Below are 70,976 nucleotides of genomic sequence, written 5' to 3'. Positions count from 1 at the left end.
GAAAGCACCAGAGAATAAAAGGCGGAGCGGGAGAGAAGGAGAAAGCACCAGAGAATAAAGGTGGAGCGGGAGAGAAGGAGAAAGCGCCAGAGAATAAAGGCGGAGAGGGAGGGAGGGAGAAAAAAGGTGGAGAGGGAGAGGAGAAAGCACCAGAGAATAAAAGGCGGAGAGGGAGCGAAGGAGAAAGCGCCAGAGAATAAAGACGGAGAGGGAAAAAGCGCCAGAGAATAAAGGCGGAGAGGGAGAAAGCGCCAGAGAATAAAGGCGGAGAGGGAGGGAGGAAGAATAAAGGTGGAGAGGGAGAATAAAGGTGGAGAGGGAGAGAAGGAGAAAGCGCCAGAGAATAAAGGCGGAGAGGGAGAGAAGGAGAAAGCACCAGAGAAAGAAAGGCGGAGAGGGAGAGAAGGAGAAAGCGCCAGAGCATAAAAGGCGGAGAGGGAGAGAAGAAGAAAGCACCAGAGAATAAAAGGCGGAGCGGGAGAGAAGGAGAAAGCGCCAGAGAATAAAAGGCGGAGAAGGAGAGAAGGAGAAAGCACCAGAGAATAAAAGGCGGAGAGGGAGAAAGCGCCAGAGAATAAAGGCGGAGAGGGAGAAAGCACCAGAGAATAAAGGCGGAGCGGGAGAGAAGGCGAAAGCACAAGACAATGAAAGGCGGAGAGGGAGAGAAGGAGAAAGCGCCAGAGAATAAAGGCGGAGAGGGAGAAAGCACCAGAGAATAAAGGCGGAGAGGGAGAATAAAGGCGAAGAGGGAGAATAAAGGTGAAGAGGGAGAATAAAGGTGAAGAGGGAGAATAAAGGTGGAGAGGGAGAATAAAGGTGGAGAGGGAGAATAAAGGAGGAGAGGGAGAGAAGGAGAAAGCGCCAGAGAATAAGGCGGAGAGGGAGAGAAGGAGAAAGCACCAGAGAATGAAAGGCGGAGAGGGAGAGAAGGAGAAAGCACCAGAGAATAAGGCGGAGAGGGAGAAAGCGCCAGAGAGGGAGAAAGCGCCAGAGAATAAAAGGCGGAGAGGGAGAAAGCGCCAGAGAATAAAAGGCAGAGAGGGAGAAAGCGCCAGAGAATAAAGGAGGAGAGGGAGAATAAAGGCGGAGAGGGAGAATAAAGGCGGAGAGGGAGAATAAAGGCGGAGAGGGAGAGAAGGAGAAAGCGCCAGAGAATAAAGGCGGAGAGCGAGAGAAGGAGAAAGCACCAGAGAATGAAAGGCGGAGCGGGAGAAAGCGCCAGAGAATAAAGGCGGAGAGGGAGAGAGGGAGAATAAAGGTGGAGAGGGAGAATAAAGGTGGAAGGAGAATAAAGGCGGAGAGGGAGAGAAGGAGAAATCACCAGAGAATAAAAGGCGGAGAGGGAGAGGAAAAAGCGGCAGAGAATAAAGGCGGAGAGGGAGAGAAGGTGAAAGCGCCAGAGAAAAAAGGCGGAGAGGGAGAGAAGGAGAAAGCACCAGAGAATAAAGGCGGAGAGGGAGAGAAGGAGAAAGCGCCAGAGAATAAAGGCGGAGAGGGAGAGAAGGAGAAAGCGCCAGAGAATAAAAGGCGGAGAGGGAGAAAGCGCCAGAGAATAAAGGCGGAGAGGGAGAAAGCGCCAGAGAATAAAGGCGGAGAGGGAGAAAGCGCCAGAGAATAAAAGGCGGAGAGGGAGAGAAGGAGAAAGCACCAGAGAATAAAAGGCGGAAAGGGAGAAAGCACCAGAGAATAAAGGCGGAGCGGGAGAGAAGGCGAAAGCACAAGACAATGAAAGGCGGAGAGGGAGAGAAGGAGAAAGCGCCAGAGAATAAAAGGCGGAGAGGGAGAATAAAGGTGAAGAGGGAGAATAAAGGTGGAGAGGGAGAATAAAGGTGGAGAGGGAGAATAAAGGTGGAGAGGGAGAATAAAGGTGGAGAGGGAGAATAAAGGTGGAGAGGGAGAATAAAGGTGGAGAGGGAGAATAAAGGAGGAGAGGGAGAGAAGGAGAAAGCGCCAGAGAATAAGGCGGAGAGGGAGAGAAGGAGAAAGCACCAGAGAATGAAAGGCGGAGAGGGAGAGAAGGAGAAAGCACCAGAGAATAAGGCGGAGAGGGAGAAAGCGCCAGAAAATAAAGGCGGAGAGGGAGAAAGCGCCAGAGAGGGAGAAAGTGCCAGAGAATAAAAGGCGGAGAGGGAGAAAGCGCCAGAGAATAAAAGGCAGAGAGGGAGAAAGCGCCAGAGAATAAAGGAGGAGAGGGAGAGAAGGAGAAAGCACCAGAGAATGAAAGGCGGAGAGGGAGAAAGCGCCAGAGAATAAAGGCGGAAAAGGAGAGAGGGAGAATAAAGGTGGAGAGGGAGAATAAAGGTGGAGAGGGAGAATAAAGGCGGAGAGGGAGAGAAGGAGAAATCACCAGAGAATAAAAGGCGGAGAGGGAGAGGAAAAAGCGGCAGAGAATAAAGGCGGAGAGGGAGAGAAGGAGAAAGCACCAGAGAATAAAGGCGGAGAGGGAGAAAGCGCCAGAGAATAAAGGCGGAGAGGGAGAGAAGGAGAAAGCACCAGAGAATAAGGGCGGAGAGGGAGGGAGGGAGAATAAAGGTGGAGAGGGAGAATAAAGGCGGAGAGGGAGAGAAGGAGAAAGCGCCAGAGAATAAAGGCGGAGAGGGAGAGAAGGAGAAAGCACCAGAGAATAAAGGCGGAGAGGGAGAAAGCGCCAGAGAATAAAGGCGGAGAGGGAGAGAAGGAGAAAGCACCAGAGAATAAGGGCGGAGAGGGAGGGAGGGAGAATAAAGGTGGAGAGGGAGAATAAAGGCGGAGAGGGAGAGAAGGAGAAAGCGCCAGAGAATAAAGGCGGAGAGGGAGAGAAGGAGAAAGCACCAGAGAATGAAAGGCGGAGAGGGAGAAAGCGCCAGAGAATAAAGGCGGAGAAGGAGAGAGGGAGAATAAAGGTGGAGAGGGAGAATAAAGGTGGAGAGGGAGAATAAAGGCGGAGAGGGAGAGAAGGAGAAATCACCAGAGAATAAAAGGCGGAGAGGGAGAGGAAAAAGCGGCAGAGAATAAAGGCGGAGAGGGAGAGAAGGTGAAAGCGCCAGAGAAAAAAGGCGGAGAGGGAGAGAAGGAGAAAGCACCAGAGAATAAAGGCGGAGAGGGAGAGAAGGAGAAAGCACCAGAGAATAAAGGCGGAGAGGGAGAGAAGGAGAAAGCGCCAGAGAATAAAGGCGGAGAGGGAGAGAAGGAGAAAGCGCCAGAGAATAAAAGGCGGAGAGGGAGAAAGCGCCAGAGAATAAAGGCGGAGAGGGAGAAAGCGCCAGAGAATAAAGGCGGAGAGGGAGAAAGCGCCAGAGAATAAAGGCGGAGAGGGAGAAAGCGCCAGAGAATAAAGGCGGAGAGGGAGAGAAGGAGAAAGCACCAGAGAATAAGAGGCGGAGAGGGAGAGAAGGAGAAAGCACCAGAGAATAAAAGGCGGAAAGGGAGAGAAGGAGAAAGCACCAGAGAATAAAGGCGGAGCGGGAGAGAAGGAGAAAGCACCATAGAATAAAGGCGGAGAGGGAGAGAAGGAGAAAGCACCAGAGAATAAAGGCGGAGAGGGAGAGAGGGAGAATAAAGGTGGAGAGGGAGAAAAGGAGAAGGCGCCAGAGAATAAAAGGTGGAGAGGGAGAGAAGGAGAAAGCGCCAGAGAATAAAGGCGGAGAGGGAGAGAAGGAAAAAGCACCAGAGAATAAAGGCGGAGAGGGAGAAAACGCCAGAGAATAAAGGCGGAGAGGGAGAGAAGGAGAAAGCACCAGAGAATAAGGGCGGAGAGGGAGGGAGGGAGAATAAAGGTGGAGAGGGAGAATAAAGGTGGAGAGGGAGAGAAGGAGAAAGCGCCAGAGAATAAGGCGGAGAGGGAGAGAAGGAGAAAGCACCAGAGAAGAAAGGCTGAGAGGGAGAGAAGGAGAAAGCACCAGAGAATAAAAGGCGGAGCGGGAGAGAAGGAGAAAGCACCAGAGAATAAAGGTGGAGCGGGAGAGAAGGAGAAAGCGTCAGAGAATAAAGGCGGAGAGGGAGGGAGGGAGAAAAAAGGTGGAGAGGGAGAGGAGAAAGCACCAGAGAATAAAAGGCGGAGAGGGAGCGAAGGAGAAAGCGCCAGAGAATAAAGACGGAGAGGGAAAAAGCGCCAGAGAATAAAGGCGGAGAGGGAGAAAGCGCCAGAGAATAAAGGCGGAGAGGGAGAAAGCACCAGAGAATAAAAGCGGAGAGGGAGGGAGGAAGAATAAAGGTGGAGAGGGAGAATAAAGGTGGAGAGGGAGAGAAGGAGAAAGCGCCAGAGAATAATGGCGGAGAGGGAGAGAAGGAGAAAGCACCATAGAAAGAAAGGCGGAGAGGGAGAGAAGGAGAAAGCACCAGAGAAAGAAAGGCGGAGAGGGAGAGAAGGAGAAAGGACCAGAGCATAAAAGGCGGAGAGGGAGAGAAGAAGAAAGCACCAGAGAATAAAAGGCGGAGCGGGAGAGAAGGAGAAAGCGCCAGAGAATAAAAGGAGGAGAGGGAGAGAAGGAGAAAGCACCAGAGAATAAAGGCGGAGAGGGAGAGAAGGAGAAAGCACCAGAGAATAAAGGCGGAGAGGGAGAGAAGGAGAAAGCACCAGAGCATAAAAGGCGGAGAGGGAGAGAAGAAGAAAGCACCAGAGAATAAAAGGCGGAGCGGGAGAGAAGGAGAAAGCGCCAGAGAATAAAAGGCGGAGAGGGAGAGAAGGAGAAAGCACCAGAGAATAAAGGCGGAGAGGGAGAGAAGGAGAAAGCGCCAGAGAATAAAGGCTGAGAGGGAGAAAGCGCCAGAGAATAAAGGCGGAGAGGGAGAAAGCACCAGAGAATAAAGGCGGAGCGGGAGAGAAGGCGAAAGCACAAGACAATGAAAGGCGGAGAGGGAGAGAAGGAGAAAGCGCCAGAGAATAAAGGCGGAGAGGGAGAGAGGGAGAAAGCACCAGAGAATAAAGGCGGAGAGGGAGAATAAAGGTGAAGAGGGAGAATAAAGGTGAAGAGGGAGAATAAAGGTGAAGAGGGAGAATAAAGGTGGAGAGGGAGAATAAAAGGTGGAGGGGGAGAATAAAGGTGGAGAGGGAGAATAAAGGTGGAGAGGGAGAAAAGGAGAAAGCGCCAGAGAATAAAAGGTGGAGAGGGAGAGAAGGAGAAAGCGCCAGAGAATAAAGGCGGAGAGGGAGAGAAGGAGAAAGCACCAGAGAATAAAGGCGGAGAGGGAGAGAAGGAGAAAGCACCAGAGAATAAAGGCGGAGAGGGAGAAAGCGCCAGAGAATAAAGGCGGAGAGGGAGAGAAGGAGAAAGCACCAGAGAATAAGGGCGGAGAGGGAGGGAGGGAGAATAAAGGTGGAGAGGGAGAATAAAGGTGGAGAGGGAGAGAAGGAGAAAGCGCCAGAGAATAAGGCGGAGAGGGAGAGAAGGAGAAAGCACCAGAGAAGAAAGGCTGAGAGGGAGAGAAGGAGAAAGCACCAGAGAATAAAAGGCGGAGCGGGAGAGAAGGAGAAAGCACCAGAGAATAAAGGTGGAGCGGGAGAGAAGGAGAAAGCGCCAGAGAATAAAGGCGGAGAGGGAGGGAGGGAGAAAAAAGGTGGAGAGGGAGAGGAGAAAGCACCAGAGAATAAAAGGCGGAGAGGGAGCGAAGGAGAAAGTGCCAGAGAATAAAGACGGAGAGGGAAAAAGCGCCAGAGAATAAAGGCGGAGAGGGAGAAAGCGCCAGAGAATAAAGGCGGAGAGGGAGAAAGCGCCAGAGAATAAAGGCGGAGAGGGAGAAAGCACCAGAGAATAAAGGCGGAGAGGGAGGGAGGAAGAATAAAGGTGGAGAGGGAGAATAAAGGCGGAGAGGGAGAGAAGGAGAAAGCACCAGAGAAAGAAAGGCGGAGAGGGAGAGAAGGAGAAAGCACCAGAGCATAAAAGGCGGAGAGGGAGAGAAGAAGAAAGCACCAGAGAATAAAAGGCGGAGCGGGAGAGAAGGAGAAAGCGCCAGAGAATAAAAGGCGGAGAGGGAGAGAAGGAGAAAGCACCAGAGAATAAAGGCGGAGAGGGAGAGAAGGAGAAAGCGCCAGAGAATAAAGGCGGAGAGGGAGAGAAGGAGAATAAAGGTGAAGAGGGAGAATAAAGGAGGAGAGGGAGAGAAGGAGAAAGCGCCAGAGAATAAAGGCTGAGAGGGAGAAAGCGCCAGAGAATAAAGGCGGAGAGGGAGAAAGCACCAGAGAATAAAGGCGGAGAGGAAGAGAAGGAGAAAGCACCAAAAAATAAAGGCGGAGAGGGAGAGAAGGAGAATAAAGGTGAAGAGGGAGAATAAAGGAGGAGAGGGAGAGAAGGAGAAAGCGCCAGAGAATAAGGCGGAGAGGGAGAGAAGGAGAAAGCACCAGAGAATGAAAGGCGGAGAGGGAGAGAAGGAGAAAGCACCAGAGAATAAGGCGGAGAGGGAGAGAAGGAGAAAGCACCAGAGAATAAGGCGGAGAGGGAGAAAGCGCCAGAAAATAAAGGCGGAGAGGGAGAAAGCGCCAGAGAGGGAGAAAGCGCCAGAGAATAAAAGGCGGAGAGGGAGAAAGCGCCAGAGAATAAAAGGCAGAGAGGGAGAAAGCGCCAGAGAATAAAGGAGGAGAGGGAGAATAAAGGCGGAGAGGGAGAATAAAGGCGGAGAGGGAGAGAAGGAGAAAGCGCCAGAGAATAAAGGCGGAGAGGGAGAGAAGGAGAAAGCACCAGAGAATGAAAGGCGGAGAGGGAGAGGAAAAAGCAGCAGAGAATAAAGGCGGAGAGGGAGAGAAGGTGAAAGCGCCAGAGAAAAAAGGCGGAGAGGGAGAGAAGGAGAAAGCACCAGAGAATAAAGGCGGAGAGGGAGAGAAGGAGAAAGCACCAGAGAATAAAGGCGGAGAGGGAGAGAAGGAGAAAGCGCCAGAGAATAAAAGGCGGAGAGGGAGAAAGCGCCAGAGAATAAAGGCGGAGAGGGAGAGAAGAAGAATAAAGGTGGAGAGGGAGAGAAGGAGAAAGCACCAGAGAATAAAAGGCGGAAAGGGAGAGAAGGAGAAAGCACAAGACAATGAAAGGCGGAGAGGGAGAGAAGGAGAAAGCGCCAGAGAATAAAGGCGGAGAGGGAGAAAGCACCAGAGAATAAAGGCGGAGAGGGAGAGAGGGAGAATAAAGGTGGAGAGGGAGAAAAGGAGAAAGCGCCAGAGAATAAAAGGTGGAGAGGGAGAGAAGGAGAAAGCGCCAGAGAATAAAGGCGGAGAGGGAGAGAAGGAGAAAGCACCAGAGAATAAAGGCGGAGAGGGAGAAAGCGCCAGAGAATAAAGGCGGAGAGGGAGAGAAGGAGAAAGCACCAGAGAATAAGGGCGGAGAGGGAGGGAGGGAGAATAAAGGTGGAGAGGGAGAATAAAGGTGGAGAGGGAGAGAAGGAGAAAGCACCAGAGAAGAAAGGCTGAGAGGGAGAGAAGGAGAAAGCACCAGAGAATAAAAGGCGGAGCGGGAGAGAAGGAGAAAGCACCAGAGAATAAAGGTGGAGCGGGAGAGAAGGAGAAAGCGCCAGAGAATAAAAGGCGGAGAGGGAGGGAGGGAGAAAAAAGGTGGAGAGGGAGAATAAAGGTGGAGAGGGAGAGAAGGAGAAAGCACCAGAGAAGAAAGGCTGAGAGGGAGAGAAGGAGAAAGCACCAGAGAATAAAAGGCGGAGCGGGAGAGAAGGAGAAAGCACCAGAGAATAAAGGCGGAGAGGGAGAGAAGGAGAAAGCACCAGAGAATAAGGGCGGAGAGGGAGGGAGGGAGAATAAAGGTGGAGAGGGAGAATAAAGGTGGAGAGGGAGAGAAGGAGAAAGCACCAGAGAAGAAAGGCTGAGAGGGAGAGAAGGAGAAAGCACCAGAGAATAAAAGGCGGAGCGGGAGAGAAGGAGAAAGCACCAGAGAATAAAGGTGGAGCGGGAGAGAAGGAGAAAGCACCAGAGAATAAAAGGCGGAGAGGGAGCGAAGGAGAAAGCGCCAGAGAATAAAGACGGAGAGGGAAAAAGCGCCAGAGAATAAAGGCAGAGAGGGAGAAAGCGCCAGAGAATAAAGGCGGAGAGGGAGAAAGCACCAGAGAATAAAGGCGGAGAGGGAGGGAGGAAGAATAAAGGTGGAGAGGGAGAATAAAGGTGGAGAGGGAGAGAAGGAGAAAGCGCCAGAGAATAAAGGCGGAGAGGGAGAGAAGGAGAAAGCACCATAGAAAGAAAGGCGGAGAGGGAGAGAAGGAGAAAGCACCAGAGAAAGAAAGGCGGAGAGGGAGAGAAGGAGAAAGCACCAGAGCATAAAAGGCGGAGAGGGAGAGAAGAAGAAAGCACCAGAGAATAAAAGGCGGAGCGGGAGAGAAGGAGAAAGCACCAGAGAATAAAGGCGGAGAGGGAGAGAAGGAGAAAGCACCAGAGAATAAAGGCGGAGAGGGAGAGAAGGAGAAAGCGCCAGAGAATAAAGGCTGAGAGGGAGAAAGCGCCAGAGAATAAAGGCGGAGAGGGAGAAAGCACCAGAGAATAAAGGCGGAGCGGGAGAGAAGGCGAAAGCACAAGACAATGAAAGGCGGAGAGGGAGAGAAGGAGAAAGCGCCAGAGAATAAAGGCGGAGAGGGAGAAAGCACCAGAGAATAAAGGCGGAGAGGGAGAATAAAGGTGAAGAGGGAGAATAAAGGTGGAGAGGGAGAATAAAGGTGGAGAGGGAGAATAAAGGAGGAGAAGGAGAGAAGGAGAAAGCGCCAGAGAATAAGGCGGAGAGGGAGAGAAGGAGAAAGCACCAGAGAATGAAAGGCGGAGAGGGAGAAAGCGCCAGAGAGGGAGAAAGCGCCAGAGAATAAAAGGCGGAGAGGGAGAAAGCGCCAGAGAATAAAAGGCAGAGAGGGAGAATAAAGGCGGAGAGGGAGAATAAAGGCGGAGAGGGAGAATAAAGGCGGAGAGGGAGAGAAGGAGAAAGCGCCAGAGAATAAAGGCGGAGAGGGAGAGAAGGAGAAAGCACCAGAGAATGAAAGGCGGAGAGGGAGAAAGCGCCAGAGAATAAAGGCGGAGAGGGAGAGAGGGAGAATAAAGGTGGAGAGGGAGAGAAGGAGAAATCACCAGAGAATAAAAGGCGGAGAGGGAGAGGAAAAAGCGGCAGAGAATAAAGGCGGAGAGGGAGAGAAGGTGAAAGCGCCAGAGAAAAAAGGCGGAGAGGGAGAGAAGGAGAAAGCACCAGAGAATAAAGGCGGAGAGGGAGAGAAGGAGAAAGCACCAGAGAATAAAGGCGGAGAGGGAGAGAAGGAGAAAGCGCCAGAGAATAAAGGCGGAGAGGGAGAGAAGGAGAAAGCGCCAGAGAATAAAAGGCGGAGAGGGAGAAAGCGCCAGAGAATAAAAGGCGGAGAGGGAGAAAGCGCCAGAGAATAAAAGGCAGAGAGGGAGAAAGCGCCAGAGAATAAAAGGCAGAGAGGGAGAATAAAGGCGGAGAGGGAGAATAAAGGCGGAGAGGGAGAAAGCGCCAGAGAATAAAGGCGGAGAGGGAGAGAAGGAGAAAGCACCAGAGAATAAAAGGCGGAAAGGGAGAGAAGGAGAAAGCACCAGAGAATAAGAGGCGGAGAGGGAGAGAAGGAGAAAGCACCAGAGAATAAAGGCGGAGCGGGAGAGAAGGCGAAAGCACAAGACAATGAAAGGCGGAGAGGGAGAGAAGGCGAAAGCACCAGAGAATAAAGGTGGAGAGGGAGAGAAGGAGAAAGCACCAGAGAATAAAGGCGGAGAGGGAGAAAGCACCAGAGAATAAAGGCGGAGAGGGAGAGAGGGAGAATAAAGGTGGAGAGGGAGAAAAGGAGAAAGCGCCAGAGAATAAAAGGTGGAGAGGGAGAGAAGGAGAAAGCGCCAGAGAATAAAGGCGGAGAGGGAGAGAAGGAGAAAGCACCAGAGAATAAAGGCGGAGAGGGAGAAAGCGCCAGAGAATAAAGGCGGAGAGGGAGAGAAGGAGAAAGCACCAGAGAATAAGGGCGGAGAGGGAGGGAGGGAGAATAAAGGTGGAGAGGGAGAATAAAGGTGGAGAGGGAGAGAAGGAGAAAGCGCCAGAGAATAAAGGCGGAGAGGGAGAAAGCACCAGAGAATAAAGGCGGAGAGGGAGAGAGGGAGAATAAAGGTGGAGAGGGAGAAAAGGAGAAAGCGCCAGAGAATAAAAGGTGGAGAGGGAGAGAAGGAGAAAGCGCCAGAGAATAAAGGCGGAGAGGGAGAGAAGGAGAAAGCACCAGAGAATAAAGGCGGAGAGGGAGAAAGCGCCAGAGAATAAAGGCGGAGAGGGAGAGAAGGAGAAAGCACCAGAGAATAAGGGCGGAGAGGGAGGGAGGGAGAATAAAGGTGGAGAGGGAGAATAAAGGTGGAGAGGGAGAGAAGGAGAAAGCGCCAGAGAATAAGGCGGAGAGGGAGAGAAGGAGAAAGCACCAGAGAATAAAAGGCGGAGCGGGAGAGAAGGAGAAAGCGCCAGAGAATAAAGACGGAGAGGGAAAAAGCGCCAGAGAATAAAGGCGGAGAGGGAGAAAGCGCCAGAGAATAAAGGCGGAGAGGGAGAAAGCACCAGAGAATAAAGGCGGAGAGGGAGGGAGGAAGAATAAAGGTGGAGAGGGAGAATAAAGGTGGAGAGGGAGAGAAGGAGAAAGTGCCAGAGAATAAAGGCGGAGAGGGAGAGAAGGAGAAAGCACCATAGAAAGAAAGGCGGAGAGGGAGAGAAGGAGAAAGCACCAGAGAAAGAAAGGCGGAGAGGGAGAGAAGGAGAAAGCACCAGAGCATAAAAGGCGGAGAGGGAGAGAAGAAGAAAGCACCAGAGAATAAAAGGCGGAGCGGGAGAGAAGGAGAAAGCGCCAGAGAATAAAAGGCGGAGAGGGAGAGAAGGAGAAAGCACCAGAGAATAAAGGCGGAGAGGGAGAGAAGGAGAAAGCGCCAGAGAATAAAGGCTGAGAGGGAGAAAGCGCTAGAGAATAAAGGCGGAGAGGGAGAAAGCACCAGAGAATAAAGGCGGAGAGGAAGAGAAGGAGAAAGCACCAAAAAATAAAGGCGGAGAGGGAGAGAAGGAGAATAAAGGTGAAGAGGGAGAATAAAGGAGGAGAGGGAGAGAAGGAGAAAGCGCCAGAGAATAAGGCGGAGAGGGAGAGAAGGAGAAAGCACCAGAGAATGAAAGGCGGAGAGGGAGAGAAGGAGAAAGCACCAGAGAATAAGGCGGAGAGGGAGAAAGCGCCAGAGAGGGAGAAAGCGCCAGAGAATAAAGGCGGAGAGGGAGAAAGCGCCAGAGAATAAAAGGCAGAGAGGGAGAAAGCGCCAGAGAATAAAGGAGGAGAGGGAGAATAAAGGTGGAGAGGGAGAGAAGGAGAAAGCGCCAGAGAATAAAGGCGGAGAGGGAGAAAGCGCCAGAGAATAAAGGCGGAGAGGGAGAGAAGGAGAAAGCACCAGAGAATGAAAGGCGGAGAGGGAGAAAGCGCCAGAGAATAAAGGCGGAGAGGGAGAGAGGGAGAATAAAGGTGGAGAGGGAGAATAAAGGTGGAGAGGGAGAATAAAGGCGGAGAGGGAGAGAAGGTGAAAGCGCCAGAGAAAAAAGGCGGAGAGGGAGAGAAGGAGAAAGCACCAGAGAATAAAGGCGGAGAGGGAGAGAAGGAGAAAGCACCAGAGAATAAAGGCGGAGAGGGAGAGAAGGAGAAAGCACCAGAGAATAAAGGCGGAGAGGGAGAGAAGGAGAAAGCGCCAGAGAATAAAGGCGGAGAGGGAGAGAAGGAGAAAGCGCCAGAGAATAAAAGGCGGAGAGGGAGAAAGCGCCAGAGAATAAAGGCGGAGAGGGAGAAAGCGCCAGAGAATAAAGGCGGAGAGGGAGAGAAGGAGAATAAAGGTGGAGAGGGAGAGAAGGAGAAAGCACCAGAGAATAAAAAGCGGAAAGGGAGAGAAGGAGAAAGCACCAGAGAATAAGAGGCGGAGAGGGAGAGAAGGAGAAAGCACCAGAGAATAAAAGGCGGAAAGGGAGAGAAGGAGAAAGCACCAGAGAATAAAGGCGGAGAGGGAGAGAGGGAGAATAAAGGTGACGAGGGAGAATAAAGGTGAAGAGGGAGAATAAAGGTGAAGAGGGAGAATAAAGGTGGAGAGGGAGAGAAGGAGAAAGCACCAGAGAATAAAAAGCGGAAAGGGAGAGAAGGAGAAAGCACCAGAGAATAAGAGGCGGAGAGGGAGAAAAGGAGAAAGCGCCAGAGAATAAAAGGCGGAGAGGGAGAGAAGGAGAAAGCGCCAGAGAATAAAGGCGGAGAGGGAGAGAAGGTGAAAGCGCCAGAGAATAAAAGGCGGAGAGGGAGAAAGCGCCAGAGAATAAAGGCGGAGAGGGAGAGAGGGAGAAAGCACCAGAGAATAAAGGCGGAGAGGGAGAGAAGGAGAAAGCACCAGAGAATAAAGGCGGAGAGGGAGAGAAGGAGAAAGCGCCAGAGAATAAAGGCGGAGAGGGAGAGAAGGAGAAAGCGCCAGAGAATAAAGGCGGAGAGGGAGAGAAGGAGAAAGCGCCAGAGAATAAAGGCGGAGAGGGAGAGAAGGAGAAAGCGTCAGAGAATAAAAGGCGGAGAGGGAGAGAAGCAGAAAGCGCCAGAGAATAAAGGCGGAGAGGGAGAGAAGGAGAAAGCGCCAGAGAATAAAAGGCGGAGAGGGAGAGAAGGAGAAAGCACCAGAGAATAAAGGCGGAGAGGGAGAGAAGGTGAAAGCGCCAGAGAATAAAGGCTGAGAGGGAGAAAGCGCCAGAGAATAAAGGTGGAGAGGGAGAAAGCGCCAGAGAATAAAGGCAGAGAGGGAGAAAGCGCTAGAGAATAAAGGCGGAGAGGGAGAAAGCGCTAGAGAATAAAGGCGGAGAGGGAGAAAGCACCAGAGAATAAAGGCGGAGAGGAAGAGAAGGAGAAAGCACCAAAAAATAAAGGCGGAGAGGGAGAGAAGGAGAATAAAGGTGAAGAGGGAGAATAAAGGAGGAGAGGGAGAGAAGGAGAAAGCGCCAGAGAATAAGGCGGAGAGGGAGAGAAGGAGAAAGCACCAGAGAATGAAAGGCGGAGAGGGAGAGAAGGAGAAAGCACCAGAGAATAAGGCGGAGAGGGAGAAAGCGCCAGAGAGGGAGAAAGCGCCAGAGAATAAAGGCGGAGAGGGAGAAAGCGCCAGAGAATAAAAGGCAGAGAGGGAGAAAGCGCCAGAGAATAAAGGAGGAGAGGGAGAATAAAGGTGGAGAGGGAGAGAAGGAGAAAGCGCCAGAGAATAAAGGCGGAGAGGGAGAAAGCGCCAGAGAATAAAGGCGGAGAGGGAGAGAAGGAGAAAGCACCAGAGAATGAAAGGCGGAGAGGGAGAAAGCGCCAGAGAATAAAGGCGGAGAGGGAGAGAGGGAGAATAAAGGTGGAGAGGGAGAATAAAGGTGGAGAGGGAGAATAAAGGCGGAGAGGGAGAGAAGGAGAAATCACCAGAGAATAAAAGGCGGAGAGGGAGAGGAAAAAGCGGCAGAGAATAAAGGCGGAGAGGGAGAGAAGGTGAAAGCGCCAGAGAAAAAAGGCGGAGAGGGAGAGAAGGAGAAAGCGCCAGAGAATAAAGGCGGAGAGGGAGAGAAGGAGAAAGCGCCAGAGAATAAAGGCGGAGAGGGAGAGAAGGAGAAAGCGCCAGAGAATAAAGGCGGAGAGGGAGAGAAGGAGAAAGCGCCAGAGAATAAAAGGCGGAGAGGGAGAGAAGCAGAAAGCGCCAGAGAATAAAGGCGGAGAGGGAGAGAAGGAGAAAGCGCCAGAGAATAAAGGCGGAGAGGGAGAGAAGGAGAAAGCGCCAGAGAATAAAAGGCGGAGAGGGAGAAAGCGCCAGAGAATAAAGGCGGAGAGGGAGAAAGCGCCAGAGAATAAAGGCGGAGAGGGAGAGAAGGAGAATAAAGGTGGAGAGGGAGAGAAGGAGAAAGCACCAGAGAATAAAAAGCGGAAAGGGAGAGAAGGAGAAAGCACCAGAGAATAAGAGGCGGAGAGGGAGAGAAGGAGAAAGCACCAGAGAATAAAAGGCGGAAAGGGAGAGAAGGAGAAAGCACCAGAGAATAAAGGCGGAGAGGGAGAGAGGGAGAATAAAGGTGACGAGGGAGAATAAAGGTGAAGAGGGAGAATAAAGGTGAAGAGGGAGAATAAAGGTGGAGAGGGAGAGAAGGAGAAAGCACCAGAGAATAAAAAGCGGAAAGGGAGAGAAGGAGAAAGCACCAGAGAATAAGAGGCGGAGAGGGAGAAAAGGAGAAAGCGCCAGAGAATAAAAGGCGGAGAGGGAGAGAAGGAGAAAGCGCCAGAGAATAAAGGCGGAGAGGGAGAGAAGGTGAAAGCGCCAGAGAATAAAAGGCGGAGAGGGAGAAAGCGCCAGAGAATAAAGGCGGAGAGGGAGAGAGGGAGAAAGCACCAGAGAATAAAGGCGGAGAGGGAGAGAAGGAGAAAGCACCAGAGAATAAAGGCGGAGAGGGAGAGAAGGAGAAAGCGCCAGAGAATAAAGGCGGAGAGGGAGAGAAGGAGAAAGCGCCAGAGAATAAAGGCGGAGAGGGAGAGAAGGAGAAAGCGCCAGAGAATAAAGGCGGAGAGGGAGAGAAGGAGAAAGCGTCAGAGAATAAAAGGCGGAGAGGGAGAGAAGCAGAAAGCGCCAGAGAATAAAGGCGGAGAGGGAGAGAAGGAGAAAGCGCCAGAGAATAAAAGGCGGAGAGGGAGAGAAGGAGAAAGCACCAGAGAATAAAGGCGGAGAGGGAGAGAAGGTGAAAGCGCCAGAGAATAAAGGCTGAGAGGGAGAAAGCGCCAGAGAATAAAGGTGGAGAGGGAGAAAGCGCCAGAGAATAAAGGCAGAGAGGGAGAAAGCGCTAGAGAATAAAGGCGGAGAGGGAGAAAGCGCTAGAGAATAAAGGCGGAGAGGGAGAAAGCACCAGAGAATAAAGGCGGAGAGGAAGAGAAGGAGAAAGCACCAAAAAATAAAGGCGGAGAGGGAGAGAAGGAGAATAAAGGTGAAGAGGGAGAATAAAGGAGGAGAGGGAGAGAAGGAGAAAGCGCCAGAGAATAAGGCGGAGAGGGAGAGAAGGAGAAAGCACCAGAGAATGAAAGGCGGAGAGGGAGAGAAGGAGAAAGCACCAGAGAATAAGGCGGAGAGGGAGAAAGCGCCAGAGAGGGAGAAAGCGCCAGAGAATAAAGGCGGAGAGGGAGAAAGCGCCAGAGAATAAAAGGCAGAGAGGGAGAAAGCGCCAGAGAATAAAGGAGGAGAGGGAGAATAAAGGTGGAGAGGGAGAGAAGGAGAAAGCGCCAGAGAATAAAGGCGGAGAGGGAGAAAGCGCCAGAGAATAAAGGCGGAGAGGGAGAGAAGGAGAAAGCACCAGAGAATGAAAGGCGGAGAGGGAGAAAGCGCCAGAGAATAAAGGTGGAGAGGGAGAGAGGGAGAATAAAGGTGGAGAGGGAGAATAAAGGTGGAGAGGGAGAATAAAGGCGGAGAGGGAGAGAAGGAGAAATCACCAGAGAATAAAAGGCGGAGAGGGAGAGGAAAAAGCGGCAGAGAATAAAGGCGGAGAGGGAGAGAAGGTGAAAGCGCCAGAGAAAAAAGGCGGAGAGGGAGAGAAGGAGAAAGCGCCAGAGAATAAAGGCGGAGAGGGAGAGAAGGAGAAAGCGCCAGAGAATAAAGGCGGAGAGGGAGAGAAGGAGAAAGCGCCAGAGAATAAAGGCGGAGAGGGAGAGAAGGAGAAAGCGCCAGAGAATAAAAGGCGGAGAGGGAGAGAAGCAGAAAGCGCCAGAGAATAAAGGCGGAGAGGGAGAGAAGGAGAAAGCGCCAGAGAATAAAAGGCGGAGAGGGAGAGAAGGAGAAAGCACCAGAGAATAAAGGCGGAGAGGGAGAGAAGGAGAAAGCACCAGAGAATAAAGGCTGAGAGGGAGAAAGCGCCAGAGAATAAAGGTGGAGAGGGAGAAAGCGCCAGAGAATAAAGGCAGAGAGGGAGAAAGCGCTAGAGAATAAAGGCGGAGAGGGAGAAAGCGCTAGAGAATAAAGGCGGAGAGGGAGAGAAGGAGAAAGCGCCAGAGAATTAAGGCGGAGAGAAGGAGAAAGCGCCAGAGAATAAAGGCGGAGAGGGAGAGAGGGAGAATAAAGGCGGAGAGGAAGAGAAGGAGAAAGCACCAGAGAATAAAGGTGGAGAGGGAGAAAGCGCCAGAGAATAAAGGCGGAGAGGGAGAATATGCAAGATGGAAAGAAATGAAGGACAGTGTGCAAGAGGAAAAGAAGAACAGAGGGCAAGGGAAGAAGAAAAAAAAAGAAAAAAAAGAAGTACAAAAGAAAGAAAAGATGAAGTGAAAGATGAAGAAAGATGGAAAAGAAACGGTAAGAGGGAAAGATGACAGTAAAGAGCAAGAAAAGAGAAAAGAAAACCCAGGTAATACAAAGATAGGGCAGAGAATAGGAGCGAGCAAGAAATAAATGGAGCATGAGACATGATCACAGGGCTCCTGCTCTACATGGACACGCCCACAGGGGCTGGTCACATGATCACAGGGCTCCTGCTCTACATGGACACGCCCACAGGGGCTGGTCACATGATCACAGGGATCCTGCTCTACATGGACACGCCCACAGGGCTGGTCGCATGATCACAGGGCTCCTGCTCTACATGGACACGCCCACAGGGCTGGTCACATGATCACAGGGCTCCTGCTCTACATGGACACGCCCACAGGGGCTGGTCACATGATCACAGGGATCCTGCTCTACATGGACACGCCCACAGGGCTGGTCGCATGATCACAGGGCTCCTGCTCTACATGGACACGCCCACAGGGCTGGTCACATGATCACAGGGCTCCTGCTCTACATGGACACGCCCACAGGGCTGGTCGCATGATCACAGGGCTCCTGCTCTACATGGACACGCCCACAGGGCTGGTCGCATGATCACAGGGATCCTGCTCTACATGGACACGCCCACAGGGCTGGTCGCATGATCTTGGCAGTGTTTTCATACACGTGGATACGCCCACAGACACCATTCACCATTGGCCAGTGTTTTATTAGCAGTGGCAGGGATTGGATGATTGCAGATATCGCAGCCGCCATTCACTCAATGTATATAAATGACATCTCAGGACATCGCCGCTCGTCAGGGTCACTAAAATGAAAAAGGTCTGTTCTGTAACATTCTGCCACAGTTGGGGGGCAGAGGGCGCCTCTCACCAAGGGGTCTCCACCCTTGTAATGTCCAGTTCCATCCCCAAAACAAGGGGTTAATCCTGCAGAAGTGGCAATCACAGATTGCAGTAAGTCTCCAGGCGTCATCCTCACAGAGCTCGCCGTCTCCTCACAGAGCTCGCCGTCCCCTCACAGAGCTCGCCGTCTCCTCACAGAGCTCGCCGTCTCCTCACAGAGCTCGCCGTCCCCTCACAGAGCTCGCCGTCCCCTCACAGAGCTCGCCGTCTCCTCACAGAGCTCGCCGTCCCCTCACAGAGCTCGCCGTCCCCTCACAGAGCTCGCCGTCTCCTCACAGAGCTCGCCGTCCCCTCACAGAGCTCGCCGTCCCCTCACAGAGCTCGCCGTCTCCTCACAGAGCTCGCCGTCCCCTCACAGAGCTCGCCGTCTCCTCACAGAGCTCGCCGTCCCCTCACAGAGCTCGCCGTCTCCTCACAGAGCTCGCCGTCTCCTCACAGAGCTCGCCGTCTCCTCACAGAGCTCGCCGTCCCCTCACAGAGCTCGCCGTCCCCTCACAGAGCTCGCCGTCTCCTCACAGAGCTCGCCGTCCCCTCACAGAGCTCGCCGTCCCCTCAGTCCTCATGAGACTTCTCCATCATAGATTTCCTCTCATACTGAAATAGCAGATAACAGAGTAAAAAATAAAAAAAGCGGAGCGTTGGAGCCACATTGACCGGACACAACCAAAACCTACCATCTCCAGCTGACGACCAATATTCCCCATCGTGATGCCACCAGCAAAAAATATACACGGCAGCCAGGAGCGCACGTAAAGGAAATCTGGAGAGGTGTACCTGCGAGACAGAGGATGTCAGGTAAGAGAGAATAGAATATAGTAATAAATATATACACATACATACACACACAAACAAATATATACACACAAACACACACGGCGGGGAACAAGCAACAAGTGAGCACAGGGGCAGCTCAATAAATTAGAATATCAATCATAAAATGAATTTCAGTAATTCAATACAAAAAGGGAAACAAATTATAGAGAGGAATCTATTCATATATATTATATAGAGTCATTACACACAGAGGGATCTATTCCTATATATTATATAGAGTCATTACACACAGAGGGATCTATTCCTATATATTATATAGAGTCATTACACACAGAGGGATATATTCATATATATTATATAGAGTCATTACACACAGAGGGATCTATTCCTATATATTATATAGAGTCATTACACACAGAGGGATATATTCATATATATTATATAGAGTCATTACACACAGAGGGATCTATTCCTATATATTATATAGAGTCATTACACACAGAGGGATCTATTCCTATATATTATATAGAGTCATTACACACAGAGGGATATATTCATATATATTATATAGAGTCATTACACACAGAGGGATCTATTCCTATATATTATATAGAGTCATTACACACAGAGGGATCTATTCCTATATATTATATAGTCATTACACACAGAGGGATCTATTCCTATATATTATATAGAGTCATTACACACAGAGGAATATATTCCTATATATTATATAAAGTCATTACACACAGAAAGATCTATCTCACGTGTTTATTTCTGTTAATGTTGATGATTATGGCTTACAGTCAATGAAAAAGTAATCTCAAGAAATATGTAAATTACTTACCGGTAATGTCAGCACCACGGAGAGAGGAGATCCGCCCTTCAAGGAGAGGAAACCTACTGAATAGTTCGGCGGTACCTCTCCCAGACATCAGTTGGAGTACAGAGCATGAGAGGACCTCCGGATAGACATTGTTAACTTAAACCTACACCAATCACCCAAAAAACTACCAGATTTTTCAGACTACAAGACGCACCGGACCATAAGACACACCCTGTTTTAAGAGGAGGAAAATAAAATTTTTAAGCAAAAATATGTGGTCATGACACACTGTGATGGGGCGAGGATCTGCTGCGGACACTGTATGGGGGTAATGGGAAAAAAAAAAAAAAAAAAAAAAAAAAAAAAAAAAAAAAAAAAATCGGCGTGCGGTTCCCCCAATTTTGATTACCAGCCAAGATAAAGTCTCACAGCTGGGGGCTGGTATTCTCAGCCTGGGGAGACTCATGTTATTGGGAGTCCCCCAAGCCTAAAAATATCAGCCAGCAGCCGCCCAGAATTGCCGCATCCATTAGATGCGACAATCTTGGGACTTTTCCCAGCTCATCCCCATTGCCCTGGTTCGGTGGCAATCAGGGTAATAAGGAGTTAATGGCAGCCCATAGCTGCCACTAAGGGGTACTTTGCACACTACGACATCGCTAGCCGATGCTTGCGATGCTGAGCGCGATAGTCCCCGCCCCCGTCGCAGCTGCGATATCTTGTGATAGCTTCCATAGCGAACAGCTGCTTCACATGCACTTACCCTACCTGCGACGTCGCTCTGGCAGGTGAATCGCCTCTTTCCTAAGGGGGCAGGTTGTGCGGTGTCACAGCGACGTCACACGGCAGGCGGCCAATAGAAGCAGAGGGGCGGAGATGAGCGGGACGAAAACATCCCGCCCACCTCCTTCCTTCCTCATTGCAGCCGGGACGCAGGTAAGGAGATGTTCCTCGCTCCTGCGGCTTCACACACAACATCGTAACATCGGTTCTTCCGAAATTATGGAAATGACCGACGCTACACCGATGATACGATTTTGCGCTCGTTAATCGTATCAAAAAGGATTCACACACTAAGATATCGACAGCGAGGCCGGATGTGCGTCACTTTCGATTTGACCCCACCGACATCGCAGCTGCAATGTCGTAGTGTGCAAAGTGCCCCTAAGTCATAGCTTAGTGATGGCAGGCGTCTATGAGACACCCCCTCACCACTAAGCTGTAAGTCAAAGTAAATGAACACAAAACACATAAAAATCCTTTATTTGAAAGACAAAAAAAACACCCTCTTTCACCACTTTATTAACCCCTAAAACACCCAGGGCCGATGTAATCCACACGATGTCCCACGACGCATCCAGTTCTGCTACATCTGACAATCACTGAGAGCAGCCATAGAACACGACCGCTCTCTGTGAGGGTCAGGCCGCAAGTAAAGTGAGCCGCCGGGATCGGCTGTGACTCCAGCTGTTACCGCACATCACCTGACTAAAGTCACCGCGGATCTCACGGTCACTTCAGCCGCGGCCGGATTTGCGGTAACAGCTGGGGACGCCCGCTGTATACTCACCTCTCCTCACTCCACGCAGCATCGCCGCTGACCTGTGTGGAGCCGTGTGTACAGCAATGATGTCATCGCTGTGCTCACCGCTCTCCACACAGATCAGCTCTCCGGCAGACAGGAGGACATCGCGATGCTGCAGGGGATCGGTGAGTATACTGTACTTATTCACTGCCCCCAGCGCTGACGATGGTGCACGGGGAGCAGTTAATATAGCCGCACATGATCACTCCAGGCTGTAGTTGCCTGGGGTGATCACGCGGGCCGTCTCTTTAGTATGTGCTCATCCCCCGCCCATCAGTCAGCGCCGGCTTCAGGGCTGAGAGATGATGGGCGGGACGATGGGCGTTCAAATCAAATTAGCGGGCCCACGTGGTCAGGGTAGCACTGCTACAGCCTGCTCCTGCCTCTGATGAACCGCACCACCACCACCGCACCCGCCTTCATCCGCTCCACCACCACCGCACCCATCGGACTATAAGACGCACCCCCACTTTCCCCCAAAATTTGGGGGGGAAAAAAGTGCGTCTTATAGTCTGAAAAATACGGTATGTCCACCATGTGCATTATATTACATACACATCACATTATATTAATATATATTACACACACACACACACACACACACACACACACACACACCTCGCTTCCTTTTTCTACAATTTTTTTTTACTTATAAAAACACCCCACACGTGAAGGTCGGGAATATACCGGTGCTCTCATGGGTTCCAAACAAAAAAAAAAACAAAAACCACACACCACACACGTTACCGGGAAGTAATTATCTATGTTTCCTACCACTCATGACAGTGCCACAGAGAGAATTACAGAGACCTCAGCTAGGGAGGGACCACAGCCTGTGCCTGTGGGACCCTTCTACCAAAAGTGAGATCAGAAGAGGACGACAGATCTAGCCGGTAGTGTTTATAAGAAAGGTAGAGGGTGAAGACCATGTTGCCGTCTTACAAATGTGCTCAATGGAGACCTCGGACTTCTCCGCCCAGGAGGTTCTTGTGGAATGAGACTTCAGCTCCTCCGGGGAGACTTGCCTGCAGTCGTGTAGGCTAAACTAATGGCCTCTCGAATCCACCTAGCTAGTGTAGATTTAGATGCCCTATGGCACTTTCCCTGGCCCTGAAAGGTAACAAATACTGTATTTTGCGGACCATAAGACGCACCGGACCATAAGACGCACCCTGGTTTTAGAGAAGGAAAATAACATTTTAAGCAAAAAAATGTGGTGATGACACACTGTTATGGGGCGAGGATCTGCTGCTGACACTGTTATGGGGGTAATGTCCCCAAATTCTCTACTAAGGTGCCCCATCCTGGTAATGATCCTCCTGCCATGTATAATATATCTACACACATATATATATATATATATATATATATATATTATATATAAATTACCTTCTCAGGGGGTGAGAAGGTAATCATATTATATTATATATATTATATATATATATATATATATATATATATATATATATATATATATATATATATATACACACATACATATACACACATATACACACATATACACACGCACACATATATCCATCATCCTGGTATAGCCCCATCTTGCTATATACTGCCATCCTGGTATGTGCTCCCATCCTGCTATATACCTCATCCGGTATATGGCCGTATCCTGTCCTGCTATATACCCCATCCTGGCATATAGCTGCATCTTGCTATATACCCCCATCAAGCAATATACGACATCATCCCGCTATATGCCATCATCCCGCTCATAATATACCCCCATCCTGCTCATAATATACCCCATCCTGCTCATAATATACCCCCATCCTGCTCATAATATACCCCCCATCCTGCTCATAATATACCCCCCATCCTGCTCATAATATACCCCCCATCCTGCTCATAATATACCCCCATCCTGCTCATAATATACCCCCATCCTGCTCATAATATACCCCCCATCCTGCTCATAATATACCCCCATCCTGGTCATAATATACCCCCATCCTGCTCATAATATACCCCCCATCCTGCTCATAATATACCCCCCATCCTGCTCATAATATACCCCCCATCCTGCTATATACTCCCATCCTGCGGCACACAAAAAAAAAAAAAAATAAACGTTTATACTCACCTTTCCTTGCTCCACGCAGCATCGCTCCTCCTCCTGTCAATGGCGGCAGCGCTGTGTGGAGCCGGACACGATCTCTGCAGCATCACGATGTCCTCTTGTCTGCCGGCCGCGGCTGTGTGTGGACACGTGCGCACAGTGATTACGTCATCGCTGTGCTCACCATTTCTACACACAGCCGCGGCCGGCAGACAGAAGGACGGGGCGATGCTGCAGGGATCGTGGCCGGTGAGTAGACTGATTCACTGCCCCCTGCGCTGATGATGATACGCAGGGAGCAGTGAATACAGCCGCACATGATCACTCCAGGCTGTAGTTGCCAGGGGTGATCATGCGGCCGGCTGTTTAGTATGCGCCATCCCCCGCCCATCATCCCGCCCACCTGTCAGCGCCGGCTTCAGCACTGAGGGATGATGGGCGGGAGCATGGGCGTGCAGATGTAATGAGCGGGCCCACGTGGCCATGGCAGGCGCTGCTACAGCCTGCTCGTGCCCCCGATGACCAGCTCCACCGCAGCACCCTCATTCCCCGCAGCCCTACATTCAGACTATAAGACGCACCTCCCACTTTCCCCCAACATTTGGTGGGGGAAAGTGCGTCTTATAGTCCGAAAAATAAGGTAAATACTTATCTACTGTAGTCTCCAAGACTCTGTGGCCTCTAGGTATTTTATCATGCATCTCCGGACATCTAGGGTATGTAGCTTCTCCTCCTTCTGATTCCCGGGGCTACTGCAGAAGGATGGGAGAACCACCTCCTGAGACCTAAGGAACCTGGAAGCTACTTTAGGGAGATATGCTGCATCTGGTCTCAAGACAACCCTATCATCTAAAATCTGGCTGAAAGGAGAATCTTCTGACAGATATTGGACATCATTAACCCTACGAGCTGATGTTAACGCCACTAAAAGGATGGTTATAAGTGAAAGCAACATAATTGGTTCTGATGCTGTTGGGCTCAAAGGGAGGCTCGGTCAGGACTGACAGTACCGGACTGAGATGGAGGCATTCTAGATCTAACGATAGGCATTGCCCTAGCGCAGGCCCTAATGAACTGGGAAACCCAATCAATCATGTGCCAAGTCATAATATACGAGGGGCTGCTGATAAGATTTTGGCTTTGTGATATTTTTTGTTTCTATGGTAACGAATGTTACATCCCATGAAAGCCTTGTGTGTCTAATATACATTTTCAAAATGGTGTTTGTTACTTATGGCAACAGTGTTCTACGCACGCGGGAAAACAAAATGGCGGAGTCTAATGTGATATTTACAGCAGAGGAGAGGAGGATAAAATTCTTGTTTCTGCAAGGAAAGTCCGCGGCGGATATTCATGGTGATATGTCGCAGACATTGGGGGGGATCAATGCTCTTCATATTCCACAGGTAAGATCTGGGTTGCCAAATGTAAACCGGGCCACTCCAGCCCCAATGATGAGGAACGTCCTGGACGCCCGAGAGTGGTTGTTGTTCCGAAGATCGTCGATGCTGTGCATAACCTCATACTGGAGAATCCACCCATTGCAGCTAAAGCAATAGCAGACATCATGGGGATTTCCCCTGAACGTGTTTGTGTCATTATCCATGAATATTTGGACATGAGGATGCGATCTGCAAAGTGGATCCCCAAATGTCTGACAACAGATCAGAGAAGCAGCGAGTGACAACTTCCCGCTCCATTTGTCAGCGTTTCCGGACTGATAAGAACTTCCTGGAGCGACCGGTCACTATGGATGAGATCTGGATTTATTTGTATGACCCTGAAAACAAGGAGCAGTCAAGAGTGGAGGCACAGTGGCTCCTCTCATCCAAAGATGTTCAGGGTGCAAAAATCAGCCACTATGGTGATGGCATCTGTGTTCTGGGATAAAGAGGGTGTGCTGCTAGTGGACTACCTTCAAAAGGGTTCCACCATCAATACAAGGTATTACATTGAACTTTTGGACCAATTGAAGGCAGCTCTGACGGCCAAAAAGGTGCAGCAAGCTGTCAAAAGGAATCTTGTTCCTGCAAGACAACGCCTCCGCTCACACTGCAAAAGCGACCACGGCAAAACTAGCAGAGCCGGGCTTCCAGCTGGTGACCACCCACCTTATTCACCAGATCTAGCTCTCTCCGACTATCATCTGTTTCCAAACCTCAAGAAACACCTCAAGAAATGGAAAACTTCATCATCCTAGCTCGTTTCTTTCTGGGTAAAGCCAAAGACTTATCAGCAGCCCCTCGTATAAGGCCCCTAGAGATGACACCTGGACTTTCAGGGTTCTAGTGCAAAGCCCCAAATCTACCCCCTACTGCAGGAATTCTAAGATGGAACAGACAGGGATCTCATCACTTAGCTGGATTCTCTACTCTGGAGTAAAGTTCAGACCAGATTAGGGGAGAAACTTTTGCTCTCTAGCAATAACTTCTCAAATTCCATACCATTAGATGAAGGCTGAAAACTTGATGTTTGACTGGTCCCTGCGAGAGAAGGTTCGGGACATCCGAAAGCACCCGTGGGTCGGAGATGGACATCCTCCGTAACCAAGAAAACCAAGGCTTTTTGGGCCATAAGGGTGCTATCAGGATGATCTTTGCTCGATCTTCCCTGATCTTTCTCATGACAGCTGGAATCAGTATCACTAGAGGGAAGGCATATGCCAGACTGAACTCCCATCTGACCAGGAAGGAGTCTACTGCGTGGGGATATTCTTTGGGGTTAAGGGAACTGAATGTTTTCACCTTCCGGTTCTGTCTGTTTGTGAACAAGTCTATTACTGGTTGACACCACAGGTCCACTATCTGGGTAAACACAGATGACTCCGAACCGATACCCCCCCGTTTTAGCCGATTGAGGCTCAAAAAAATCCATTTTGCAGTTTTCTCCTCCTTTGATGTGTAGGGCTGTTAATGATTGTATATTTCAACTGGCAGAGAAACATCTGCAGACAGTCGTCTAACAGGGCTCTGGAAAGAGTTCCCCGTTAATGGTTAACGTAGGCCACAGTTACCGAATTGTCCGAGATAATTCTTATATGGCAAGGGTAGAAACCCTAACACTGCGTGTTCTACCGCCATCAGTGCCTTTAGGTTTGAGGAGGCCGGTTTCCGTCTCCAACCACTCCTTGAACTAGATGGTCCTGCAGAGGAGCTGGGGCTCGCATCTGTAGTAACAACCTTTGAAACTGAAATTTTCTAGGCTATACTCTTTGACAGATTTTGTGCGTTTCTCCACCAGAGGAGGGATTGGATCGTTGAAGGTTTTAGCATCAATTCAGCTGATAATTGTCCCTTCAGAGCCACTTCGCTTTCCCGATTATTCCACTGCAATTCTCTGGTATGCATCTGAGCCCAGGGACCTGCCGGGATACACAAGGTTAGTGACCCCAGGAGAGACATGGTCCGCCTAAGTGACATCTCTGGCCTTCTCCAAGATGTCATATCCAACATGGGGCCGAACAGAAATCCCCGTCACAGGGAGATATAGCCTGCATATCTCCTGGCCAGGATTTAAACCAAAGAGCCTTACAAGCCGTGTTTGATAGCGCTGCCAACCTCGCTGAATCTGCTGACACATTGGAAAGTAATGCTGATGTATTAATGGGATTGTGGATAGGATGTCCTCCCTGGCCACCTTGCTACGAAGTTGCTCCTCTAGATGATTCAACCAGACTGATAAGCACCTGGCTGAGCACGTTGCCTGCTGAAGTTTCCCAGGTCCCCTTTAGGAAGCTATCCGCTCTCTTATCCATTGGGTCCTTCAAGATTCCTAAATCCTCGAAGGGTAAGGTGGATCTTTTGGATGCGTTCGAGATAGTCACATCCAGCTTCGGGGCTTTATTCCATGATGCTGTGGCGGATTCATCGAATGGATATTTCCTCTTGAAGGATGATGGGACATGGGAGAGAACCTCGTTTTTCCGGTTTCTTCCATTCGGTCTTGGTAAGGGAGCTAATTTTTTCATTGATCGAGAAGGCTCGACACTCTTTTGGGATTCATACTCCACTATGCTCATTGTAGACCTAACCAGCCTGTGCCTTCTAGAGCGAAGCAATAGCGCCCCCTCGTATTGGTGTCAGAGGAAGATGATGAATGGAAGGAGTCTCAGAACTCGCACTCCCCTTCAGATTCGCTTGATAGGGGTGATGACTTTTCATGTCCCCTCCCTTTCTCTTCCTTCCCTTTGGATAGGGATTTAAGGGAGCTCTTCACCTCGGACCTAATGATGGCCCTTAGATCGGAGGCTAAGCCCGTGGTTTCATCACAGATTGTCTGCTGAATACAAGACTGGCACAGGCACTTTGGCCAAGCGCTGGGTAACTCTTCCCTACAGAGGCCGCACTCACTGTGCTTAGCCTTCATAAGACTTTTCTTGGGCTTCTTTTAACAAAATACAATAGGAGATAAAAGGAGGATCCTTTAAGCGAACATCCACGTAGATCACTTACCAAAGGATAATCCTTACGGTATCGGATAAGGAGGAGAAATCAAGTAAGGTGATGCGTTTCCTCTGGAGGCAGTGGAATCAGTCTTTTTCCCCGGATCTGCTTTGCTGGAGTCGTGACTTTGCTGGCTTGTCCCGCGGCACGCTGCATGAACCACCCTCCAGAGTAGATGACACCTTCACCACATCGCTTCTGCTGCCGACTTGGCTGCAGGTTGTGGTGGTGTTGTTGGTGCTGCCTGATCCATCTTCACTGGGGGAAGACGTGTGGCTGGGGCAATAGCGCTCTAATGGCAGTCAGACCACACTATTAAACAAGTGCAGGAAACAGCCAGGTACAGCACCTCCCCCATGGTGCTTCTAGTACCCCTGAAGCCCTGCCGTAGTAGGGACCCTTCCACTGCCCGTCTGAGCGAGGCCTAGGAACTTCTTAGGAATTAAGTGAGTACCGATTTAGAGGTTCTCCCTCAAAAGGACAGGAAACCAACTGATAAGTGGGAGAGATACCGCCTTTTTATTCAGTAGGTTTCCTGTCCTTGAAGAATGGTTCCTCTCTTTCCATGGTGATGTCATGGGTGGTAGGAAAAAAAAAATTAGAATAATTACCACAAAACACCTGCAAAGGCTTCCTAAACGATTACAATGGTCCCTTTGTCTGGTTCAGTTGGCTCCACAATCATGGGGCAGACTTGACTTGACAGATGTCCAGAAGGCAGTCATTGACACACTCCACAAGGAGCATAAGCCAGAAAAGGTCATTGCTAAAGAATCTGGCTGTTCACAGAGGCTGTATCCAAGCATATTAATGGAGAGTTGAGAGGAAGGAAAAAGTGTGGTAGAAAAAGGTGCACAAGCAACCGGGAAACCGCAGCCTTCATAGGATTGTTAAAGAAAAAAAGGCCATTAAAAATGAGGGGGAGATTGACAAGGAGTGGACGCTGCTGGAGTCAGCGCTTCAAGAGCCACCACACACAGACGTGTCCAGGACATGGGCTACAAGTGTCGCATTGCTTGTGTCACCGCTCATGACCAATAGACAACGCCAGAAGCGTTTTACCTGCGCCAAGGAGAAGAAGAGCTGGACTGTTCTCAGTGTCCAAGGTGTTTACAGATGACAGTAAATTTTGCATTTCATTTGGAAATCGCGGTCCCAGAGTCTGGAGGAAGAGTGGAGGCCACAATCCAAGCTGCTGAGGTCTAGTGTGGAGTCTCCATAATCAGTGATGGTTTGGGGAGCCATGTCATCTGCTAGTGTAGCTCCACTGTGCTTTATCAAGACCAAAGTCAGCGCAGCCGTCTACCAGGACATTGTACAGCACTTCAGGCTTCCCTCTGCTGACAAGCTTTATGGAGATAGAAATGGCATTTTCCAGAAGGACTTGGCCCCTGTCCACACTGCCAAAAATACCAATACCTGGTTTACTAACCACAGTATCACTGTGCTTGATTGGCCAGCAAACTCACCTGACCTAAACCCCATAGAGAACCTATGAGAGACACCAGAGCCAACAATGCAGACGAGCTGAAGGGAGCTATTAAAGCAACCTGGGCTTCCATAACACCTCAGCAGTGCCACAGGCTGATCGCCTCCTGCCACATTGCCGCATTGATGCAGGAATTCATACAAAAGCTCGAGGCATTTACTGTGCAGACTTCTCAGGAGGCGCCAACATTTCTGAGTAACATTATTTCAGTTGGTCTTATATAATATTCTACTTTTATGAGATAATGTCTTTTGGGTTTTCATTGTCTGTAAGCCACAATCATCAACATTACCAGAAATAAACACCTGACATAGATCCCTCTGTGTGTAATGACTCTATATAATATATAGGAATAGATCCCTCTGTGTGTGTAATGACTATATAATATATAGGAATAGATCCCTCTGTGTGTAATGACTCTATATAATCTATAGGGATAGATCCCTCTGTGTGTAATGACTATATAATATATAGGAATAGATCCCTCTGTGTGTAATGACTATATAATATATAGGAATAGATCCCTCTGTGTGTAATGACTATATAATATATAGGAATAGATCCCTTTGTGTGTAATGACTCTATAATATATAGGAATAGACTGTGTGTAATGACTCTATAATATATAGGAATAGATCCCTCTGTGTGTAATGACTCTATATAATATATAGGAATAGATCCCTCTGTGTGTAATGACTCTATATAATCTATAGGGATAGATCCCTCTGTGTGTAATGACTATATAATATATAGGAATAGATCCCTCTGTGTGTAATGACTATATAATATATAGGAATAGATCCCTCTGTGTGTAATGACTATATAATATATAGGAATAGATCCCTCTGTGTGTAATGACTCTATAATATATAGGAATAGACTGTGTGTAATGACTCTATAATATATAGGAATAGATCCCTCTGTGTGTAATGACTCTATATAATATATAGGAATAGATCCCTCTGTGTGTAGTGACTCTATATAATCTATAGGGATAGAGCCCTCTGTGTGTAATGACTATATAATATATAGGAATAGATCCCTCTGTGTGTAATGACTATATAATATATAGGAATAGATCCCTCTGTGTGTAATGACTCTATATAATATATAGGAATAGATCCCTCTGTGTGTAATGACTATATATAATATATAGGAATAGATCCCTCTGTGTGTAATGACTATATAATATACAGGAAGAGATCCCTCTGTGTGTAATGACTCTATATAATATATAGGAAGAGATCCCTCTGTGTGTAATGACTATATAATATATAGGAATAGATCCCTCTGTGTGTAATGACTATATAATATATAGGAATAGATCCCTCTGTGTGTAATGACTCTAATATATAGGAATAGATCCCTCTGTGTGTAATGACTCTATAATATATAGGAATAGACTGTGTGTAATGACTCTATAATATATAGGAATAGATCCCTCTGTGTGTAATGACTCTATATAATATATAGGAATAGATCCCTCTGTGTGTAGTGACTCTATATAATCTATAGGGATAGAGCCCTCTGTGTGTAATGACTATATAATATATAGGAATAGATCCCTCTGTGTGTAATGACTATATAATATATAGGAATAGATCCCTCTGTGTGTAATGACTCTATATAATATATAGGAATAGATCCCTCTGTGTGTAATGACTATATATAATATATAGGAATAGATCCCTCTGTGTGTAATGACTATATAATATATAGGAATAGATCCCTCTGTGTGTAATGACTCTATATAATATACAGGAAGAGATCCCTCTGTGTGTAATGACTCTATATAATATATAGGAAGAGATCCCTCTGTGTGTAATGACTATATAATATATAGGAATAGATCCCTCTGTGTGTAATGACTATATAATATATAGGAATAGATCCCTCTGTGTGTAATGACTATATAATATATAGGAATAGATCCCTCTGTGTGTAATGACTCTATATAATATACAGGAAGAGATCCCTCTGTGTGTAATGACTCTATATAATATATAGGAATAGATCCCTCTGTGTGTAATGACTCTATATAATATATAGGAATAGATCCCTCTGTGTGTAATGACTATATAATATATAGGAATAGATCCCTCTGTGTGTAATTACTGTATAATATATAGGAAGAGATCCCTCTGTGTGTAATGACTCTATATAATATATAGGAATAGATCCCTCTGTGTGTAATGACTCTATATAATATATAGGAATAGATCCCTCTGTGTGTAATGACTATATAATATATAGGAATAGATCCCTCTGTGTGTAATGACTATATAATATATAGGAATAGATCCCTCTGTGTGTAATGACTCTATATAATATATAGGAATAGATCCCTCTGTGTGTAATGACTCTATATAATATATAGGAATAGATCCCTCTGTGTGTAATGACTCTATATAATATATAGGAAGAGATCCCTCTGTGTGTAATGACTCTATATAATATATAGGAATAGATCCCTCTGTGTGTAATGACTCTATATAATATATAGGAAGAGATCCCTCTGTGTGTAATGACTCTATATAATATATAGGAAGAGATCCCTCTGTGTGTAATGACTCTATTTAATATATAGGAATAGATCCCTCTGTGTGTAATGACTCTATATAATATATAGGAATAGATCCCTCTGTGTGTAATGACTCTATATAATATATAGGAAGAGATCCCTCTGTGTGTAATGACTCTATTTAATATATAGGAATAGATCCCTCTGTGTGTAATGACTCTATATAATATATAGGAAGAGATCCCTCTGTGTGTAATGACTCTATATAATATATAGGAATAGATCCCTCTGTGTGTAATGACTCTATATAATATATAGGAAGAGATCCCTCTGTGTGTAATGACTCTATATAATATATAGGAAGAGATCCCTCTGTGTGTAATGACTCTATATAATATATATTGAGTTACTGGAATACATTCCCTTTGTGATGTTGTAATTGATGGAGAAGCGCTTGTACACACACGAGGAGGAGGAGGAGGAGTAACGGAGAGGACACACAGAGGACAGCAGACGGGCGCCACTCACTGGTACACGCCATTATACACCAGCAGCTGAGACACCAGCGTGGCGAAGAAAGCGAAGCAGATGCCTAAGCCCAGGCCACTCCGGGATCGGTCAAATGTCCACCAAAGCCCAATAGAGAGCGCGGCCAATGTGAGCGACAGCTGCAGGTTATTAGCAAAGTCCACCTTCTGATGGGAAGAGTCAAGGAGAAGAGCAGTAGATGGACCCCCAGATCCCACCCATCTAGGACGGACCCCAGAGTCTGGAAACACTGCTCCAACCTGACCCTCCTGGTGCCCTGACAAAATGTAGAGCGACCGTACACAGCGCCCCCCCGCAAGGGAGACACGTAATAACGTATAATGGTCACAGCGCCCCCCGCAGAGGAGACACGTAATAACGTATAATGGTCACAGCGCCCCCCGCAGGGGAGACACGTAATAACGTATAATGGTCACAGCGTCCCCCGCAGAGGAGTCACGTAATAACGTATAATGGTCACAGCACCCCCGCAGGGGAGACACGTAATAACGTATAATGGTCACAGCGCCCCCCGCAGAGGAGACACGTAATAACGTATAATGGTCACAGCGCCCCCCGCAGGGGAGACACGTAATAACGTATAATGGTCACAGCGTCCCCCGCAGAGGAGTCACGTAATAACGTATAATGGTCACAGCGCCCCCCGCAGAGGAGACACGTAATAACGTATAATGGTCACAGCTTCCCCCGCAGGGGAGACACGTAATAACGTATAATGGTCACAGCGCCCCCCGCAGAGGAGACACGTAATAACGTATAATGGTCACAGCTTCCCCCGCAGGGGAGACACGTAATAACGTATAATGGTCACAGCGCCCCCCGCAGGGGAGACACGTAATAACGTATAATGGTCACAGCGCCCCCCGCAGAGGAGACACGTAATAACGTATAATGGTCACAGCGCCCCCCGCAGAGGAGACACGTAATAACGTATAATGGTCACAGCGCCCCCCGCAGGGGAGACACGTAATAACATATAATGGTCACAGCGCCCCCCGCAGAGGAGACACGTAATAACGTATAATGGTCACAGTGTCCCCCGCAGGGGAGACACGTAATAACGTATAATGGTCACAGCGCCCCCCGCAGAGGAGACCCGTAATAACGTATAATGGTCACAGTGTCCCCCGCAGAGGAGTCACGTAATAACGTATAATGGTCACATCGCCCCCCGCAGGGGAGACACGTAATAACGTATAATGGTCACAGCTTCCCCCGCAGAGGAGACACGTAATAACGTATAATGGTCACAGTTTCCCCCGCAGAGGAGACACGTAATAACGTATAATGGTCACAGCTTCCCCCGCAGGGGAGACACGTAATAACGTATAATGGTCACAGCGCCCCCCGCAGAGGAGACGCGTAATAACGTATAATGGTCACAGCGCCCCCCGCAGAGGAGACACGTAATAACGTATAATGGTCACAGCGCCCCCCGCAGAGGAGACCCGTAATAACGTATAATGGTCACAGCTTCCCCTGCAGGGGAGACACGTAATAACGTATAATGGTCACAGCTTCCCCCGCAGGGGAGACACGTAATAACGTATAATGGTCACAGCTTCCCCCGCAGAGGAGACACGTAATAACGTATAATGGTCACAGCTTCCCCCGCAGAGGAGACGCGTAATAACGTATAATGGTCACAGCGCCCCCCGCAGAGGAGACCCGTAATAACGTATAATGGTCACAGCCCCCCCGCAGGGGAGACACGTAATAACGTATAATGGTCACAGCTTCCCCTGCAGGGGAGACCCGTAATAACGTATAATGGTCACAGCCCCCCCCCCCCCCCCGCAGAGGAGACCCGTAATAACGTATAATGGTCACAGCTTCCCCTGCAGGGGAGACACGTAATAACGTATAATGGTCACAGCGTCCCCCGCAGAGGAGACACGTAATAACGTATAATGGTCACAGCGCCCCCCGCAGAGGAGACCCGTAATAACGTATAATGGTCACAGCTTCCCCCGCAGAGGAGACACGTAATAACGTATAATGGTCACAGCTTCCCCTGCAGGGGAGACCCGTAATAACGTATAATGGTCACAGCTTCCCCCGCAGAGGAGACACGTAATAACGTATAATGGTCACAGCTTCCCCTGCAGGGGAGACACGTAATAACGTATAATGGTCACAGCTTCCCCCGCAGAGGAGACACGTAATAACGTTTAATGGTCACAGCGCCCCCCCCCGCAGAGGAGAGACGTAATAACGTACAATGGTCACAGCGCCCCCCGCAGAGGAGACCCGTAATAACGTACAATGGTCACAGCGCCCCCCGCAGAGGAGACCCGTAATAACGTATAATGGTCACAGCGCCCCCCGCAGAGGAGACCCGTAATAACGTATAATGGTCACAGCGCCCCCCGCAGAGGAGACACGTAATAACGTACAGTCCCTGACAGAAGTTCTGTCGCTTATCCATGTTATGTAAATAACAGCTTACAACTAGTGATGAGCGAGTACTAAAAAGCTCGGGTGCTCGAAGCTCGGGCCGAGCCTCCCAAGATACTCGTGTACTCGGGCCGAGCAACGAGCCCAATGTTATCCTATGGGAGACCCGAGTATTTTTGTGAAATGATCCCCCGGCAGCATGGAGAAACCCTAAAAATGTCACAAAAGTCTCAGAAGAGTGCTCAAATGACATGGCAACAGCATGGGGAAGACCCCTTGAAGCATTTATCACTGAAAAGTCACAGCTGTGAACAATTTTGTCCGCGTTTTACGCCATTTTTACGGACTCACCAGAAAACCTTCCAAAATGACCCCAAAATGATTTTTCATGGCGGAAATGTTAAGGGCACATACCCAATAGTGAGATAGAGCTGGTGTATGTTACTTTTTGAGATTAATACATGAAAGATTTTACGTGAAAACATTGTGTGGCACTCCGATGTCCCTGAGAAGAGACGTACATGAAGGCCTCTTGAGTCTAATGTGCCCATTTTGAGGAAGTGAGTCTTTGTAGTATTTTCCTTTGCCAGGGCAGTCCAAAATTGTGAGGTTCACCAATGCCCCTGCATACAGACGTGCATGATGACCTGTAAACCTGAAGTGCCCATTGGAAGGAAGTGGGTCTATTTCAGTATAGCCCTTTGCCAGGGCAGCCAAAAATTGGGAGGCTCCACATTGTCCCTGGATAGAGACGTGCATGAGGGCCTTTAAACCTGAAGTGCCCATTGTAAGGAAGTGGGTCTATTTCAGTATAGCCCTTTGCCAGGGCAGCCAAAAATTGGGAGGCTCCACATTGTCCCTGGATAGAGACGTGCATGATGGCCTGTAAACCTGAAGTGCCCATTGTAAGGAAGTGGGTCTATTTCAGTATAGCCCTTTGCCAGGGCAGCCAAAAATTGGGAGGCTCCACATTGTCCCTGGATAGAGACGTGCATGATGGCCTGTAAACCTGAAGTGCCCATTGTAAGGAAGTGGGTCTATTTCAGTATAGCCCTTTGCCAGGGCAGCCAAAAATTGGGAGGCTCCACATTGTCCCTGGATAGAGACGTGCATGATGGCCTTTAAACCTGAAGTGCCCATTGTAAGGAAGTGGGTCTATTGTAGTATAGCCCTTAGGCAGGGCAGCCAAAAATTGGGAGGCTCCACGTTGTCCCTGGATAGAGACGTGCATGATGGCCTTTAAACCTGAAGTGCCCATTGTAAGGAAGTGGGTCTATTTCAGTATAGCCCTTTGCCAGGGCAGCCAAAAATTGGGAGGCTCCACGTTGTCCCTGGGTAGAGACGTGCATGATGGCCTGTAAACCTGAAGTGCCCATTGTAAGGAAGTGGGTCTATTTCAGTATAGCCCTTTGCCAGGGCAGCCAAAAATTGGGAGGCTCCACGTTGTCCCTGGGTAGAGACGTGCATGAGGGCCTCAAAACCTTAAGTGTCCATTTTAAGGAAGTGGGTGTATTATAGTATAGCCCTTAGGCAGGGCAGCCAAAAATTGGGAGGCTCCACGTTGTCCCTGGGTAGAGACGTGAATGAGGGCCTCAAAACCTTAAGTGTCCATTTTAAGGAAGTGGGTGTATTATAGTATAGCCCTTAGGCAGGGCAGCCAAAAATTGGGAGGCTCCACGTTGTCCCTGGGTAGAGACGTGCATGAGGGCCTCAAAACCTTAAGTGTCCATTTTAAGGAAGTGGGTGTATTATAGTATAGCCCTTAGGCAGGGCAGCCAAAAATTGGGAGGCTCCACGTTGTCCCTGGGTAGAGACGTGAATGAGGGCCTCAAAACCTTAAGTGTCCATTTTAAGGAAGTGGGTGTATTATAGTATAGCCCTTAGGCAGGGCAGCCAAAAATTGGGAGGCTCCACGTTGTCCCTGGGTAGAGACGTGAATGAGGGCCTCAAAACCTTAAGTGTCCATTTTAAGGAAGTGGGTGTATTATAGTATAGCCCTTAGGCAGGGCAGCCAAAAATTGGGAGGCTCCACGTTGTCCCTGGGTAGAGACGTGCATGAGGGCCTCAAAACCTTAAGTGTCCATTTTAAGGAAGTGGGTGTATTATAGTATAGCCCTTAGGCAGGGCAGCCAAAAATTGGGAGGCTCCACGTTGTCCCTGGGTAGAGACGTGAATGAGGGCCTCAAAACCTTAAGTGTCCATTTTAAGGAAGTGGGTGTATTATAGTATAGCCCTTAGGCAGGGCAGCCAAAAATTGGGAGGCTCCACGTTGTCCCTGGGTAGAGACGTGAATGAGGGCCTCAAAACCTTAAGTGTCCATTTTAAGGAAGTGGGTGTATTATAGTATAGCCCTTAGGCAGGGCAGCCAAAAATTGGGAGGCTCCACGTTGTCCCTGGGTAGAAACGTGCATGAGGGCCTCAAAACATTGTTCCCATTGCAAAGGAGCGGGTCTCCTGTCGTTGTAATGTCCATTCTGCAAAGAATGGGCGAAAAAATTTACCACTGGGGGTATACCTGAAACAAAGGCCTAAGTATTGCAATTTGTAACGGTCATCATCATGGTGGCGCATGAGGAGAAGGAGGAGGAGTCCAGCGATTATCCAAAGTCCAGAAGTGTGTACCCATGGGTGAGTGGAGGTACATGGCAAACTTTAAATTCCGCTCTCATTTGCTGGTGGTGTGGTGAAGTCTGGCCCAATCCAACCCTTGTTCATTTTGATCAGAGTCAGCCTGTCAGCATTTTCAGTTGACAGGCGGGTGCGTTTATCTGTAATGATTCCACCTGCGGCACTAAAAACACGCTCTGACAAAACGCTAGCAGCAGGGCAGGCCAGGACTTCCAAGGCGTAGAGAGCCAATTCATGCCACGTGTCCAGCTTGGATACCCAATAATTGTAAGGCACAGAGGAATGTCGGAGTACAGTTGTTCGATCTGCAAGGTACTCCTTCAGCATCTGGGCAAACTTAGGATTTCTTGTGGCACTACCCCGCACCTCAGGGGCTGTGGTACGTGAGGGGCTGAGAAAACTGTCCCACATCTTAAAGACTGTTCCCCTACCTCTGGCGGATTGGACTTGTGCCTCTCTCGGCTGTACGCCTCGGTTGTCCACTGATTCATGACCTATGCCGCTAGCGTTTTGTGAGGGGAATGCTTTGCCTACTTCCGTGAGTATGGCCTTCCGAAACTGCTGCATTTTGGTTGACCTCTCCTCCACGGGAATAAGAGACAAAAAGTTCTCCTTGTAGCGTGGGTCTAACAGTGTTACCAACCAGTAATGATTGTCGGCCAAGATGTTCTTAACGCGAGGGTCACGAGACAGGCAGCTTACCATAAAGTCAGCCATGTGCGCCAGACTCTTAACAGCCAGGACTTCAGTAGCCTGACCAACAAGATGACTGAACATGCTGTCCTCCTCCTCCTCCTCCTCATCTACCCTGTCCTCTGGCCAGCCACGCTGAACCGAGGATATGACTGGTGTGCATGTCATATCCTCAATTTGGCCGGAGAGTTGCTCCATGTCTTCATCCTCCTCCTCGTCATAGTCCTCCACTGCACGTTGTGATGAGACGAGGCTGGGCTGTGTGTTATCACCCACACCCACTACTGTTTCTTGCTGCAACTCATCGCGCTCCGCCTGCAATGCATCATGTTTGTTTTTCAGCAGAGACCGTTTTAGAAGGCAGAGTAGCGGTATGGTGACGCTAATAATGGCGTCATCACCACTCACCATCTTGGTGGAGTCCTCAAAGTTTTGGAGGATGGTACATAGGTCTGACATCCATCTCCACTCCTCAGGTGTTATGTGTGGAGTTTGACCCATTTCCCGACGGCTTAGGTGATGCAGGTACTCAACAACTGCCCTCTTCTGCTCACATATCCTGACCAACATGTGCAGAGTTGAATTCCAACGCGTGGGGACATCACACACCAGTCTGTGAGCCGGAAGATGCAAACGGCGCTGAAAGCCGGCAAGGCCGGCTGAAGCAGTAGGTGACTTTCGAAAATGTGCAGACAGGCGGCGAACTTTTACCAGTAGATCAGACAGCTCTGGGTATGACTTTATAAACCGCTGAACCACGAGGTTGAGCACATGGGCCACGCATGGAACATGTGTCAGCTGGCCTCGCCTCAAAGCCGCCACCAGGTTCCGGCCATTGTCACACACGACCTTTCCTGGCTTTAGGTTCAGAGGTGTGAGCCAGTGATCTGCCTGCTGTTTCAGAGCTGTCCACAGCTCTTCTGCATTGTGGGGTTTGTCACCTATGCAGATTAGCTTCAGCACAGCCTGTTGCCGCTTCGCCGAGGCAGTGCTGCAGTGCTTCCAGCTTGTGACTGGTGTGGAGGGTAAAGTGGATGAGGATGCGCAGGAGGAGGAGGAGGCTGAAGAGCATGACATTCCGGAGCTGTAGAGTGTGGGTGAAACACTGACTGAGGTAGGGCCTGCAAACCTTGGTGTGGGAAGGACGTGTTCCGTCCCTCGCTCAGACTGGGTCCCAGCTTCCACAATATTAACCCAGTGTGCCGTCAACGAGATGTAGCGGCCTTGCCCACAAGCACTTGTCCACGTGTCTGTGGTTAGGTGGACCTTGGGTGAAACAGCGTTGTTCAGGGCACGTGTGATGTTTTGTGACACGTGGTTATGCAACGCGGGGACGGCACACCGGGAGAAATAGTGGCGGCTGGGGACCGAGTAACGTGGGACAGCTGCCGCCATCAGGTCACGGAATGCTTCAGTCTCCACCAGCCTAAAAGGCAACATTTCCAGCGCAAGCAGTCGCGAAATGTTAGCATTTAGAACTGTGGCATGTGGGGTGTTGGCAGTGTATTTGCGCCTGCGTTCAAAGGTTTGCTGAATGGATAACTGAACGCTGCACTGGGACAAGGACATGCTTGATGATGGTGTTCTTTCTGTGTAGGCAACTGCAGGTGCAGGAGTGGAGGCGGCTTGTTCGCAGGCAGCATGGACAGAGGATTGGCTCGCATGCACAACCAGCGAAGACGTAGCAGTGACATCAGCAAGCACTGCTCCTCGACTCTGTTGTACTTCCCACAAAGTCGGGTGCTTGGCTGACATGTGCCTGATCATGCTGGTGGTGGTCAGGCTGCTAGTTTTGGTACCCCTGCTGATGCTGGCACGGCAGGTGTTGCAAATGGCCTTTTTTGAATCATCTGGATCCAACTTAAAAAACTGCCAGACTCGGGAAGACCTAACATTTGTACAGGCACCTTGTGTCGTCGTGTTGTTCCGGGGAACGGTTGCCTGACTTCTGCCTGGGGCCACCACCCTGCTTCTTACTGCCTGTTGTGATGCTACGCCTCCCTCCCCGTGTACTGCTGTCCTCGCTCTGCATATCCTCCTGCCAGGTTGGGTCAGTTACTGGATCATCCACCACGTCGTCTTCCTCTTCCGCACCCTGCTCCTCCTCCTGACTTGCTGACAATTGTGTCTCATCATCGTCCACCACTTGTTGAGACACGTTGCCAACTTCGTGAGAACGTGGCTGCTCAAATATTTGGCCATCTGTACAGACGATCTCCTCATGACCCACTTCAATATGAGCTGGCGAGAGGCCAGAATGTGTGAATGGAAACGTGAACAGCTCTTCCGAGTGTCCAAGTGTGGGATCATTAATGTCCGAGGAGGACGTGTACTCAGCCTGGTGGTAGGAAGGAGGATCAGGTTCAGAAATGTGCGGTGCAGTATCACGGCTACTGACACTTGACCGTGTGGAAGACAGAGTGTTTGTGGTGGTGCCAATCTGACTGGAAGCATTATCTGCTATCCAACTAACAACCTGTTGACACTGGTCTTGGTTCAAGAGCGGTGTACTGCTGCGGTCCCCAAGAATTTGGGACAGGACGTGCGAGCGACAAGATGTGGCCCTTTGTTGTGGCGAAATTAGAGCTTGCCCACGACCTCGGCCTCTGCCTGCACCACCATCACGTCCACTTCCTTGTTCCTTGCCAATGCCCTTGCGCATTTTGCAATGCTGTGCACTGCTGACGTGTATATTCACTACTTGTGCGTTATATCAAAGTGTGTGGAAATTGCACACAAGTGCACCTGTACGCTGCCACCAACAGGCACACACGTGCGGTTTTAAAAACCAAGCACGGACGCAATAATAACCTAACAGGTTTTTTTGGGGAGCGACAATTACAGACAAGTCAGACACTATCTGGACTGTTTTACACTGTGTACACCAGCCCCAGATATGATGAAGGCTGGTATACGGTCACCACTACCCTGCCTGCCTGCCTGCCTGTATACTGGTACAATAGTCCTGACAAGGACTCTTTTGGTCACTAGCCTGTATTCAGACCTGGCTATACCCTGCCTGTATATAGCAACAATAGTCCTGAGAAGGACTCTGCTACTGTACTCCGACCTGGCTATACCCTGCCTGCCTGTATACAACTAGAATAGTCCTGAGAAGGACTTTTGGTCACACTGTTTGCAGCCCTGCAACTGAAAAAGCTATAAAGGGCCGCAAAGCTTTCCCTGAATCAGCGACACTCTCCCTACACTGACTGTCTGAATAGCTGTGAGCAGAGCACAGCGCGCCGGCCGATATAAAGGCTCGGTCACGCTGTGCAGGCCGGCCAATCACTGCAATTCCACAACTAACAGGGCTGTGGCATTGCAGTGGTCTGCCAGCCAATCCCTGCATGAGGGCTGGCTCTCAAAAGAGCGCCAACATGCAGAAATGAAGACCACGAGTACAGCACGAGTATCGCGAGATTACTCGGTCCCCGCCGAGCAGCCCGAGTACAGCGATACTCGTGCGAGTACCGAGTAGTGACAAGCATGCTCGCTCATCACTACTTACAACCTGACTTTAAATTAATCCATTGGTTTTATAAATTACTCTTTTGAAAGCTGAAACACTCACAAATTTGGTTTAGGTTATGAAAATAAAGTTGCTGAAAAGCTGAAATATTAATCATTTAATGAACACAGAAAGGTCAGATTTTGACAAGACAAAAGTTTTGTCGCCCACAGAAAGTAATGTGAAATTCACACAAATAATTAACTTTTAATACAAAGATATGTGGCATAACATTGGTGAATGAAGTTGTGGTGCTATTAGAGCCATATTTAATATTTTGTGTGACCTCCATGAGCTTGAAGGACGGCTCCATGCGGCTCAACAATGATTCATACAATTTATTGATGAAGTCATCAGGAATAGTAGAGAATGCATCTTACCTGCCTCCCAGAGGTCATCTAGATTCTTTGGTTTTGTCTTCCAAGCTTCCTCTTTCATCCTACCCCAAACATGCTCAATGATGTTCATGTCTGGTGACTGGGCTGGCCAGTCCTTGAGCACCTTGATCTTCTTTGCCAGGAGGACCTTTGTTGTAGAGATGGATGTATGAGATGGAGCACCATCTTGCTGCAGAATTTCACCCCTTTTATGATTGGGAATGTAAGAGGTAGCTAATACTTCTTGATATTTTAGGCTATTGATATTACCTTCCACCTTGCAAATGTTTTGCACACCCCCATACTGAATGTAACCCCAGACAATGATCTTTCCACCACCAAACTTACCTGTTTTCTGGATCTATACGGGCTCCAGTAGGTCTCCTGCAGTATTTGCAGCGGCTGTGGTGTAATTCAACTGAAGATTCATCAGAGAAATCCACCACTTTTCCAGCGTCCATCTGTTTAGCAGGCTGTGGAACTAGGCAAATGCCACACGGTTTGTAATTGCCTTTTGTTTAGTGCTGGCTTCTGGGCACCGATTCGACCATGGAGGCCATTTCAAGACAGAATCCTACAAATTGTTCTAGGTGACACAGGGACTTGAGGTAACCAGGCCTGCTGGAGCTCTGCTGCAGTGGAAGAGGGGCTGGCTTTGGATTTTCTAACCAACAAATGTTCCTCCTGAGCAGTTGTCTTGCGGTGTCTGCCGGACCTGGGCTTGTCAAAAACATCTCCAGTCTCTTCATATCTTTTTTTTAAATCTTTGTACTTGACGCTAAGACACATTAAAGGTGCAGCCACCTCTGCAGTGGATCTGCTCTTCAGACTCTTGATAATCAAGGCTTTGGTCGCAGGGTGGATTTTTGGCATGCTATCAGAGGTCAAGTTGCAGTTCAAGTGAAGGTCTGCGGTGCTGTTTTTTGTTGTTTTTCTTTTATACACACCCATTAATTAAACAATCATTTAGTGAGCACAGGTGAGGATGTAAACTAGGATTGGGTGCATTATATGTCAAGGCGAAATAACGTTTGTCTTTCCAAAATCTGACCTTTCTGTGTTCATTAACACTAGAACTACTGGACTCGTGACACCTATATAGAAATACATGGTGCAAAGTAGTCAAAATGACTACCTCAGTAGTTCTAGTGTTAAATGATCAATATTTCAGCTTTGCAGCAACTTTATTTTCATAACCTAAACCCAATTTGGGAGGGTTTCAGCTTTCAAAAGAGTAATTTATAAAACCAATGGATTAATTTAAAGTCAGGTTGTAAGCTGTTATTTACATAACATGGATAAGCAACAGAACTTCTGTCAAAGACTGTATAATGGTCACAGCGCCCGCTGCAGAGGAGACATGTAATGTATAATATACAGACAGTTGTGTGACCCTCCCCCATAGCAGAAGGATACAGCACTGGCGTGGTTGATGCCCACGAACACGGCCACGCAGCGCATCACACTGGACCACTCCCTCTTGAAGTTGTGTGGCCTTCCCAGGTGTCGGTCGATGCACGGGTACAGGAGGCCGATGGCAGCTGTGGAGGCAGAAGACAGCGATGACTTTGCTGATAGCACGAACCCCCCCCCACTGGTGACCACCTACCTGCAGCCGTCCCACAGCAGAGCGGCACCCACCAGGCGGAGGACAGGAGGCTGGAGAGCACATCTGGGGGGAAGAGCGTCACATTCCTCTGCACCTGCAGAAGATTCAGCACCAGCGCCAGGAAGACCCCAATCAGGAACAGCAGGAGACCCCGAAGCAGCAGATTCATCCTGTGGCCGGGGCCCCGGACATCCTGACCATCACCCATCACCTGCAGGGGCCCCGCACAGAACCCACACCTGGGGGGCCGAAGAAGAAAGTCAGAGACTACGAGGTCACGAGGAGGAAGATGCCGGATAAGGCCATGTCAGGTGCACTCGTAGAGGTTTTGTCTCATTGTAAACTGCACTGTCAGTGACTAATGCCTGCGTTCTGCTTCCCCAGCAAAGTCTATGAGAAATCAGAAAATTGTTGCCTTAAAAAAAAAAAAAAAAAATTAAAAAAAAAAAGCAGCGTGTCACTTCTTCATTGCGTTTTGTGAACATTTCCCACCCATTGGAATGAATTAGGTCAAAACGGAACTAAAATGTTTAGCTGTGCGCTTACACTGCATTTTTGCATTTTGGATCTGTTCTTATCAACAAACACGCAGTTCTGTGTCTCCGTCGGCCTCTCTCTCCGCTTCGTACTCACCGATCCGATCACCGGCACCGTGCGGCTGTCACACTGCTCCGGCGGCCTCTCTCTCCGCTTCGTACTCACCGATCACCGGCACCGTGCGGCTGTCACACCGGTCTGGTGGCCTCTCTCTCCGCTTCGTACTCACCGATCCGATCACCGGCACCGTGCGGCTGTCACACTGCTCCGGCGGCCTCTCTCTGTGCTTCATACTCACCGATCACCGGCACCGTGCGGCTGTCACACTGCTCCGGCGGCCTCTCTCTCCGCTTCGTACTCACCGATCCGATCACCGGCACCGTATGGCTGGCACACTGGTCCGGTGGCCTCTCTCTCCGCTTCGTACTCACCGATCCGATCACCGGCACCGTTTGGCTGTCACACCAGTCCGGTGGCCTCTCTCTCCGCTTCGTACTCACCGATCCGATCACCGGCACCGTTTGGCTGTCACACTGGTCCGGTGGCCTCTCTCTGTGCTTCGTACTCACCGATCACCGGCACCGTGCGGCTGTCACACTGCTCCGGCGGCCTCTCTCCGTGCTTCATACTCACCGATCACCGGCACCGTGCGGCTGTCACACTGCTCCGGCGGCCTCTCTCTCCGCTTTGTACTCACCGATCACTGGCACCGTGCGGCTGTCACACTGCTCCGGCGGCCTCTCTCTCCGCTTCGTACTCACCGATCACTGGCACCGTGCGGCTGTCACACTGCTCCGTCAGTCTCTCTCTCCGCTTCGTACTCACCTATCACTGGCACTGTGCGGCTGTCACACTGCTCCGTCAGTCTCTCTCCGCTTCGTACTCACCTATCACTGGCACTGTGCGGCTGTCACACTGCTCCGGCGGCCTCTCCTGCTTCTGAAAGTGCCGGCTGCTCATTAGGCTCATCTCATATTCACTGCTTCCCCCGCTCACCAGCGCCTATGATTGGTTACAGTCAGATGAGCCTCCATGCTGAGTGACAGCTGTCAGACTGCAACCAATCACAACTGCCGGTGGGCGGGTTTATACCATACAGAACAATAAATAAATTTAAAAAACGGCGTGCGGTTCCCCCAATTTTGATACCCAGCCAAGATAAAGCCTTACAGTTGGGGGCTGGTATGCTCAGACTTGGGGGGACCCACATTATTGGGAGCCCCTCAGCCTAAAAATAATCAGCCAGACACCTAGAAATGCCGTATCCATTAGATCGGCTCATCCCGAATACCCTGGTGTGGTGGCAATCGAGGTACTAAGGCATTAATGTCAGCCCACAGCAGCCACTAAGTCCTAGCTTAGTAATGGGAGGCATCTATTAGACCCCCTCATCACTAATCTGTAAATGAAAGTAAATAAACACATACACTGAAAAATCCTTTAGTTGAAATAAAAGACAAGAAAGCCCCCTCTTTCACCACTTTATTAACCCCCAAACACCACTGCAGGTCTGACATAATCCACATGAGGTCCCATGATGCTTTCAGCTCTGCTACATCTGACACTCACAGCAGCGGCCATAGAACAAGACTACAGGCTGTGAGCTCCACGCTGAAGTGAGCCGCGCAGTCAGCGGTGACGACACTCAGGTGATTTCCGGTCACAGCTGGAGTCCTTCACCTGTGACCACAAGTCAGGCCGCGACACAGAGACAGAGCCGCACGAGGAGAATGAACTTGGGTGAACCTTGACGTCACAGCTGCGGGCCCCGCACTACTGCCTGTGTCGCGGCACTGACGTCAGAGGTTCACTCGAGTTCATTCTCATTGCGCGGCTGTCAGCAAGCAGTCATGCTCTATGGTGCTGCTGTGACAGTACAGGGATGTAGCAGGGCTGAATCGCCATGCGACCTCGAGTGGATTACTTCCGACCTGCAGGGGTATTTAGTGGCTAATAAAGTGGTGAAAGAGGGTGTTTATTTACTTTCACTTACAGATTAGTAATAGGAGTGTCTCAGAGACGACTGCCATCACTAATCTATTACTTAGTGGCTGCTGTGGGCTGCCAGTAACTCCTTATTACCCCGATTGCCACCGCACTAGGGCAACGGGAAGAGCTGTGTCCAGCGCCAGAATCGTTGTGGATGCGCCACCTCTGGGGTGGCTGTGGGCTGCTATTGTTAGGTTGGAAAGGTCCAAATAACGATGGCCCTTCCCACCCTAATAATATCAGCTGCTGTTTTCTGTTGCACCTTGGCTGGTTTTAGTGGGGGGGGGGCCCCATGTCAATTTTTTTAACAAAAAAAAAAAAACCTATCCAAGCTGGCTCTCCCTCTTGAGACATTCTGTTATTTCTTCTATGTATTCTATCAATTATCCTATCTTATTTTATTTCTCCGCATTAACGCCTGCATTTTTACCACGTTTTTTTTGTCACACGCAGTGTTTACAGTTGTCAGTCTGCCGGAGGGTGCAGGTTTTTTGTGATATCAAGAACGCAGATTGCGCAGAAAATCTAAAAGTAAAAGTATTTCTAAAGCCGTTATTGACATGACTTTCTCACCAGACGTTGGTAACAACCCATCCAATCCACACAGGCAGAGAAATCACCAGAGACGTCCATAAATGATGTGTAATAATGAGAAATGACACTGGGCAAAGTACTGAACACATTAAGAGAGGAGCAAAGAACCCTGGAAAGTCCTGACACCCGCTGAGATCTAGCAGTAATTAGAGAGCAATCCTGCCACTAAGTGACAATATCAGCTGGTGCAACCGATGACCGATAAAAAGGAGTCTCACTACCAAGGTGCCACACAAGAAACAGCTCGTGATGGGTAAAACCAGAGAGCTGTCTCAACACCTTCATAACCGTATTATTGCAAAACATAAGGATGTCATCGGTTACAGAAGAATGACAAAGCTACTGAGGGTCCAGTGACTGTTGGGGGTCATAATCCGAAAGTGAAAAGACCATCATTTCATCATAAACCAGCCACGACCTGGTGCTCCCCACAAGATGTCACACAGAGGAGTGAAAACAATTACCAGTAGCGTTGTCTAAGAGCCATGAACACCTGTAAAGGCTACAGAACGACCTGGAATCAACAGGTACGAAGAACACAATAAGTAATGCACCCCCCATAGTCTGTATGCACGCTCCTGTATGCACACTCACCACAAAAGACTCCATTACTGAACAAAAAACAGTTCAAGAGGTTAACTCCTTCACCCCATGGCAATTTTCTGGGTTTTTTTCCCTCCCCTTTTCAGGGTCAGCATCAACTTTAGTGTCGACTTCACCATCAGCCTCAGCACTAGCGTCGAGGGCCCCAGGCCCAGCCTCAGCACTAGCGTCGAGGGCCCCAGGCCCAGCCTCAGCACTAGCGTCGAGGGCCCCAGGCCCAGCCTCAGCACTAGCGTCGAGGGCCCCAGGCCCAGCCTCAGCACTAGCGTCGAGGGCCCCAGGCCCAGCCTCAGCACTAGCGTCGAGGGCCCCAGGCCCAGCCTCAGCACTAGCGTCGAGGGCCCCAGGCCCAGCCTCAGCATTAGCGTCGAGGGCCCCAGGCCCAGCCTCAGCATTAGCATTAGCGTCGAGGGCCCCAGGCCCAGCCTCAGCATTAGCATTAGCGTCGAGAGCCCCAGGCCCAGCCTCAGCATTAGCATTAGCGTCGAGAGCCCCAGGCCCAGCCTCAGCATTAGCATTAGCGTCGAGAGCCCCAGGCCCAGCCTCAGCATTAGCATTAGCGTCGAGAGCCCCAGGCCCAGCCTCAGCATTAGCATTAGCGTCGAGAGCCCAGGCCAGCCTCAGCATTAGCATTAGCGTCGAGAGCCCCAGGCCCAGCCTCAGCATTAGCATTAGCGTCGAGAGCCCCAGGCCCAGCCTCAGCATTAGCATTAGCGTCGAGAGCCCCAGGCCCAGCCTCAGCATTAGCATTAGCGTCGAGAGCCCCAGGCCCAGCCTCAGCATTAGCATTAGCGTCGAGAGCCCCAGGCCCAGCCTCAGCATTAGCATTAGCGTCGAGAGCCCCAGGCCCAGCCTCAGCATTAGCATTAGCGTCGAGAGCCCCAGGCCCAGCCTCAGCATTAGCATTAGCGTCGAGAGCCCCAGGCCAGCCTCAGCATTAGCATTAGCGTCGAGAGCCCCAGGCCCAGCCTCAGCATTAGCATTAGCGTCGAGAGCCCCAGGCCCAGCCTCAGCATTAGCATTAGCGTCGAGAGCCCCAGGCCCAGCCTCAGCATTAGCATTAGCGTCGAGAGCCCCAGGCCCAGCCTCAGCATTAGCATTAGGTCGAGCCCCAGGCCAGCCTCAGCATTAGCATTAGCGTCGAGAGCCCCAGGCCCAGCCTCAGCATTAGCATTAGCGTCGAGAGCCCCAGGCCCAGCCTCAGCATTAGCATTAGCGTCGAGAGCCCCAGGCCCAGCCTCAGCATTAGCATTAGCGTCGAGAGCCCCAGGCCCAGCCTCAGCATTAGCATTAGCGTCGAGAGCCCCAGGCCCAGCCTCAGCATTAGCATTAGCGTCGAGAGCCCAGGCCCAGCCTCAGCATTAGCATTAGCGTCGAGAGCCCCAGGCCCAGCCTCAGCATTAGCATTAGCGTCGAGAGCCCCAGGCCCAGCCTCAGCATTAGCATTAGCGTCGAGAGCCCCAGGCCCAGCCTCAGCATTAGCATTAGCGTCGAGAGCCCCAGGCCCAGCCTCAGCATTAGCATTAGCGTCGAGAGCCCCAGGCCCAGCCTCAGCATTAGCATTAGCGTCGAGAGCCCCAGGCCCAGCCTCAGCATTAGCATTAAGCGTCGAGAGCCCCAGGCCCAGCCTCAGCATTAGCGTCGAGAGCCCCAGGCCCAGCCTCAGCATTAGCGTCGAGAGCCCCAGGCCCAGCCAGCCTCAGCATTAGCGTCGAGAGCCCAGGCCCAGCCTCAGCATTAGCGTCGAGAGCCCCAGGCCCAGCCTCAGCATTAGCGTCGAGAGCCCCAGGCCCAGCCTCAGCATTAGCGTCGAGAGCCCCAGGCCCAGCCTCAGCATTAGCGTCGAGAGCCCCAGGCCCAGCCTCAGCATTAGCGTCGAGAGCCCCAGGCCCAGCCTCAGCATTAGCGTCGAGAGCCCCAGGCCCAGCCTCAGCATTAGCGTCGAGAGCCCCAGGCCCAGCCTCAGCATTAGCGTCGAGAGCCCCAGGCCCAGCCTCAGCATTAGCGTCGAGAGCCCCAGGCCCAGCCTCAGCATTAGCGTCGAGAGCCCCAGGCCCAGCCTCAGCATTAGCGTCGAGAGCCCCAGGCCCAGCTCAGCATTAGCGTCGAGAGCCCAGGCCCAGCCTCAGCATTAGCGTCGAGAGCCCAGGCCCAGCCTCAGCATTAGCGTCGAGAGCCCCAGGCCCAGCCTCAGCATTAGCGTCGAGAGCCCCAGGCCCAGCCTCAGCATTAGCGTCGAGAGCCCCAGGCCCAGCCTCAGCATTAGCGTCGAGAGCCCCAGGCCCAGCTCAGCATTAGCGTCGAGAGCCCAGGCCCAGCCTCAGCATTAGCGTCGAGAGCCCCAGGCCCAGCCTCAGCATTAGCGTCGAGAGCCCCAGGCCCAGCCTCAGCATTAGCGTCGAGAGCCCCAGGCCCAGCCTCAGCATTAGCGTCGAGAGCCCCAGGCCCAGCCTCAGCATTAGCGTCGAGAGCCCCAGGCCCAGCCTCAGCATTAGCGTCGAGAGCCCCAGGCCCAGCCTCAGCATTAGCGTCGAGAGCCCCAGGCCCAGCCTCAGCATTAGCGTCGAGAGCCCCAGGCCCAGCCTCAGCATTAGCGTCGAGAGCCCCAGGCCCAGCCTCAGCATTAGCGTCGAGAGCCCCAGGCCCAGCCTCAGCATTAGCGTCGAGAGCCCCAGGCCCAGCCTCAGCATTAGCGTCGAGAGCCCCAGGCCCAGCCTCAGCATTAGCGTCGAGAGCCCCAGGCCCAGCCTCAGCATTAGCGTCGAGAGCCCCAGGCCCAGCCTCAGCATTAGCGTCGAGAGCCCCAGGCCCAGCCTCAGCATTAGCGTCGAGAGCCCCAGGCCCAGCCTCAGCATTAGCGTCGAGAGCCCCAGGCCCAGCCTCAGCATTAGCGTCGAGAGCCCCAGGCCCAGCCTCAGCATTAGCGTCGAGAGCCCCAGGCCCAGCCTCAGCATTAGCGTCGAGAGCCCCAGGCCCAGCCTCAGCATTAGCGTCGAGAGCCCCAGGCCCAGCCTCAGCATTAGCGTCGAGAGCCCCAGGCCAGCCTCAGCATTAGCGTCGAGAGCCCCAGGCCCAGCCTCAGCATTAGCGTCGAGAGCCCCAGGCCCAGCCTCAGCATTAGCGTCGAGAGCCCCAGGCCCAGCCTCAGCATTAGCGTCGAGAGCCCCAGGCCCAGCCTCAGCATTAGCGTCGAGAGCCCCAGGCCCAGCCTCAGCATTAGCGTCGAGAGCCCCAGGCCCAGCCTCAGCATTAGCGTCGAGAGCCCCAGGCCCAGCCTCAGCATTAGCGTCGAGAGCCCCAGGCCCAGCCTCAGCATTAGCGTCGAGAGCCCCAGGCCCAGCCTCAGCATTAGCGTCGAGAGCCCCAGGCCCAGCCTCAGCATTAGCGTCGAGAGCCCCAGGCCCAGCCTCAGCATTAGCGTCGAGAGCCCCAGGCCCAGCCTCAGCATTAGCGTCGAGAGCCCCAGGCCCAGCCTCAGCATTAGCGTCGAGAGCCCCAGGCCCAGCCTCAGCATTAGCGTCGAGAGCCCCAGGCCCAGCCTCAGCATTAGCGTCGAGAGCCCCAGGCCCAGCCTCAGCATTAGCGTCGAGAGCCCCAGGCCCAGCCTCAGCATTAGCGTCGAGAGCCCCAGGCCCAGCCTCAGCATTAGCGTCGAGAGCCCCAGGCCCAGCCTCAGCATTAGCGTCGAGAGCCCCAGGCCCAGCCTCAGCATTAGCGTCGAGAGCCCCAGGCCCAGCCTCAGCATTAGCGTCGAGAGCCCCAGGCCCAGCCTCAGCATTAGCGTCGAGAGCCCCAGGCCCAGCCTCAGCATTAGCGTCGAGAGCCCCAGGCCCAGCCTCAGCATTAGCGTCGAGAGCCCCAGGCCCAGCCTCAGCATTAGCGTCGAGAGCCCCAGGCCCAGCCTCAGCATTAGCGTCGAGAGCCCCAGGCCCAGCCTCAGCATTAGCGTCGAGAGCCCCAGGCCCAGCCTCAGCATTAGCGTCGAGAGCCCAGGCCCAGCCTCAGCATTAGCGTCGAGAGCCCCAGGCCCAGCCTCAGCATTAGCGTCGAGAGCCCCAGGCCCAGCCTCAGCATTAGCGTCGAGAGCCCAGGCCCAGCCTCAGCATTAGCGTCGAGAGCCCCAGGCCCAGCCTCAGCATTAGCGTCGAGAGCCCCAGGCCCAGCCTCAGCATTAGCGTCGAGAGCCCCAGGCCCAGCCTCAGCATTAGCGTCGAGAGCCCCAGGCCCAGCCTCAGCATTAGCGTCGAGAGCCCCAGGCCCAGCCTCAGCATTAGCGTCGAGAGCCCCAGCCCAGCCTCAGCATTAGCGTCGAGAGCCCCAGGCCCAGCCTCAGCATTAGCGTCGAGAGCCCCAGGCCCAGCCTCAGCATTAGCGTCGAGAGCCCCAGGCCCAGCCTCAGCATTAGCGTCGAGAGCCCCAGGCCCAGCCTCAGCATTAGCGTCGAGAGCCCCAGGCCCAGCCTCAGCATTAGCGTCGAGAGCCCCAGGCCCAGCCTCAGCATTAGCGTCGAGAGCCCCAGGCCCAAACCTCAGCATTAGCGTCGAGAGCCCCAGGCCCAGCCTCAGCATTAGCGTCGAGAGCCCCAGCAAAGTCCCCCCCCACCATCTCCACAGAAGCCTCCCCCTCCCACCATCTCCACAGAAGCCCTCCCCCCCCACCATCTCCACAGAAGCCCTCCCCCCCCACCATCTCCACAGAAGCCCTCCCCCCCCACCATCTCCACAGAAGCCCTCCCCCCCACCATCTCCACAGAAGCCCTCCCCCCCCACCATCTCCACAGAAGCCCTCCCCCCCCACCATCTCCACAGAAGCCCTCCCCCCCCACCATCTCCACAGAAGCCCTCCCCCCCACCATCTCCACAGAAGCCCTCCCCCCCCACCATCTCCACAGAAGCCCTCCCCCCCACCATCTCCACAGAAGCCCTCCCCCCCACCATCTCCACAGAAGCCCTCCCCCCCACCATCTCCACAGAAGCCCTCCCCCCCACCATCTCCACAGAAGCCCTCCCCCTCCCCACCATCTCCATAGAAGCCCTCCCCCCCACCATCTCCACAGAAGCCCTCCCCCCCACCATCTCCACAGAAGCCCTCCCCCTCCCACCATCTCCATAGAAGCCCTCCCCCCCACCATCTCCACAGAAGCTCTCCCCCCCACCATCTCCACAGAAGCTCTCCCCCCCACCATCTCCACAGAAGCTCTCCCCCCCACCATCTCCACAGAAGCTCTCCCCCCCCCATCTCTACAGACGCCCGACCCCCCCATTTCTACGGACACTATTGCCATTTGATGAATAACCTTTGGACTAATAAAAATCAGATTAAATAGCATCTGAAGCTGCATTTTCATTTTTTTCCTCTGAGTGCCGGAGTTATTTTTTGGTTTTGGATTTGGTACAGTCTGCGGCGCACTCGCGGGGGCGGAGCACTCGCGGGGGCGGAGCACTCGCGGGGGGCGGAGCACTCGCGGGGGCGGAGCACTCGCGGGGGCGGAGCACTCGCGGGGTACGAGCGATCTGAACGACACCTCATCACCCTCAGACACATGGGCTTTGTGAAGGATTCCACGGCACTCTGAAGCATGTGCTCAGGGCGTCAGTGACCGGGGATCAGACCGGGGGACGTACCTACCCCATCTCCTATTTGGAAGCCCCCAGGAGTCCACTGGTTTCGCCCTTTGAGCTGCTATATGGAAGAAAGGTCGGAGGACCCCTTTACGACATATGATGTACTGGGTGCATCATGGATCGTGTGCAGTTAGTCCCCGCCCCCTGCCGTGGGCAGTCCACGGCAATCCGCGCACATCTCAGCTGACACGAGTGCCTGCTACTCACCAGTGGAATCGCTTCTACCCGCGACTATTAACCCCTTACATTTCACTGCCAAAATCTGTCAGCGAGATGTATATGTGCACCGCCATTAGAATAATAAAGTACCCTGCCCCATCGGAAGTCACGTGATCATGTGACTTCCAGTGGATGCCATGGTAGCACAGGGTCATGTGATGATGCCCCTTACACCCGGCAGAGTGCGGTGTGTAATAGGAGAGCGCCCTTTCTGCAGATCTCGGCTCTGGAGCTGTGATCTGGAGATATGGCAGAGCGATCACACGGCTGGTTTAAATGTTAGAAAACTAAGGAGTTAGTGGCCAACTATAGCAGGAGAAAGCTGGAATGTCCCGGTCACTATGGCTGGTCAGGAGGGGAGCAGGGGAGAGGTACAAATATTAGGGGGTCCACCTGGATAGCAAACTGGACTGGAGATGCCTCAGAGAGGGTCTACAAGAAGGGGATGAGCAGATTGTATTTCCTAAGGAAACTGAGGGCTTCTAATGTGTGCAGCAGAATGATAGAAATGTTCTACCAGTCTAGAGGCCAGTGCCATCTTTCCGGGTCTCTGATGCCGCGGTGGTAGGGGGGCGGGTCTCTGATGCCGCGGTGGTAGGGGGGCGGGTCTCTGATGCCGCGGTGGTAAGGGGGCGGGTCTCTGATGCCGCGGTGGTAAGGGGGCGGGTCTCTGATGCCGCGGTGGTAAGGGGGCGGGTCTCTGATGCCGCGGTAGTAGGGGGCGGGTCTCTGATGCCGCGGTAGTAGGGGGCGGGTCTCTGATGCCGCGGTAGTAGGGGGCGGGTCTCTGATGCCGCGGTAGTAGGGGGCGGGTCTCTGATGCCGCGGTAGTAGGGGGCGGGTCTCTGATGCCGCGGTAGTAGGGGGCGGGTCTCTGATGCCGCGGTAGTAGGGGGCGGGTCTCTGATGCCGCGGTAGTAGGGGGCGGGTCTCTGATGCCGCGGTAGTAGGGGGCGGGTCTCTGATGCCGCGGTAGTAGGGGGCGGGTCTCTGATGCCGCGGTAGTAGGGGGCGGGTCTCTGATGCCGCGGTAGTAGGGGGCGGGTCTCTGATGCCGCGGTAGTAGGGGGCGGGTCTCTGATGCCGCGGTAGTAGGGGGCGGGTCTCTGATGCCGCGGTAGTAGGGGGCGGGTCTCTGATGCCGCGGTAGTAGGGGGCGGGTCTCTGATGCCGCGGTAGTAGGGGGCGGGTCTCTGATGCCGCGGTAGTAGGGGGCGGGTCTCTGATGCCGCGGTAGTAGGGGGCGGGTCTCTGATGCCGCGGTAGTAGGGGGCGGGTCTCTGATGCCGCGGTAGTAGGGGGCGGGTCTCTGATGCCGCGGTAGTAGGGGGCGGGTCTCTGATGCCGCGGTAGTAGGGGGCGGGTCTCTGATGCCGCGGTAGTAGGGGGCGGGTCTCTGATGCCGCGGTAGTAGGGGGCGGGTCTCTGATGCCGCGGTAGTAGGGGGCGGGTCTCTGATGCCGCGGTAGTAGGGGGCGGGTCTCTGATGCCGCGGTAGTAGGGGGCGGGTCTCTGATGCCGCGGTAGTAGGGGGCGGGTCTCTGATGCCGCGGTAGTAGGGGGCGGGTCTCTGATGCCGCGGTAGTAGGGGGCGGGTCTCTGATGCCGCGGTAGTAGGGGGCGGGTCTCTGATGCCGCGGTAGTAGGGGGCGGGGTCTCTGATGCCGCGGTAGTAGGGGGCGGGTCTCTGATGCCGCGGTAGTAGGGGGCGGGTCTCTGATGCCGCGGTAGTAGGGGGCGGGTCTCTGATGCCGCGGTAGTAGGGGGCGGGTCTCTGATGCCGCGGTAGTAGGGGGCGGGTCTCTGATGCCGCGGTAGTAGGGGGCGGGTCTCTGATGCCGCGGTAGTAGGGGGCGGGTCTCTGATGCCGCGGTAGTAGGGGGCGGGTCTCTGATGCCGCGGTAGTAGGGGGCGGGTCTCTGATGCCGCGGTAGTAGGGGGCGGGTCTCTGATGCCGCGGTAGTAGGGGGGCGGGTCTCTGATGCCGCGGTAGTAGGGGGGCGGGTCTCTGATGCCGCGGTAGTAGGGGGCGGGTCTCTGATGCCGCGGTAGTAGGGGGCGGGTCTCTGATGCCGCGGTAGTAGGGGGCGGGTCTCTGATGCCGCGGTAGTAGGGGGCGGGTCTCTGATGCCGCGGTAGTAGGGGGCGGGTCTCTGATGCCGCGGTAGTAGGGGGCGGGTCTCTGATGCCGCGGTAGTAGGGGGCGGGTCTCTGATGCTGGGGTAGTAGTATGGGGGTGTCTGATGCTGGGGTAGTAGGGGGCGGGTCTCTGATGCTGGGGTAGTAGTATGGGGGTGTCTGATGCTGGTGTAGTAGGGGGCGGGTCTCTGATGCTGCGGTAGTAGGGGGCGGGTCTCTGATGCTGGGGTAGTAGTATGGGGGTGTTTGATGCTGGGGTAGTAGGGGGCGGGTCTCTGATGCTGGGGTAGTAGTATGGGGGTGTCTGATGCTGGTGTAGTAGGGGGCGGGTCTCTGATGCTGCGGTAGTAGGGGGCGGGTCTCTGATGCTGGGGTAGTAGTATGGGGGTGTTTGATGCTGGGGTAGTAGTGTGGGGGTGTGTGTGTATGTCCTAATCTAATGTATAATGTATAATGTCATCTGCACTGTCGCGTCATTATGTAATTCATGTTATGATGTAAGTTGTGCGGCTGATAACAGAATTTCCCACAGGATCAATAAAGTGTATCGCATCGCACTGCACCGTACCGCATCACATCGCATCGCACCGCATCGCATCACATCACATCGCATCGCACCGCACCGCACCGCATCGCATCGTATAACTTATGGTTGCATTTAAAAGTACACCTCATCCCACAAAAAAGCCAAAAATGGCGAGACTGAGGGAAAAATAAAGTTACAGCTCTCGGAAGAAAGAGGAAAAAAAACAAACTGAACAATGCAAAAATGCCTGGAGGTGAAAGGGTTAACCCTGCTAAAAGCATCTTGGGAGGGCAGGCTGAGGATAGAGGACCCGTCCTCCAGCTCCGGGAAACCCTGGCTGAACGCGCTAGATCTGCCCAGGATCATTTGCGGACGGCTGACACCAGAGAGACATGGCATGACCGCAGAGCACGAGATCGAGAGACTGTAGAGGGACAACGGCTCTTCATGATGAGGACAGCCGGGAGGACGAGGACAGGCGGGAGGACGAGGACAGCCGGGAGGACGAGGACAGGCGGGAGGACGAGGACAGGCGGGAGGACGAGGACAGGCGGGAGGACGAGGACAGGCGGGAGGACGAGGACAGGCGGGAGGACGAGGACAGGCGGGAGGACGAGGACAGGCGGGAGGACGAGGACAGGCGGGAGGACGAGGACAGGCGGGAGGACGAGGACAGGCGGGAGGACGAGGACAGGCGGGAGGACGAGGACAGGCGGGAGGACGAGGACAGGCGGGAGGACGAGGACAGGCGGGAGGACGAGGACGAGGACAGCCGGGAGGACGAGGACAGCCGGGAGGACGAGGACGAGGACAGCCGGGAGGACGAGGACGAGGACAGCCGGGAGGACGAGGACGAGGACAGCCGGGAGGACGAGGACGAGGACAGCCGGGAGGACGAGGACGAGGACAGCCGGGAGGACGAGGACGAGGACAGCCGGGAGGACGAGGACGAGGACAGCCGGGAGGACGAGGACGAGGACAGCCGGGAGGACGAGGACGAGGACAGCCGGGAGGACGAGGACGAGGACAGCCGGGAGGACGAGGACGAGGACAGCCGGGAGGACGAGGACGAGGACAGCCGGGAGGACGAGGATAGCCGGGAGGACGAGGACAGCCGGGAGGACGAGGACAGCCGGGAGGACGAGGACAGCCGGGAGGACGAGGACAGCCGGGAGGACGAGGACTCATGTGGACACTCAGGACATTTATCCCATACAGCAGGCTCCTTATCAGGTACCAGAATCAGCTAGAAACACCATGCAGCACGAAACTGAGGAGATGTTACAGCTTAGGGAAATTCAGGCCTCAGGATAGACTGCGGCCGGGAGCAGAGGACAGAAGGAAACCCCCCCCCCCCCGAAACCCCAACACCAGGGAAGCTCCTGTATGCGCCATACACAGCACCCAGCATAAGTGAGTACACCCCTCCCTGCATGCGCCATACACAGCACTCACTCAGCATAAGTGAGTACACCCCTCCCTGTATGTGCTATACACAGCACTCACTCAGCATAAGTGAGTACACCCCTCCCTGTATGTGCTATACACAGCACTCACTCAGCATAAGTGAGTACACCCCTCCCTGTATGTGCTATACACAGCACTCACTCAGCATAAGTGAGTACACCCCTCCCTGTATGTGCTATACACAGCACTCACTCAGCATAAGTGAGTACACCCCTCCCTGTATGTGCTATACACAGCACTCACTCAGCATAAGTGAGTACACCCCTCCCTGTATGTGCTATACACAGCACTCACTCAGCATAAGTGAGTACACCCCTCCCTGTATGTGCTATACACAGCACTCACTCAGCATAAGTGAGTACACCCCTCCCTGTATGTGCTATACACAGCACTCACTCAGCATAAGTGAGTACACCCCTCCCTGTATGTGCTATACACAGCACTCACTCAGCATAAGTGAGTACACCCCTCCCTGTATGTGCTATACACAGCACTCACTCAGCATAAGTGAGTACACCCCTCCCTGTATGTGCTATACACAGCACTCACTCAGCATAAGTGAGTACACCCCTCCCTGTATGTGCTATACACAGCACTCACTCAGCATAAGTGAGTACACCCCTCCCTGTATGTGCTATACACAGCACTCACTCAGCATAAGTGAGTACACCCCTCCCTGTATGTGCTATACACAGCACTCACTCAGCATAAGTGAGTACACCCCTCCCTGTATGTGCTATACACAGCACTCACTCAGCATAAGTGAGTACACCCCTCCCTGTATGTGCTATACACAGCACTCACTCAGCATAAGTGAGTACACCCCTCCCTGTATGCGCTATACACAGCACTCACTCAGCATAAGTGAGTACACCCCTCCCTGTATGCGCTATACACAGCACTCACTCAGCATAAGTGAGTACACCCCTCCCTGTATGCGCTATACACAGCACTCACTCAGCATAAGTGAGTACACCCCTCCCTGTATGCGCTATACACAGCACTCACTCAGCATAAGTGAGTACACCCCTCCCTGTATGCGCTATACACAGCACTCACTCAGCATAAGTGAGTACACCCCTCCCTGTATGCGCTATACACAGCACTCAGCATAAGTGAGTACACCCCTCCCTGTATGCGCTATACACAGCACTCACTCAGCATAAGTGAGTACACCCCTCCCTGTATGTGCTATACACAGCACTCACTCAGCATAAGTGAGTACACCCCTCCTTTATGTGTAATACACATACAGCGGATGTGTACTCCGCCGAGGAGGAGGGGTGCTGCTCAGGGGGGCATTTGGGGGACACAGGGGAGCAGTCTTTCATTGCTTCTTACCTCTCTGTGTTGCTGACAGTCACCCGGAAGTGTCCAGTCCCTCCTGCGTTCCAGCCCTCGTTCTGCCTCTGGCTTCGCTTTTTCCGGTCACGTGTTGTTCATGATTCTCTTTTCTGATTGGTGGCTTGTAGTCACGTTAGTTCCTAGAGGCTGCTGTGAGCGACTCGAGATGTCTCCGGCTGCGGCGCCATCTTACGTGTGCCTGTGTTTTATTACACCAGCTCCTAGTGTCGGGGGCTCCCAGAGTCTGTCCGTCCGCAGCGCGTCCCCTGCCGGCCTCATCATCTCGGGGGGATATTATTGGGGGTTTCATCATCTCGGGGGGATATTATTGGGGGTTTCATCATCTCGGGGGGATATTATTGGGGATTTCATCATCTCGGGGGGATATTATAGGGGGTTTCATCATCTCAGGGGGATATTATTGGGGGGTTTCACCATCTCGGGGGGATATTATTGGGGGTTTCATCATCTCGGGGGGATATTATAGGGGGTTTCACCATCTCGGAGGGATATTATTGGGGGTTTCATCATCTCGGGGGGATATTATTGGGGGTTTCATCATCACGGGGGGATATTATTGGGGGTTTCATCATCACGGGGGGATATTATTGGGGGTTTCATCATCTCGGGGGGATATTATTGGGGATTTCATCATCTCGGGGGGATATTATTGGGGGTTTCATCATCTCGGGGGGATATTATAGGGGGTTTCACCATCTCGGAGGGATATTATTGGGGGTTTCATCATCTCGGGGGGATATTATTGGGGGTTTCATCATCACGGGGGGATATTATTGGGGGGTTTCATCATCTCGGGGGGATATTATTGGGGATTTCATCATCTCGGGGGGATATTATTGGGGGGTTTCATCATCTCGGGGGGATATTATTGGGGGTTTCACCATCTTGGGGGGATATTATTGGGGGTTTCATCATCTCGGGGGGATATTATTGGGGGTTTCACCATCTCGGGGGGATATTATTGGGGGTTTCATCATCTCGGGGGGATATTATTGGGGGTTTCACCATCTCGGGGGGATATTATTAGGGGGTTTCATCATCTCGGGGGGATATTATTGGGGGGTTTCACCATCTCGGGGGGATATTATTGGGGGTTTCACCATCTCGGGGGGATATTATTGGGGGTTTCATCATCTCGGGGGGATATTATTGGGGATTTCATCATCTCGGGGGGATATTATTGGGGGGTTTCATCATCTCGGGGGGATATTATTGGGGGTTTCATCATCTCGGGGGGATATTATTGGGGGGTTTCATCATCTCGGGGGGATATTATTGGGGGTTTCATCATCTCGGAGGGATATTATTGGAGGTTTCACAATCTCGCGGGGATATTATTGGGGGGTCTCATCTCGGGGGGATATTATTGGGGGGTTTCATCATCTCGGAGGGATATTATTGGGGGGTTTCATCATCTCGGGGGGATATTATTGGGGGGTTTCACCATCTCGGGGGGATATTATTATGGGGTTTCATCATCTCGGAGTGATATTATTGGGGGTTTCATCATCTCGGGGGGATATTATTGGGGGTTTCATCATCTCGGGGGGATATTATTGGGGATGTCATCATCTCGGAGGGATATTATTGGGGATTTCATCATCTTGGGGGGATATTATTGGGGGTTTCATCATCTCGGGGGGATATTATTGGGGGTTTCATCATCACGGGGGGATATTATTGGAGATTTCATCATCTCGGAGGGATATTATTGGGGGGTTTCATCATCTCGGGGGGATATTATTGGGGGGTTTCACCATCTCGGGGGGATATTATTAGGGGGTTTCATCATCTCGGAGGGATATTATTGGGGGGTTTCATCATCTCGGGGGGATATTATTGGGGGTTTCATCCTCTCGGGGGGATATTATTGGGGATTTCATCATCTCGGAGGGATATTATTGGGGATTTCATCATCTCGGGGAGATATTATTGGGGGTTTCATCATCTCGGGGGGATATTATTGGGGGTTTCATCATCTCGGGGGGATATTATTGGGGGTTCCATCATCACGGGGGGATAATATTGGGGATTTCATCATCTCGGAGGGATATTATTGGGGGGTTTCACCATCTCGGAGGGATATTATTGGGGGGTTTCATCATCTCGGGGGGATATTATAGGGGGTTTCATCATCTCAGGGGGATATTATTGGGGGGTTTCACCATCTCGGGGGGATATTATTAGGGGGTTTCATCATCTCGGAGGGATATTATTGGGGGTTTCATCATCTCGGGGGGATATTATTGGGGATTTCATCATCTCGGGGGGATATTATTGGGGGTTTCATCATCACGGAGGGATATTATTGGGGGGTTTCACCATCTCGGGGGGATATTATTGGGGATTTCATCATCTCGGGGGGATATTATTGGGGATTTCATCATCTCAGGGGGATATTATTGGGGATTCCATCATCTCGGAGGGATATTATTGGGGGTTTCATCATCTCGGGGGGATATTATTGGGGGTTTCATCATCTCGGAGGGATATTATTGGGGGTTTCATCATCTCGGGGGGATATTATTGGGGATTTCATCATCTCGGAGGGATATTATTGGGGGTTTCATCGGGGGCATATTATTGGGGATTTCATCATCTCGGGGGGATATTATTGGGGATTTCATCATCTCGGGGGGATATTATTGGGGATTTCATCATCTCGGGGGGATATTATTGGGGATTTCATCATCTCGGAGGGATATTATTGGGGATTTCATCATCTCGGGGGGATATTATTGGGGATTCCATCATCTCGGAGGGATATTATTGGGGGTTTCATCATCTCGGGGGGATATTATTGGGGGTTTCATCATCTCGGAGGGATATTATTGGGGGTTTCATCATCTCGGGGGGATATTATTGGGGGTTTCATCATCTCGGAGGGATATTATTGGGGGTTTCATCATCTCGGGGGGATATTATTGGGGATTCCATCATCTCGGAGGGATATTATTGGGGGTTTCATCATCTCGGGGGGATATTATTGGGGGTTTCATCATCACGGGGGGATATTATTGGGGGTTTCATCATCTCGGGGGGATATTATTGGGGATTTCATCATCTCGGGGGGATATTATTGGGGATTTCATCATCTCGGGGGGATATTATTGGGGGGTTTCATCATCTCGGGGGGATATTATTGGGAGTTTCATCATCTCGTGGGGATATTATTGGGGATTTCATCATCTTGGGGGGATATTATTGGGGATTTCATCATCTCGGATCCGGGGTTACTGTGGCTCGAAGGTCTCCGGACTCGGGGGCTTGCGGCCGCTCAAATGTAAAAGGGGGGTATTTACAGGGGATAAGTGTTTGTGAAGCCACCCGTGGATCGCGGTAAGGGGAGTACCGCCGCTGCCGATGGAAGTACCCGGGGGAGATGGAGTGGGGCAGCTAGGTGACATTCCCTCCACGAGTAGGGGAGGCCCCGGGACTCTGGATGGTGGGGTGTAGGGGAGCGTGGTGCAGGTTGGACGCAGCGGGGGACAGCGTACACTCACTCAGGCTGTGGTGGTGCGACCATTAAACAGACTCTGACACAGGAGTAAACCAAGTCTCTGCGTGCCGCTGCCACTTCAGGGGAGCGCATCCGGGAGTCCGCTCCCGTTGGTATTGCTGATGATCTGAGGCCTGCCTTCATGCACTAGTATTTAGATGTTCTGAGTGACCCCTCGGCCTGAAGCTGTTGGGGTCCCGCTCCCCACTGTGAAATAGGGATGCTGTGCTCTCAATGGCTGACACTTGGGATTTCAGTGGGCCACATAAGCTGGAAAGCCCTATCCCCCTCGTTGTGTTGATGCCTTCGATCTCTGAGCTCTTGGAGAAAGTTCATAAAGAGACTATTCTCCACAGGTTAGTTATCAGGTTGCGTGAAGCTACTCCCTGATCTAGGGTCCAGTACCCCGTCATGCTAGGTACCGGTTCGGTTACTAGATACTCCGGTGCCAACCGTTCTCCAAAACTAAGTCTGGCACCCCTCTCTAATACCCGACCGGTTCTCCGACTCCTCCGGTCCCAGACCACCAAATGCGACCTAGCCAATGTCTCCCAGGGAGCTGCAACTCCCTCAGCTCCTCACTCTGTGAGGGCTAGTCTCAACTGACTATGTCCCTGCCACCAGTCTGCCTGACCCCTAGGTGGGTGGCCCTGTTACAGCTAGACCACCCACTGGTGTGCCTGACAGGGTGTGGTGTGAGGTGTGGCTAGGATTTGGGTGCTGATGGAGCAATACCAAAGGTTGGGATCCCAGAACCATGGAGAGTGAGTTCTGCACCATAAGGAAAGGAGTGCAGTTCCTTGTGATACCCTGATTAGGTCAGGGGCGTCACATATATGACGCCCCTGGACTATCAGGTCGTCACAGGGTATTGCACAATCTGCCCTCCCGTGCAATATCCTCCTCCTTCTTGGCTATGGGTCCCCAACTACATGGTGTTGCCTACATCAGCCAATTAAAGGGGTGGTTCACCCATATTTTTTATTGTCTAGATCGATATTATATTGAGAAACAATGTTTCTCTCAAATACCTTGTGTTGTTAATAGTGCCTGTGAGAGGCGCTATTGCAGACCGCTGCTCCCCGTCCAGTGACGTACCCGTCCAATGCTGCCTCGTCACATCCGTGCAGCCAGCTACAGTCTGAGCCCATCTGCTCCCTGCTCCTCCTCCCTCACAGCACGTCTCTTGCTTGCAGCGTTCTGCGAGGAGGGAGGGGGGGAGCAGATGGGCTGTGACAGCAGTGAAACACCGCTCACAGCTCAAAGTCTGGAAGACTGTAGCCGGCTGCACGGATGTGACGAGGCAGCATTGGACGGGTACGTCACTGGACGGGGAACAGCGGTCTGCAATAGCGCCTCTCACAGGCACTATTGACAACACAAGGTATTTGAGAGAAACATTGTTTCTCAATATAATATCCATATAATATCAATCTAGACAATAAAAAATATGGGTGAACCACCCCTTTAAATCCTAGGTACACTGTGCACCACACCCACCAGACACACCAGTGGACGGCTTGAGTGGAATAGGGTCGCCACTTGGGGGGTTGGTTAGGGGAGGTCAGGAGTGTCAGGAGAGAGGAGAGTTGACGTTTGGAAGTGAAGGTTGAGGAGGTCAGGAGCTGGGCTCCCAGGAAGCTATCTAGGTGGCAGACGGTGGTCTGGGCCTAAAGGAGCTGGATCCCCAGTCGCAGGGGATTGTGGCAAGGGGCACGGAACTGTCGAGGAGGACAGCCGGCGGCCTGGTACCATCACCGGGCTGGGACCGGGGCACGATGGGGTATGTGGACCCTAGGTCAGGGAGTAGCTTCAGGCAACCTGACAATTTACCCGACGAGAACGGAACCTTCAAGATCCGCTCTCCACCCGCTCCAAAATCGGGGTACTAGCGCAATGAGGGGGATAGGACTTTCCACTAAAATGGTCCAGAAAATGCCAAGCATGAGCCCTGAGAGCAAGCTCCCACACTTAGCCATAGTGGGGAGCGGGACCCGGCCAGTTCCATACTACCGTGACCAACAGAGAAGTAAACTTAGTGCCAGGAGGCAGGTCGCGGATCACCAGGCAACACCTTTGGGGACGGGACCCAAACTAAGCTTCCCTCAGCGGCAGCGGTGTCCAGAACTTTGGTTTATCCAGTTGTCGGTGTCAGCTTAATGGACTGAGTGAGTACGCAAGTGACCCATTCACTCCCCACGGCTCTCCCCCGAACACAATAACCGAGTCCCGGGGCATCCCCCTACCCGTGGAGGGTTCTAACACCTGGCCGCCCCATTCCATCGCCCCCGGGTACTCCCATTGGCAACGGTGGTACTCCAAATTACCACATACCACGGGTGGCGTCACAAACTCTAACACAATCCCCTGTAAATACCCCCTTCATTTGAGTGGCCGCATGACCCCCGAGTCCAGAGACCCCTCGAGCCACCACGGATCCGGATCCGAGCAGCCCGGCTGCTGACACGGAAGTGGCACCCATATACACCGAGGAACCAGCCCACAAAGGCCGCACCAATGCACGCGTCATAGAGGACGCAGGAGGAGGAATATACATCTAGGACCCGACCCACAAAGGCCCGCACCAATGCACGCGTCATAGAGGACACAGGAGGAGGAATATACACCGAGAACCCGTCCCACAAAGACCACACCGATGCACGCATCATAGAGGACGCAGGAGGAGGAATATACACCGAGGACCCGACCCACAAAGGCCTGCACCAATACACAAGTCATAGAGGACGCAGGAGGAGGAATATACATCGAGGACCCGACCCACAAAGGCCGCACCAATGCACGCGTCATAGAGGACACAGGAGGAGGAATATACATCTAGGACCCGACCCACAAAGGCCGCACCAATGCACGCGTCATAGAGGACGCAGGAGGAGGAATATACACCGAGGACCCGTCCCACAAAGGCCCGAACCGATACACACGTCATAGAGGACGCAGGAGGAGGAATATACACCGAGGACCCGACCCACAAAGGCCCGAACCGATACACACGTCATAGAGGACGCAGGAGGAGGAATATACACCGAGAACCTGTCCCACAAAGACCACACCGATGCACACATCATAGAGGACGCAGGAGGAGGAATATACACCGAGGACCCGACCCACAAAAGCCGCACCAATGCACGCGTCATAGAGGACGCAGGAGGAGGAATATACATCGAGGACCCGACCCACAAAGGCCGCACCAATGCACGCGTCATAGAGGACGCAGGAGGAGGAATATACACCGAGGACCCGACCCACAAAAGGCCCGCACCAATACACATGTCATAGAGGACGCAGGAGGAGGAATATACACCGAGGACCCGACCCACAAAGGCCACACCGATACACACGTCATAGAGGACGCAGGAGGAGGAATATTATTATTATTTTTATTTATTATTATAGCGCCATTTATTCCATGGCGCTTTACAAGTGAAAGAGGGTATACATACAACAATCATTAACAGTACAAGACAGACTGGTATAGGAGGAGAGAGGACCCTGCCCGCGAGGGCTCACAGTCTACAGGGAATGGGTGATGGTACAATAGGTGAGGACAGAGCTGGTTGCGCAGTGGTCTACTGGGCTGAGGGCTATTGTAGGTTGTAGGCTTGTTGGAAGAGGTGGGTCTTGAGGTTCCTCTTGAAGCTTTCCACGGTAGTGGAGAGTCTGATGTGCTGAGGTAGAGCGTTCCAGAGTATGGGGGATGCACGGGAGAAATCTTGTACACGATTGTGGGAAGAGGAGATAAGAGAGGAGCAGAGAAGGAAATCTTGTGAGGATCTGAGGTTGCGTGCAGGTAGGTACTGGGAGACTAGGTCACAGATGTAGGGAGGACACAGGTTGTGCATGGCTTTGTATGTCATGGTTAATGTTTTGAACTGGAGTCGTTGGGCGATGGGAAGCCAGTGAAGGGATTGGCAGAGTGGCGAGGCTGGGGAGTAGCGAGGGGAGAGGTGGATTAAGCGGGCTGCAGAGTTTAGGATAGATTGGAGGGGTGCAAGAGTGTTGGAAGGGAGGCCAGAGAGCAGGAGGTTGCAGTAGTCGAGGCGGGAGATGATGAGGGCATGCACTAATGTTTTTGCAGATTCTTGGTTAAGGAAAGCACGGATCCGGGAGATATTTTTGAGTTGTAATCGGCATGAGTTGAAGAGGGCTTGGATGTGTGGCTTGAAGGATAGAGCAGAGTCGAGGGTCACTCCAAGGCAACGAGCTTGTGAGACTGGGGTGAGTGAGCAACCATCAAGTTTGATGGAAAGGCTTGTTGGAGGAGATGAGTGAGGAGGAGGAAAGACAATAAACTCTGTTTTGTCCATGTTAAGTTTTAGGAATCGTGCAGAGAAGAAGGATGAAATAGCAGAGACATTGTGGTATTTTGGTTAGTAGAGAGGTGATGTCAGGTCCAGAGAGGTAGATCTGTGTGTCATCGGCATAGAGATGATACTGGAAGCCGTGGGACTCTATGAGCTGTCCCAGGCCGAAGGTGTAGATGGAGAACAGCAGGGGTCCAAGAACTGAGCCTTGGGGGACACCGACAGATAGGGGGCGAGATGAGGAAGTGGTGTAAGAGTGGGAGACGCTGAAAGTGCGGTCTGTGAGGTATGAGGATATCCAAGATAGGGCCAAGTCTGTGATGCCCAGAGATGAGAGAATCTGTAGTAGGAGGGAATGGTCTACTGTGTCGAAGGCAGAGGACGGGTCCAGGAGGAGGAGGATAGAGTAGTGTCGCTTGGCTTTGGCGGTTAGTAGATCATTGGTGACTTTGGTTAGGGCAGTTTCGGTGGAATGATGTGGTCGGAAGCCAGATTGAAGCCGGTTAAAGAGGGAGCAGGAGGAGAGGTATGAGGACAATTCAAGATGGACATGCTGTTCCAGTAGTTTTGAGGCGTAGGGGAGAAGGGATATGGGGCGATAGTTTGACACAGAGGATGGGTCAAGGGAGGGCTTTTTGAGGATGGGGGTAATAGAGGCATGTTTAAAGCATCAAGGGAATACACCACTTGCTAGTGATAGGTTGAAGAGATGGGTTAGGGCTGGGATGAGGACTGCGGTGATGTTGGGGATGAGGTGCGATGGAAGCGGGTCCAGTGCACAGGTGGTTAGATGTGATCTTGAGAGTAGAGTGGAGAGATTGTTTTCTGTCATGGTGGAGAAGCTGGATTTGGAGGAAGAGGGATGGGTAGCTATGATGAGGGGCTGTGGGGATTGTGGGCCAAAGCTTGCTCTGATGTTGTCAATCTTCCGCTTGAAGAAAGAGGCAAAGTCTTCAGCTGAGAGGAGAGGAGAGGGAGGTGGTGCCGGAGGACGGAGGAGAGAATTGAAAGTGTTGAATAGCTGTTTAGGGTTGTGAGAGAAAGAAGATATGAGGGATGAGAAGTAGGTTTGTTTTGCAGCAGTGAGTGTGGACTTGAAAGTGGTGAGGGACTCTTTATATGCAATGAAGTGCTCAGTGGAATGAGACCTCTTCCATCTGCGCTCAGCAATTCTGGAAGCCCATCTTAGTTCTTTAGTCTGCCTTGTGTGCCAGGGTTGCCTGTTGATTGTGCGGGTTTTGGTGTGTGTGAGGGGGGCAGCTGATTCGAGAGCTGCAGAGATTGTGGTGTTGTATAAAGTTGCAGCGGCATCTGCATCATGTAGAAATGCAATGTCTGTGAGGGGGAGAAGGGACTGAGAAAGGGCGTGTAAATCAATGTGTTTGATATTTCTGCGAGGGTGTGAAAATTTGTGGAGGGGGGGTTGCATACTTGGAGAAGAGAGGGAAGAGAATGTGAGTAGGTTGTGGTCAGACAGGGGGAGAGGCGAGTTAGAGAGGATAGATAGGGAACAGAGGCGAGTGAAGATGAGGTCCAGCGTGTGGCCATCTTTGTGAGTAGCTGCAGAAGACCATTGGGTGAGGCCGAAGGAGGAAGCGAGTGTTAGAAGTTTGGAGACAGATGAGTGGGAAGTGTCAATGGGGATATTGAAATCACCCATGATGATGGTGGGGATGTCGGTGGAAAGGAAGTGTAGTAGCCAGGTGGTGAAATGGTCAAAAAAGGCAGTGGCTGGCCCTGGAGGACGGTAAATGACAGCCAGCTGAAGGTTGGAGGGGGCGTAGATGCGTACGGAGTGCACCTCAAAAGATGGGAGCGTGACAGAGGGTGGTAGTGGAATTGGTGTAAAGGAGCATTGGTCGGACAGGAGCAAACCAACTCCTCCACCATGCTTGTTACTGGGGTAGGGGGGGTGAGAGAGTTGGAGACCACCATAAGAAAGTGCAGCAGGAGAGGCAGTGTCAGAGGGGGTGAGCCAGGAGAGGCAGTGTCAGAGGGGGTGAGGCAGGAGAGGCAGTGTCAGAGGGGGTGAGCCAGGAGAGGCAGTGTCAGAGGGGGTGAGCCAGGAGAGGCAGTGTCAGAGGGGGTGAGCCAGGAGAGGCAGTGTCAGTGGGGGTGAGCCAGGAGAGGCAGTGTCAGTGGGGGTGAGCCAGGAGAGGCAGTGTCAGAGGGGGTGAGCCAGGAGAGGCAGTGTCAGAGGGGGTGAGCCAGGAGAGGCAGTGTCAGAGGGGGTGAGCCAGGAGAGGCAGTGTCAGAGGGGGTGAGCCAGGAGAGGCAGTGTCAGAGGGGGTGAGCCAGGAGAGGCAGTGTGAGAGGGGGTGAGCCAGGAGAGGCAGCGTCAGAGGAGGTGAGCCAGGAGAGGCAGCGTCAGAGGAGGTGAGCCAGGAGAGGCAGTGTCAGAGGGGGTGAGCCAGGAGAGGCAGTGTCAGTGGGGGTGAGCCAGGAGAGGCAGTGTCAGAGGGGTGAGCCAGGAGAGGCAGTGTCAGAGAGGGTGAGCCAGGAGAGGCAGTGTCAGAGGGGGTGAGCCAGGAGAGGCAGTGTCAGAGGGGGTGAGCCAGGAGAGGCAGTGTCAGAGGGGGTGAGCCAGGAGAGGCAGTGTCAGAGGGGGTGAGCCAGGAGAGGCAGTGTCAGAAGAGGTGAGCCGGGAGAGGCAGTGTCAGAAGAGGTGAGCCAGGTTTCTGTGATGGCGAGGAAGGAGAGTTTATTAGTGATGAACAGATCATGAATGTAGGATAGTTTGTTGCAGACAGAGCGAGCGTTCCATAGAGCTCCTGTTAGTGGGACTGGGGAACCGGGGGCTGGTTGAATGGGTATGAGGTTTGCGAGGTTGTGGAAATTTGTGTTAGGTTGTTGAAGAGGGTTTGAAGTGACAATAGGGATGTGGTGAGAAGGACCAGGATTAGGAGAGAGATCTCCAGCAGTGAGGAGAAGCAGTGAGAGTGTTAATAAGTGGGAGCAGGAGAGGCCATAAGATGGACGTGTGTGTCTGGAGACACTGGGTGAAATGTGGAGGAAAATATCTGAGGGGAAGGTGAGATGGGTGGGGAGGATGGAGGGAGAGATGGGTGGGGAGGATGGAGGGAGAGATGGGTGGGGAGGATGGAGGGAGAGATGGGTGGGGAGGATGGAGGGAGAGATGGGTGGGGAGGATGGAGGGTGAGATGGGTGGGGAGGATGGAGGGAGAGATGGGTGGGGAGGATGGAGGGGGAGATGGGTGGGGAGGATGGAGGGGGAGATGGGTGGGGAGGATGGAGGGGGATATGGGTGGGGAGGATGGAGGGTGAGATGGGTGGGGAGGATGGAGGGAGAGATGGGTGGGGAGGATGGAGGGAGAGATGAATAGCTCATTACTGGCTTTAGGGATCAGAGGGGGCAGTAAAACGTGAAGTATTATAGGGGTGAGAGTGACTAGAAACACAAACATTGTTTACAGTGACTATGTATGCTGTTACCTTCCAGTCACTTCTGGCCTAATTCAATGCATCATACTTATATGGTGCAGACTTGTCTTGTGCAGACTTTTAATTGCCCCACTATATACACATACAAGTGCACTCAGCTGTGAAGGGGTGGGGTGCAAGACTAACCCCTTGATCACTCAATCAAAAAAAAAAAAAAAGATGCAGCTTAACATAGGCAAAATAAACAAAGGTCATAAAAGGGGGGTGCAAAACAGGGGGGGAAAGATCACAGTGAGATGCTGGAGGATGTCAGAAAGATATTGAAGCAAAGAAAGAACAGGTCAGATATAGTGCAAAAGTAGAGTGCATGAATTGCCATACCAGGTATTAGAACACACAGCAGAGCAAAGTGGAGTGGAAATCAGTATATATCAGAATATACACCGAGGACCCGACCCACAAAGGCCCGCACCAATACACACGCCATAGAGGACACAGGAGGAATAAACACCGAGGACCCGACCCACAAAGGCCCGCACCAATACACACGCCATAGAGGACACAGGAGGAATAAACACCGAGGACCCGACCCACAAAGGCCCGCACCAATACACACGCCATAGAGCACACAGGAGGAATAAACACCGAGGACCCGACCCACAAAGGCCCGCACCAATACACACGTCATAGAGGACACAGGAGGAATAAACACCGAGGACCCGACCCACAAAGGCCCGCACCAATACACACGCCATAGAGCACACAGGAGGAATAAACACCGAGGACCCGACCCACAAAGGCCCGCACCAATACACACGTCATAGAGGACACAGGAGGAATAAACACCGAGGACCCGACCCACAAAGGCCCGCACCAATACACACGTCATAGAGGACACAGGAGGAATAAACACCGAGGACCCGACCCACAAAGGCCCGCACCAATACACACGTCATAGAGGACACAGGAGGAATAAACACCGAGGACCCGACCCACAAAGGCCGCACCGATGTACGTACCAATCAAAGGTGATTAAATATATTTCTACAAATGGTATGCTTGGATACAGCATTCATTGTGGCACTGCCTGCACTTCATATAGCAAAATCCTGGGGGTTGGTTCCTGTGACGCCCCTGGACTAGTCAGGTCATCACAGGGTACTGCACGCTCTTTATCTCTTAGTGCAGGACTCAACCCCTCTTGGTTCTGGTTTCCCAACTTGCAGTACTGCCTCCATCAGCATCCAAAAATCCCAATCACACCTCACACCACACCCTTTCAGCCACACCAGTGGGCTGCTAAGCTGGAATAGGGCTGCCCACCTAGGGGTCAGGCAGGGAGGTGGGAGGTGACAAGTCAGTTGGCTCCAGGGGAGCGAAGTATGAGGAAGCTGGAATTTGGAGCTCCCAGGGGAGAAGTAGATTGGGTTGCAGACGGTGGTCTGGACCCGGAGGAGTCGGAGACCCGGTCGTGGGATATTGGGACTGGGTGCCTGGCTTAGCCTAGGAGGACGGCGAGCAGCAGTATAATAGCCGGTCTGGGACCAAAAGCTTGTCGGGGTACTGGACCCTAGGTCGGGGAGAGGCTTCAAGCAACCCGGCAATTAACCTGCGGAGGATAGGGCCTTTATGGACTGTCCCCACGAAGCTCAGAGATCAGGGGCACTAGCGCAACGAGGGGGATAGGGCTTTCCAACCAAAGCAGCCCACTGAAATCCCAAGTGTGAGCTCCTGAGAGCACAGCTCCTTCACAACCAAAACGTGGGGAGGGGGGCACGGACAGCTTCAAGCTTACGGGCCACTTGGACTACTAAAATCTGTACACGGAGGCAGGCTCCAGACCATCAGGCATCACTGCAGGGAACGGAACCCGGACGACCTCACCCAAGAGGGCAGCAGCACCCAGAGACTTGGTTTACTATGTTGTCAGCATCTGCTTTCCTCCTGAGTACCTGATTAACTCCTACTACCAGCGAGCCTGTGCTCCCCTGCAATCCATCCCACCATCCTGAGTCCCAGGGCCTTCCCTACCCGTGGAGGGTAACATCATCAAGCTGCCCAACTCCATCATCC

At 51.9% G+C, this 70,976-nt stretch overlaps 1 protein-coding gene across 1 annotated transcript; it reads right to left on the bottom strand.

The window, feature by feature from the left end:
• Positions 1–16,918: 16,918 nt before the first annotated feature.
• On the bottom strand, positions 16,919–57,703 carry INSIG2 (insulin induced gene 2). Its single transcript, XM_075316969.1, has 6 exons — positions 57,657–57,703; positions 42,618–42,856; positions 42,425–42,549; positions 31,382–31,548; positions 17,811–17,910; positions 16,919–17,730 (listed from the first exon to the last, which is right to left on the bottom strand). Exons 2-6 carry the CDS (start codon positions 42,823–42,825, stop codon positions 17,689–17,691), a joined length of 642 nt encoding a protein of 213 aa, XP_075173084.1. The 5' UTR covers positions 42,826–42,856; positions 57,657–57,703; the 3' UTR covers positions 16,919–17,688.
• Between the last annotated feature and the right edge of the window lie 13,273 nt (positions 57,704–70,976).

Source organism: Anomaloglossus baeobatrachus, chromosome 7 (assembly GCF_048569485.1).
Source record: "Anomaloglossus baeobatrachus isolate aAnoBae1 chromosome 7, aAnoBae1.hap1, whole genome shotgun sequence".
NCBI classification, from domain to species: Eukaryota; Metazoa; Chordata; class Amphibia; order Anura; family Aromobatidae; genus Anomaloglossus; species Anomaloglossus baeobatrachus.
The sequence above is the reverse complement of the archived record's forward strand: the minus strand, read 5'-3'. Positions and strand labels throughout refer to the sequence as shown.

Excerpts from the sequence above, each read along its gene's own strand:
- INSIG2 (XM_075316969.1), bottom strand. The coding sequence starts at position 42,825 with ATGGGTGATGGTCAGGATGTCCGGGGCCCCGGCCACAGGATGAATCTG. Across the intron at positions 17,911-31,381 it reads GTGTATAATGGCGTGTACCA|GTACACCTCTCCAGATTTCC; the intron begins GTGAGTGGCGCC and ends TCTGTCTCGCAG. Across the intron at positions 17,731-17,810 it reads TTGGTCGTCAGCTGGAGATG|TATGAGAGGAAATCTATGAT; the intron begins GTAGGTTTTGGT and ends CTGCTATTTCAG.